The sequence below is a fragment of the Poromitra crassiceps genome (genome assembly GCF_964638095.1).
Source record: "Poromitra crassiceps genome assembly, chromosome: 16".
Lineage (NCBI taxonomy): Eukaryota > Metazoa > Chordata > Actinopteri > Beryciformes > Melamphaidae > Poromitra > Poromitra crassiceps.
In genome coordinates this window covers 12,632,447-12,704,535 of record NC_139645.1, presented here as the reverse complement: position 1 = coordinate 12,704,535, position 72,089 = coordinate 12,632,447, and the positions used below count along the sequence as shown (strand labels likewise).

At 43.7% G+C, this 72,089-nt stretch overlaps 2 protein-coding genes and 1 long non-coding RNA gene across 3 annotated transcripts; all 3 read left to right on the top strand.

Moving 5' to 3' along the window:
- The first annotated feature begins 15,812 nt into the window (after window positions 1-15,812).
- Window positions 15,813-28,444, top strand: nqo1 (NAD(P)H dehydrogenase, quinone 1). The gene is made up of 6 exons (XM_083652685.1): window positions 15,813-15,940; window positions 20,524-20,691; window positions 22,080-22,210; window positions 24,298-24,411; window positions 25,624-25,725; window positions 26,687-28,444. The coding sequence occupies exons 1-6, from the start codon at window positions 15,937-15,939 to the stop codon at window positions 27,020-27,022; spliced, it is 855 nt and encodes a 284-aa protein (XP_083508811.1). The 5' UTR covers window positions 15,813-15,936; the 3' UTR covers window positions 27,023-28,444.
- Window positions 28,445-29,996: 1,552 nt separating this feature from the next.
- On the top strand, window positions 29,997-38,947 carry LOC310790908 (gamma-aminobutyric acid receptor-associated protein-like 2). Its single transcript, XM_083652620.1, has 4 exons — window positions 29,997-30,200; window positions 31,800-31,855; window positions 31,964-32,136; window positions 38,305-38,947. Exons 1-4 carry the CDS (start codon window positions 30,167-30,169, stop codon window positions 38,393-38,395), a joined length of 354 nt encoding a protein of 117 aa, XP_083508746.1. The 5' UTR covers window positions 29,997-30,166; the 3' UTR covers window positions 38,396-38,947.
- Window positions 38,948-49,447: 10,500 nt separating this feature from the next.
- Window positions 49,448-50,507, top strand: LOC310790866. The gene is made up of 3 exons (XR_014553403.1): window positions 49,448-49,573; window positions 49,677-49,818; window positions 49,957-50,507. It is a non-coding gene; the product is annotated as an uncharacterized lncRNA (long non-coding RNA).
- Window positions 50,508-72,089: the final 21,582 nt, after the last annotated feature.

Here is a 72,089-nt window from a genome sequence, read left to right as displayed (position 1 = left end):
TTTCTATTTCAGTTTTTCATATTATAATTTTGGAATTTTTCATAAACTCTTGCCCTTCCTCAGGCTATAGGCAACACCTTGCCTCTCACCTCCCCTGCCTGAAGGACACATTTTGAATGAAGAAAACGCATATAAAAAATACCACATACCTTCGTCCTCCGTTATCAAAGCATGTTGGGACTCCGCTGCCCGTTTGTCTATAGTGACTCTAGTCCTTTGCCATGTGCAGAGAATAAGCCTGGCAATGTATGTTGCTCTACTGGTGTTTCCCTATTAGCAACTTCCGCAAGGGTAATAATCAAATCAACTATTTCTAGTATAGGAACATTATTGGTGCGTCATATCAGGGAGTCCAGGATGAAGCCAGGCCGGTGGCATTTTTATGGTACATTATCAGAGAGAATGCACGCACATCCAAAAACCAGGTTGGGCAGGTGCCGAGCTCAAAGGTGAACAACAAGTAAAAAAATGAATAAAAAGCTTGCACACTGCAAGGGCTCCTAGTTTGGAGCAAAGCTCTTCATCAGACTGGTGAAGGACTGTGAGACGCCATCTTAAATACATACAGGTCAGGTCACATGATACAATTCAATGCAATCAAGCAGGATGGGTTACAGCTGTGGTTACATGGTCAGGTGAATACTTTGAAGTACTGGTTGGAAACAATATACATGAAAACAACTAGAGACCATAAATGATGACAAATATTAAAGTTGTTCTTTGAATCGATCAATTTTGGTATAAACTACCATGTATCAAATGGGTGACGTGTGACCATGTGTGATCAAGAGTAAGAATACATATGAAAATGAGTGACATTATCAAAATGTGATAGACAAAAGTAAGAATTAAAGTTCAAATTAAAGACCCTAACTAGGGTGTCCCAGACCCCACAGTCAGGCTGAAAGGCCGTCATCACAGGTGGGACTAAGTTAAGTTAAGTTAAGTTAGTTAAGTTATTAAGTTATCCTTTATTTATCCCCTTGGGGAAATTCATCCTCTGCATTTGACCCATCCTCTACTAGGAACCTTCCTAGAACTAGGAGCAGTGGGCAGCCACTGTGCAGCGCCCGGGGACCAACTCCAGTTCTTTTGCCAGTACCTTGGTCAGGGGCACTGACAGGAGTATTAACCCTAACATACATGTCTTTCTTGATGGTGGGAGGAAACCGGAGCACCCGGAGAAAACCCACACGGACACGGGGAGAACATGCAAACTCCACACAGAAAGGACCTGGGACGGACCGGGGTTCGAACCCGGGACCTTCTTGCTGTGAGGCAACAGTGTTAACCACTGAGCCACCGTGCCGTCCAAGCTATAGAGGCGCCTCCAAGTGTCTCATGGGTGCATTACAATAAAACAAAGCCTGAGACCAACAGTTTAGAGATACCAATAGGAGTTTACATAATTATGTAGATCAAGACCAACAGTTTAGATATATAGGAGGAGTATGCAACAATGTGTAGACCAAGACACAGTTTAGAGATACCAAAGACAAGTTTATATAAATGAATCAATGCCAAAGTAAAGGAAAACTTGTGTATAGTTCACAGGACGTCATAAAAAAGGGCGGATATCCATCTCCTCATTGAGGCCCCTAGGTGTTACAGTGTCCAGAGTGTACATCCAGAACAGTTCGCGTTGCAGAAGACGAGTGTTGATGTCACCACCACGCCGTGGGAGCTGGACATGTTCTTTGGTATCTCTAAACTGTGTCTTGGTCTACACATTGTTGCATACTCCTCCTTGATATATCTAAACTGTTGGTCTTGATCTACATAATTATGTAAACTCCTATTGGTATCTCTAAACTGTTGGTCTCAGGCTTTGTTTTATTGTAATGCACCCATGAGACACTTGGAGGCGCCTCTATAGCTTAGTCCCACCTGTGATGACAGCCTTTCAGCCTGACTGTGGGGTCTGGGGCACCCTAGTGAGGGTCTTTAATTTTAACTTTAATTCTTACTTTTGTCTATCACATTTTGATAATGTCACTCATTTTCATATGTATTCTTACTCCTGATCATACATGGTCACACGTCACCCATTTTGATACATGGTAGTTTATACCAAAATGTATCTATTCAAAGAACAACTTTAATATTTGTCATCATTTATGGTCTCTAGTTGTTTTCATGTATATTGTTTCCAACTAGTACTTCAAAGTATTCACCTGACCATGTAACCACAGCTGTAACCCATCCTGCTTGATTGCATTGAATTGTATCATGTGACCTGACCTGTATGTATTTAAGATGGCGTCTCACAGTCCTTCACCAGTCTGATGAAGAGCTTTGCTCCAAACCTCACACTTTTTTTGGGGTGTTTAAATAAAAAACACTGAAACTAGGAGCCCTTGCAGTGTGCAAGCTTTTTATTCATTTTTTTATTTTTATGGTACATTGAATTTAATTTATTGTTTAATGGTTCCACGGGAACCTTAAACCCCATGACAAAAGCCTAAAGTTACGGTTTCCCTCAAGACGGATGTATAAAATATAATAATAATAATAATAATATTAATATTAATATAAAATGTTAGATAATAACTACAAAATATTAAGACACTACCTCAAAAACATATTGTATATATTGCAGTGCCACCAAGTACTGGTACTGCATGGTGTCCACTAAGATACCATCACCTCGGAATGAGATGTTTGGAGCGGGGGAGTCTGGTGCAGCGCACAGGTCGTAGACCTGGTGAGACGAGGGAGGAACCCGGCCGGGTGGCAACCCACAGAGCCCGGTCCCTCTACGTACCAGAGCCTCTCCTCCCCGGTCCCGGCAGAGTAGTTCCGGAGCAGCGGATTGAGTGGCCCTGACCACGTGACCACCTTCGACCCTCCCTATAGGGCTGACCGTGGGTAGCTACTGGGACGTAAGTTGGGGCTTGGCCAGCCCCGGCTGGGTCACCTGGGCGAGGGTGTATGATGTTGCGAGACCCGAAACATCCTATGACCCCAGGGTACATCACTGAGGATACGTCCCAGTTATGCATCCATGCAATGTTTTTTTTTTCTTTATTGTATGTTTCCTTGCTGCCTTGAAATTGCAAGTTGGCTAGTGAACAGTTAGGTCAAAGTTCATTAATGGGGTGGCTAATGGGGCGGGTTTAGCTCAGGAGGTAGAGCGGGTCGGCCAATGACGCATGGGTTGGCGGTTCGATCCCCGCTCCCTCCCAGCCGCTGTCGTTGTGTCCTTGGGCAAGACACTTAACCCTCCTTGCTCCCGATGGTGTGTAGTGGCAGCCTGCCGCCATTGGTGTATGAATGGGTGAATGTAGACTATCTACTGACTGTAAAGCGCTATATAAATGCAGGCCATTTACTATTTACCATTTAGGCCATTTAATACAATTATCTGAGTAAACTTCAGACAGTAGGGTAAGCTCAATCAGATCTATATCCACTAAGAACTGATTCCAGTGTTTATTATTTCACTAACGATTAATGTTGTAATGTGTAACGTAATGTGTAACGTGTCACAATATTATCATAGTATTTTGTGAATTTACACCGCTTGGTTTTCACTCTTGTGAGTAAGGGATGAACAGCGTTGGGGAAAGTTGTATTTGTACTAGTTAGGTTACTTTACTTACTCTTCATTAAAAGTGCAGTACTTTCAAGTTACCCATTTAAAACATGCCTTTAAAATGGGTCTTCTGGTGATGTCATCACTTATTTGATATAGGTACAAATCATCACTGAGTTCACAATCTACTGTTACATAAAGAACACTGATATACGGTCAGCTTCAGACGATCATGCCTGAACTCAGAATGAACAGCAGATGGCGCTCACAACACATTGGCATACATACATACATACATACTGTACATACAGTACATAAGATTACATTACATCATTTGGCAGACAAAGCGACTTGCAATATCACATTTTTGTCAACAGTAGAGAAATCAATTATGCAAAACAATCTATGACAGCTACGACCATACATACATACATACATACATACATACATACATACATACATACATACATACATACATACATACTACATACATACATACATACATACATACATACATATACATTTAAAATACTTTAAGACCTGCTTATTTTATTCTATCTATCTATCTATCTATCTATCTATCTATCTATCTATCTATCTATCTATCTATCTATCTATCTATCTATCTATCTATGTCTGTCTGTCTGTCTGTCTGTCTGTCTGTCTGTCTGTCTGTCTGTCTAACCCTTGCAAACATGATTCCAATAAATCCTTTCCTTCCTGGATATCTTTTTACATTGAAATCGATATAGACTCACCGAGCACATTATTCGTTTTTAGCAATTTTTTAGTTTTTTAGCAATTTAGCAATGTTGACACATAAACATTGGAACTTCGGACACAATCACTGAAACCTGAAAGTCATGTATCAAATCGAGGCCCGGATTGGCCCATCGGGAGCTGCCTGAGATATTCCCGGTGCCTGGCATGCTAAATGGTCTGCAAGAAAGAAAGAATTGCCCGCAGTCAGTCAGGCTACTGACCTTAGAAGCAAGTCAGGCCAGTATAAGTGTTTCTAGTTGAAGATTCTTACTTTATTCCATTTAGCAGACGCTTTTGTCCAATGCGACTTACATCATATATCAAAAACACATTTGGTACAAGAAAATACAAAGAATGAACAGTCAACGCATAAATCATAATCAACCATAAGAGTTAAAAACGAAGACTAATACATAGCAACATACAAAACCGAGTCAAGAGTTAAAATACCAGGCGAGAAATTAACTGCACTTGTCTTTAAGAAGTTATGTCATTTCCAGGGAAGTCCAGGTGCAGTCCAAAAAGGTGAGTTTTGAGTCTCCTGCGAAAGATTGGCAGCGACTCGGCCAATCTAACCGAGGGAGGAAGCTCATTCCACCACCGGGGAGCTAGGGAGGAGAATAGTCTAGAACGGGACACGCGACCCCCAGGGCCACGTAATGATGGAGGGGCGAGTCGGGGTGCACAGGTGGAGGAGCGGAGGGGACGGAGAGATGTTTGGGAGCTGACCAGAGATTGCAAATAGAGTGGGGCTGAACGATGAACTGCCCGGTAGGCCAGTACCAAGGTCTTGAATTTGATCCGGGCCGAGATGGGGAGCCAGTGGAGCTCACGGAAAAGGGGAGTGACATGGGAAAATTTCGGTAGGTTGAAAACCAGACGGGCAGCTGCATTTTGGATGAGTTGAAGGGGTTGAATGGCCGAGGCAGGTAGCCCCGCCAGCAGAACATTACAGTAGTCCAGGCGTGAGAGGACCAGTGCCTGTACAATGATTTGAGCCGCCTCCCTAGTGAGAAGCGGACAGATTTTCCTAATGTTGTACATGGCGAATCTACAGGAGCGAGCGGTCGCTGCAATAAAGGCTGAGCAGGACAGCTGGTTGTCCAAGGTCACCCCAAGGTTCCTGACTGTTTCTGACGGACGTACGGTAATGCTGTCAATAGTGATGGAGAGGTCAGTGAGGGGGCAGTTTTTCCCAGGGAGGAAAAGTAGCTCAGTTTTTGCCAGATTTAATTTAAGGTGATGGTCTGTCATCCATGTTATAATATCCTTGAGGCACGCGGCCAGACGTGTCTCAATTTGAGTGGCAGAGGGGGGAAAGGAGAGGAAAAGCTGAGTGTCATCGGCATAACTATGGTAGGAGAACCCGTGAGAAGAGATTATGTGACCAAGGGACCTAACAGAGGTCCCCATCAAATGGCGGACGGTGGTCCGGGTCCGGACCCAGACGCTTTTGACGTGGTTAAAAAGGTCCAGCCTGCGTCAGGAAATGGTCTGGAGCTTTCACCAAAAATGCTGTCAACAAAACCACTGGTGTCAAGAAAAGAGTTGTGTGAAGAAAGCACTGGATGCAGGCAAAGTCACATGCAAATAGAGTTTATTATTGGGTTGCCCAGCCGCTCCACATCTAATCAGTCTCAGACTGGTGGCAAGCAGGACCAAAGCTAGCTGACCGGGACTCGGGCTGGTAGCTCGGCTGCGGCCTGGACTGGAAGTCAAAGTCAAAGTTCAAAGTCAGATGGACAAACCTGTCTTTTATTGTCACACATCAAACCAACACACACATGCTGCTGCCACACACACACACACACACACACACACACACACACACTGACGGTGGCCGGTGAAATATGGTCTCTGCTTTTAACCCATCCAGGCTTGTCCTTCCTCCGGGGGGCAGCCAGGAGCAGTGGGCAGCTTTCTTGTGTACAGCGCCCGGGGACCAACTTCAAACGTTGCCGTCACTGGTCAGGTGATGATCTTCTGCATGTTTTTAGTGGGGGTCCATACCGATGTTGTATGGAGGAACCCCAGGGGAGCACGGGGAGAACATGCAAACTCCACACAGAAAGGCCCTTTTGACGAGATAACCCACCTGGGCTGTAGACACTGAAGACATGGGGGGGGGGGTCACACCCTCAGCTCCCACAGTGTCCCAGGCGGGGATCGAACCCAGGACCTTCTAGGTGTGAGGCGACAGCGCTACCACTGCGCCACCGTGCCCGTAGCTGTGAATTGGGCTGGTGGCTCAGCTGCTGCTGCTGGCGCTGGCTGGAAGCTGGACTGCTGCTGAAGCCTGCGCTGCTGCTGCTGCTGTGGGCTTGTTGGTCCTGATTGGGTTTGGACTGGTACAGCTGGCAGCCAAGGCTGCTTGACGGCCAAAGTGAAGAGGAAAATTGTCTGTAATCCATTGGCAGAGGGAGGGAGGGGTGTCTGCTGGCTCCATCTTGGCCGGATCATTCTGCAACGAGGGGGGTGAGGTGAGGACGCAAACGCAGTACACAGACTACGGAGGTTGGAGGTGGAAAGAGGTTCAGAGGTTTGGGGGGACAGGGTAAGAGGGAGGCTGACAGGTTGTCTGGGGATGGGTCTTGGAGAGAGGGGTCTGAGGGGTAGGTAGGCTTGCAAGGCGAGGCCGATTCCCAGAGTGAGAGCTGGCTGGCGGAGCTTGGCGAGCCGGAGGGTTGTGGAGACAGGAAGGCATGACGGCTGGGACACACCAGCCCACATGGAAAGAATCTATATGTACCCTATATGTTTTAATATAGGGCCACATATAGTTTTCCCATATATGGTGCATACATAAAATTGTACATATATGTACCTATATGTGCTATATACCTATATATGTGCTATATACATATATATGTACCTATATGTACATATAATATAGGAAATCGGCCAATTTTATGTATGCACCATATATGGGAAACCTATATGTACATATATGTACCTATATGTAGGATCTTAAATTAAAAATTTAGCAGCGCACACAGGATTCGAACCCCATTCTCCAAGATTCAAGCCACTGCGCTCTACGTGCTGAGCTATACATTTTCTTATACTAACCAGAGAGCCGGGCACATTATATACTCTCTCGCACACAAGGTAGACTACACAATTGTCAGCGATCGGGAGGACAAGTTATTTTATGTGATGCGTACGAGTCATATTATGTAACAGACTAAAATTATGTTGTGTGTGTGTGTGCATCTATAGTCTGTAGGCTGTACTGTATACAGTCTGTTACAATAACATAGTGTGCCCAGAGCACCTCGTTCACTTGGTGCAGACCGGTGCAGACTTGCTTTGGTCTAGTCTAGTCAGTCACGGTTAGTATAGCTAGCAAGTAAGTACTTGCGCATGCGCGTTGCTGCAGGAACTGAATTCATTATTTTATAGTATTGCGCTAAACTATTAACCATAGTTGTGTCCTGGAAGCTTTTTGCTGGCACCACATAGCCTATAGTCCCATATTTATGATATTTCATGTGACATAAAATGCGTTGAAATGTAGTTTTCGTGTAGACCAGATTTCAACTCTCAGTTACACAATAAAAGACAATAAAATGCCAATTCACACACTATCAATATTGTCTCTATTCCAAACTACAACAAATGTTTTAACAATATGATGAACCAAATTGTGTTTTTTTACACGTTGACGTTGTAACCGCATTTTAGCCGGTTGAAAAGAGGGTGAAATTAGGTCTTAGACGTTCAAACCCAATATCACCCAGATTTAAACTAAAAATCAACGTTGAAAAAACATTTTGTGCTCGCTGGGTATATATGGATTATGACACAGTGTATACAAACAGATTTGTAAATGACCTATATAGGAGGCATATACCTTGTATTGTGTACATATATGGCCTATATGTGGATATAAAGAAGTGAGACCTATATGACCTGTATTATGAACATATAGGGCCTTTATGTGTATATAAAGAAGCTATATAGGAGACATATATGCCCTGTATGTGCACATATAGTACCTATATGTGGATATAAAGAAGCTATAGGAGACCTATATGCCCGGTATATGCACTTATATGCACCTGAATCTGGCCTATATGCAACCTATATGCGGCATAAATGTGGCCTATATGCGCATATATGCACCTAAATCTGGCCTATATGCAACCTATATGCGGCATATATATGGCCTATATGCTCATATATGCTGCATATAGGTTGCATATAGGTTGCATATAGTTGCATATATGTTCATATAGATTCTTTCCATGTGGGAGAAGCGTCCCCGAAGCAACGTGTCACGGAAGCGTGGAGCAGGCGCCTTGCCATTCACACCAGAAGCACTCTGTTTTGCTCCGCGACGGCTCCGTGCCGGTCACAACTCGGCGTCGCGAGGCGCCGCGCCGCGCTGCGGCTGGTGTGTTCGGTCTCCCCTGTTAACAAGGACGCCGAAATCAAACTGCATTGCTTCAGCGTCGTCGGATATGCTTTTGGTGTGTTTGGGGTGTAAGGCCCCGTTCACACCATACGCCGAAGCCACGCTCAAGCCGGTATATGCCGACAACCCGCAATGCCGATAGCCCGCTAGTCCGATGCCTTTAGTCCGATGCATTTAGTGCGCACTAACCCTGACCCCTAACACCTAACCCTGCAGATGCATTGTCACCTAATTGCCAGTTAAATATAACAACCTTACATATGCCCGTATCAGCACAAATCCCTATGCTAATAAGGAGGACATACACAAGATCTCACGCCTCTCCTTCAGCCCATCCAATCTAGTTGTAGTGTTGTGTAATAGACTACTTGCACACAGGGCCGGCCCTAGCCATCTGGGGGCCCTAAGCAGGATATAGATCAGGGGCCCCCTCCCAGGGGCGGGGGTTTGGGGGCATCCGCGCTGGAAGTACTTTTAACACATTGAGTGCCAGCGACGCCATATGGCGTCAAGAGAAATTTACCGTACGCTGCCAGCGACGCCAAATGGCGTCAATAACTCCAAATTCATATTTTGACGGGGGAATGTCGATCTAAGCCTCTTACATCGCCTCTTACAATATGGGAGCTATTGAATGTGTCTAACCTATTTTACAGAACCCTTAGGTGGCGACAGTGCTTACCAGATTAGAGAACGGCCAGGAGAGAAGAGAGAAGAAGTCATGAGGAAACGGAAATCGCAATGATATGCATGAAGCGTCCATAACGTTAGCTGTGCCTGTGAACAAAACAGCAGTCATCTGCTGCCTCAATTGAGCCCCATCCGTGTCTGCTGCGATAGTCCATCCATATGATTTAGTTGCCGACATGGCGACACCAGCGTCTTTCTGAAAAGTACATTATTCTCAGCTGGGAGCCGGGGACACGCTGTAAAAAAGCGGGGGGATGAAGCGGACTTTTCAGTGCAGATCAAACAGAGCAAACCGCTGCGGGAATACTCCTCCCACCAAGGAGGAGAAGGAGGGGGGGGGGGGGGGGGGGGGGCACGCAGGGCACTACTACAGCATACAATCATTGACAGTACACTGACACACCCAGGCAGCAGGCTCGATGCATAGAGCAAACAAGCTAGAATAGGCTATCTGATGCCCACCAGCAGTAAATCAAGACCAGCAAGAAGGTGTAGGGTCTGCGCACGCAGGTTCTTTTCAAGAAAATAAAACAATGCAGGAAATTTTGTGTTTGAATATTGTTATGTTACACAAAAAAATGAAAGCTTAGAATGTGTAGTTTCATCCAGAAAAAAAAAAAGTTGATATCTTCTTTCTTTGTGGAAATATGGACTTCATTATCCAGCATGACCCCACGAAAGTGAGCATTTTGATGTTAGACCAAGCTGTATACAGATATTTGTAGAAAATAAACAAAACATTCTTTTGACATACTTTTTCCCGCAGGTAAACTAGACATTCTAACCTTTCATTTCAGCTATAGCATTTTGTTCAACTCAAAGCAGAATTCATTCTGTCGCCTTTCTAACATAAAGATGTGATTATCTCAGAAACTAATTTCAGCATGCTCTTTTCGGTCGAAAACACTCTTTTTCAGAGGGGTGTATTTCCAAAATGGAACGGTTTATAAACACACTTTTTTTTTAAAATGAAACAGAAGGGTTCAAAGTTTCATTGAGGCTATTGGTTGTCCATATAAGAGGAACACAAAAAATGATATGGCTATATTAAAATGCATTGCGGCCTATGTGGCACAGTACAGCACCTTTTGCCAAGGGCCGTGGCACTCAAAGTGTTAAGTAGGGGGTGCTGTAAGGAGGGGACTCTCGATGCTGCCCGCAGCGCAGAAGAAAATTTGACGTTTTTGGACTTTTAGCCATATTTAGAAGAATATTTAAAACAAACAAACATGACAATGACGCTCGTTTGTAGCCCTATCAGTGTCAAGCAAGCGTGTAGAACCCAGCAGCCATAGGGGTTGCCAGGTCAGTTAAACCAGGGGTTCCCAACCTTTTTTGTGCCAAGGACCGGTAGATACATGCAGGACCGGTTGTCAATTTTAATGGTTTTAGTTACATATATATTTACTCACCAGGTGGCGACAAAAGGTAAATAACAGCCTTTTGTGTTGTATGTAGCCTACAGTATTTATGTTTTTGTTTAAACTACAAACATAAATAAACGTCAACCTATGTTTTAACTACCACACACAGCCTATAATATTATAGCCTATGTTTATTTAAAAAAAAAAAAAAAAAAAATTGGGGGGGGGGGGGGGCCCCCCAACTCCCGGGGCTCTAGGCAGCCGCTTGGTTCGCATATAGGGCGGGCCGGCCCTGCTTGCACAACTCCACAACTTCCTGAAATGAGGCACACCTGACATTAATCAGTTCATCCAATAGTGTAGGACAGGAAACCAAGATGCCCTACTCATTTCAGGAAGTAGTGGAGTTGTGCAAGTAGTCTATGGAGTGCATGAAAAAGCGCCGCACGTTTGGTGTTTTTTTTCTCCCATAATCCTGCAGATTCAAACCTGATCCTCCAGATAATTGAAGAACTTATGTAATGCAAGTATAAGTGTTTGAATAGTAACTGTAATGTGATTACTGGAATAAGGGACTGCAATGCCTTACTCTACTCATTACAGACAAATGTAATGTGATTACAGCAGTGTTGGGGGTAACTCATTACAAAAGTAATGTAATGTAGCCTAGTGGGGTGACGTAGCGGATACACCACTAGTGTAGTCACTGACGTAGCGGGTGGGCTGATCCAGCCGGAGGAGAGTCAGTGATTAGGTGAATAAGAAGCACCTTTTGGCGTTCCTTAACGGCGTTGGAACCTGTGACTGTGGTCTCTAGGTGCCACAGTAATATATTACTTTTAGCAGTAACTCAGTAATATAACTTATTACTTATAGGATTTCAGTAATATTATAGCAGTTACTTTGTCAAGTAACTCAAGTTACAAATTGAGTTACATTTTATTAAATCAAAGCACATATTTAAAAAAGATACAATAATTTCCTAATCAAACTGTGTGTTTTTATGCAAATAACCACTATAGATGACAATAACAAAGGAAAAGAATAACATTTAGAATTTTTGTACGGCTTACACTGACTTCAAGATGGTTGAAATTATTTTTCGGGATGGTTCTGGGGCGGCGATGCTGCTGCTGCTGTTGTTTTGGTAAAAGTAATTCAAAAGTAGTGTAATAAGTAACGAGTTACTCTACACAGAAAGTAATATTGTAAAGTAACTTATTACTTTAAAATGAAAGTAACTAATAATATGTAGTATATTACATTTTGAAAGTAACTCACCCAACACTGGATTAGAGTAATGTGTTACTTTGTAATGTGTTACCCCCAGCACTGTTTATGACATCATGATACAAAGAGACAAAAAAAAAATCCAAAATGGATTTAAATTTAAATTCCAATTTCATTTACCAACATAAAAGACAAACCCCAACTGTTCATCAGTGCCAGTTTCCAAATGCAATATCTGAAACCTGATGTGGGCACAGAAGGATCCTTTCCTCTTGGGCAAATTATAGTTTTCAGTGCTGATTGCTGAACTGATTTTTACTCAGGTTTTAATGTGAGGTATACTTTTGCTTTGACTTATATCTCCATATGCAAGTAAAGTATGCATATACTATCTCGCTATTGTCAATAGTTGTGCATTTAGCGGTCTTATGCTACAGTACAGGATTAAATGGTGACCCTGGCCAGTGTCAGTCTGTGTCTGGGGAGGGGGTGACCTGTCTGCCCTGGGCCCCTGGCAGGTTAATCCGACCATGTCTCGTCGCTGAGGCTCAGTCAGGTGATGAGCGGGTGACAGAAGTGTCCGGGTGACATTCCTGACGTCTCGTCGCATTCCAGGCCGCCGCTGCCAACACGCCGGGCGCTGACGCCTGAGGGCCATGGATGTGGCTGAGGGCATGTCCGATCCGCTGCAGGATAACTCTGCCTTCGGCTCGCCGTGCCTGAGTCTCACCCAGGCCTGATTTGATCATGTGGGTTTTTATCATGATGGAAAGCAAATATAAAGCATCAATTTAATTTATTTGGAAGCCATATTAAACAAGTGATATCAAGGGCAAAAATCTCTGGATCAAAATCACACAGACATAAATACGTTTAAGGGGGGGCTGGATGCAGAAATATCATAGATTGTACATATTACTAAATATGCAAATAGTATAGACAAAAAATAGATTGTGAGAGGTCAAGGGACCCCTTTGAAAATGCACTCAAGTCCAAGAATCGGTGCACTCAACTCAGTATTAAATATTTCGGGTGCCGGCCCAACAAAACATGAAAAGTCTAATGGAACTGGCAGCACGCACAGGTAAAGTTTCAAAAATGATTTTAATCCGCACAGCAGCAGTACCCCTTTGAAAATGGCCATGCATGTTTTTCCCTCGCCAAAATGTAGCTGCCTAACTTCGGAGCGTTACTTAGCCCCCTTGTGGACAAGCTAGCATGACATTGGTACCAATGAATGCCTTAGGATTTCTAGTTTGATATCAATATCTTCACTCTAGCTTTAAAAATTAGTCCGCTACAGCATCTGAAAGACAGTAATGTCAGCTGCAGATGCAAACACAGGATGAGATCAGTTGGCGGGGTTTTGGAGGCCCCTAGAGGTCGGAGGTCCCCGGACACCGGTCCAATCAGCCGGTGTCATTCAGGGGATGTGTGGCTTTCCTACGTATATATTGACAATATACACGGTTTGGTGATCTAGGAACTTTGTCATCATCGCACTCACTGAGAAAATATCAGTCAGTCATAATCGCTCCATGTGGCAGCTATAAGCGGGTTTGGAAGAAATGGGTGTCAAGCCATATTAAACTCCGGGCAGGGACTCCACCATTTAGGTCATGGTTTAGTAAAGTGACGGCTTCATGTTGGCTCTAACGAGGCGAAATAAAGTCAGATTAAGTCATTTAATTTAATCCACATGACCCCGCGGGATAATCTCTTGAAAGTGAACAAAACATTATTTTCCAGTCCAAATGAAATTAATCTAATTCCACAGTCTGCCTGACATAGGCGGTTTTAGACCCTTTTTGGGGGGCTTGAGGCCCCCCAAAAATCATCTAAGCTCCCCCAAAAACTAGACATACAGATAAATCCATAGGTACCAGCGATGTTATGCTAGCTCGCTGGGAAGCGGGTGTAACAGCTCCAAATTCTGCAAAGTTTTTGACAAATGTAAATGGGCATGACTACTCAATTGGGTCCCTTGACCTCTCATCATCATCAAGATATCTGAATGAAGTTGGGATAATTAGAACCACATGAGTCTTAGCTTTACAGCCATGTCTGACATATGTCAGCTACATAGAGTATATGAGCTCCACGGTCCTAAAGACTGTTCTGCATGCAGTGGAAATGTGTTCTACTACTACTTCTGCACACTGTGGTGCCAAAACAGTCATGGAACTGTATAATTTGGGTATGGCTACAAAGCTGAGACTCCTGTGATTCCAAAGAGCCCAATCACATGAATGTGTGATGCAATATGGTCTCATAGTAACCATTTCAAAATGTGATCATTTTTTTTTACTTGACCTTATACTGTATAAGGGCCTGTGTCCACCTAGCGTCTTTTCCTCAGGTCCAGCGTCTTTTTTCAGTTGTTTCCAATGGGGGGAGAGCGTATGCGGGCGCACACGGACGTCTAGAGAAATGCGCAGCGCCCAGCGTCTATTTTCAGAGCGCTCCGGCGTTTTTGTGCGCCGGCTCCCAGCGCTTCCAGCTGAAAATAATTTAACTTTTCAGAAAGACGCTGGTGTCGGGTGCTCCTTTTCTGGCAACTAATCATATGGAGAAGCTATCGCAACAGAGACAGAAAGGCTCAATTGTGAGAGCAGATTGGCTAGACACTTAAAGGAACACTCTGCCCATTTTCAACCAGCTTTGTATCATTAGAACATCAGTAGTATATCAGAAAACTGTAAACGGTTTTGAAGTCTGTCATTTAATTTGACAGTTATTGAGTGTTAAAGTGTGGACCAGTGACATCACTGGTCCACACTAACTCAAATGAATAACTCATTAACTCAAATCAACTCTCAATAACTGTCAAACTAGATGAATGATGCATAGTTTGACAGTTATTGAGAGTTGATTTGAGTTAATGAGTTATTCATTTGAGTTAGTGTGGACCAGTGATGTCACTGGTCCACTTTTTAACACTCAATAACTGTCAAATTAAATGACAGATTTCAAAACCGTTTACAGTTTTCTGATATACTACTGATGTTCTAATGATACAAAGCTGGTTGAAAATGGGCGGAGTGTTCCTTTAATATTTCTGTCAGCTATCAAGCTACTACCGCACTGAACTAACGTTAGTTTCAGACTGCTTCCTTGTATATTGTGCGCTGGGATCAACGCTCCCCAGCGCACTCCCAGCGTTTAACAGTCGGAAAAATACGCTAGGTGGACACAGGCCCTTAAATGACTTATTGTGAGCTCTATAATCACATCCTGAACATCATTCCAAACAAAGTTAGGAAATTCCCCTTTTGTTATTTTACTTTTGGTATGCCTACAAAGCAAATGTTACTTTGTACTTGAGTTCTTCCCTGGAAGTGATTTTGGTATAGATGGGCCACCATTGTATTTAAGCAAGTAGCTCTACCTACCATTCTACCTGTATGCAGAATATATATAGCGAGACTATTATTTTTTCATCATCATTGTAAAGCAACAGAACAGTAAAGAGGACATTAATGTGATGTGTGTAGTTCTTCAGAGATCTAGCCTCTTCATTTTGCTCTCAAGTGCACCAGATTGATTCATTTTTACTTTAAAATGTACACAATTTTCTCCCGGGGGGGCATGCCCCCGGACCCCCCCTAGGGGGTCTGCGGTCTGGGATATTCGGATTGCCCCCCCCCCCCTCAAAGGTCTAATCCTAAAACCGCCCTGACTGACACATTTTTTCCTCCCCCCCCCCCTTTCAAAACACGACTAAACCGGTCCTACAGTCTGACACCACACCCAAGACTCCTTTTTTTCTCTCTCTTTTCCCTCTCAGTCCTCCAGACTGGAGTGCTGAACTTTGCTCCATCGGAGTTCAGATCTAACCAGGTTTCTTCTCACGCAAAACCAGGCGCAAGGCGTCCTATAAGAGCTGCCAGGCACTTGGTGTCTGGCACAGACTGACCGACCACACACACTCGCACACTATGGGTAAGTCTCCTATATTTATCCTGGTCTATCTAGTATGAATTAGCTGCATGCTAAACTGTTTTAGACTTTGATTTTGCATTGCACAGTTGGAAACCACAGGCATAATGATCTGTTCTACAATCTAGGAAATACAGCCAACTGAAGATTTTATTATGGGAAAAGCTCTATACATTGATTTTATTCTTTATGTTTTCATTTTGTAGCCTGTGTTACACCCTCAGGGCTGTAACAAACTGCATAGCAGTTACATTTAAAACGTTATAACAAAGTTATAACTGTGCTATTTCATTGAAAGGATCTGATCTTACATTGTTCATAAGCCTGCCCTATACTGTATAAATATACGTTAGCACAGAAAGTGAGAGAAGAGGGTGTTTGTGAACATCTCAGCATACAAATGTTGAAAAAATTTCACCAAAATCTGACTTTTATCTATATCTAGCAGACAGGATTTTATTGAGAAAACATAATACAGCTGTATTAGAGTGAAAAACGAAACATCCGACTATGAAAATGTGAAAATGATCTAGCCTACATGCAGGAGCATCAGAAGAACGAGGCAAAAAGAGTTTGTTGAGTTTAGCTGCTGCTCTCTTCCCGTGACTATCACATAATCTACGTACAGTAGAGCTGCTGGGTGCATTGCTTCATTCATACAAATAAACCTATTGTGTTCGTCGCTGTCTCCTTTGCCTCGGGGGAACATTCAGATCATGTTTTCTTCTCCAGCGTGCAGGAAACGCACGTCGCTTTAAAAGGATGCAATGAGGGATTGAGCAGACGGAAGACGGCGGCTGATAGAAAGCAATGGCTACACCTTTTATTTCAAGAATCTGGGTTTTATCCAGCTATCTAGTATGGTGGTGGTTGTGTTTCAGGCTGCTGTAACGTCACCACAGACAGGTCTCAGGTCAGTGTAGAGCAGCGATACTCAACTTGCGGCCCGGGGGCCAGATGCGGCCCTCGACAGGGTGCAGAGTGGCCCCCCCTGACCATTTTCTAATTCACAATGAAAACTAACGTGAAATAAAGTTTGACTGAGCTCCAGCTAAATTGTCAAATACCACCGCCCGCTCGCCCACCCAGGTACTTATACTGTATGTAACTAACTTAACCTAACTAACTATCCTGTTTGCACAAAATTATCAGACTAAACTCCGGCTGACACCCCAAAAACCTACAATCAGCTACAGAAAAAATAATATTGTTTGTTGATTAACTGGCCCCTGGCCTCCTATCATTTTACAAAAGTGGCCCCCGGGCAAAGCAAGTTGAGTATCCCTGGTGTAGAGCGACGGCTTTGAAACAATAATCTGCTGTTGACGCCCAGTTGCCTTGTCAGACGTGCAGCCTGGCGCTTTGAAAGATACCATTTGATATTCAGCGGGGTATCCAATGTAGCATCGGGTTTACAGCGTGTCAGGAAGGGACTTTACAGTCTGCTGCTCAGTCACATCATGAAAGGGTGATAGGTGTTTGTGTCGGTCCAGGTTCCTCGCTGGTTCTGCACACAGTCAGGATAGTTGCAGATGTCATTGTCAGGTAAAAACCAGCCGCCTACCACCGCGGAGAACCGGCTTCGATTCCCGGCAGCGGTACTTCCGCCAGATGTTCCTACAGACACAATTGGCCTGGGACTGCCCACTGCCCTACACAGCCCACTGCCCTACACAGCATGGACCAATTTCCATTTAGCCACGTTGAGCTTGATAACATTTTGTTTGACCAATAAACTAAGCAGGAGGCAAAGGTCAATCTAAACAATCTAATCACCCTCCATTCCTTTGAGCTTGATTTCACCCTCGAGTGATACATTGTGTTTTTCTGACATGAAACAAACCCTTAGGTCTGATTGTGGCTATATCTTATATCTTTACACACACACACACACACACACACACACACACACACACACACACACACACACACACACACACACACTTTACACCCTTAGCCCACATTCGTTTTAAGTCGCAGGCGTCGCGGCTGGTGTGATCCCATCGCACGATCGCCTCTATTCCCCCCCCCCCCCTATGCTTTATGTAAGAGTGTTCAATTTTATTGAATTGTGCTTAGCTAGATTTAGCTAGACACATGCTTAGCTAGATTTAGCTAGACACATGCTTAGCTCAAGCCCCCAGGAACGCTGGGCTGTGAAGCCATTTGAACATGGTGGCGAAGCTCTGTATTGCAAGTCACGTGACGCCATGCAGCCCAGAAAGGAAAATTCCCATCCACTTGCATGGGGACCCCGGCAGCTGTTAAACCCAGGGGAATTTTTTCCGGGTGACACTCAAAGTATAAAACGACTCTTTTAATTATCAAATGTTTTTTTATGGGGCATTTTTTCTTCAGAAGCCACTAAGAGCCGTATACGGCTGTATTTTCTTCTTTTAATACATCCATGGGTGGGAGGGGTGGGAGACGTCATGGAATACGTCATGGCACACATGCGCACTTCGCCTTGGGCCGCATGGTCAGGAAGTAAAACCAGGAAGAAAGCCCCCCCAGTATGGCTTCATGCGCCAATAAGCAGCCTCCGTCCGAATGCATGGGGCGGCGTGGCTCGTCCCCTATCCAGTTCTTTTAATACATCCATGGCTTAGCTAGATTTAGCGAGACACATGCAGTGTAAAGTCCACAGCTTGACTTCACTTGACATGAACTCAGGGATCCTGCGTATGGAGATTTCAGATCATCTTCCAATTTTCCTCATCATGACATCTGTAAATGCGACTACTGTATTATGGACATTGAATAATTAAGCCATTCACCAGCAACAAATTTGAAGAGTTGATTGAACTTCTCTCATGGGAGAATGTTCTGGACTATGCTGACCCACAGCAGGCCTATCATTTAGAAATGAAATATCCAAATCCTACAACGTTGCCTTAATCTCCTGAGAAGAGAAGTTTTCCAAGTCTCACTCACTCCCAGTGTATGTCGGGGCAGGGGGTGCGGTCGCCACGGGCCCACCCATCACAAAGGGCCCACTGTGGGCCCACCTTTGGGGAAATATGCCTGACTGAACATGCATTTTGTTGCTTACTAGTGGAATAGTTTGAAATCAGTGCCGGTTCGCCCCTATACGCTTCCTATAGAGAGGCAAAGTGAACGTCACTTCCTGCTTCAGCACTGTACCAGAGATTTTCATCTGCTATTTATATTCCCATAGACATTTAAATGCTTATAAGATAGTCTTACTTTGTCGAACCAAATGGTTCACCTAACGCTACAATCGGGAGAGACCATAGAACATTTCACTCGGACCAAAACTTAGAAAAACATCGAAAAAATATTTTCTTTAAACCCGCATTTTTTTAACGTTTTGGTCCCAGTGAAATGTTATGTGGTCTCTCCTGTTTCTAAATATATCTGTACCGTTTGGTTTGAACCTGTAAAACTATTTTTATACGCATTTTACGCATTTTAAATAAATGGCGGATGAAGATCTCTGGTACAGCGCTGAAGCAGGAAGCAGGCGGTCACTTTGCCTCTCTATTGCAGCTTGCTTAAGGCCCCCAACACTGTAAAGGCCCCGCAAAATAATAACAATAATTGAGCAAAGGAACTTGCATTGATCGGAAGTGACAACCAATCGATCCATTGCCAACACCAGTGCACAGCAATCCCGCCATTTTGGCCTGGAGGGAGACACCTCTGATTGGCTGCCACGGTTCTGTGCTGTTGTCCGATTGGCCAAAAGCGGCACTGTCAAAAGTAAATGTGTCAACTCTTAACAGCCTCAGCAGTGGCAAAGGCAAAGCAGCGCGTGTGGAAGGAGCTCGGAGAAGCCATGGATCGAGGAGGACTTTCGGTTGGCGCAAAAGCAGATCTGACAACCCGCCTCATGGAGGGGGGAAACAGGGATCCATCCAAGCTGTGTACAGTAAGGATATGGGACACTGTTGACCTCAAGTGAGCAGTGGAAGGAGCACTTTGAAGAACTCCTCAACCCTCTATGATACAGGCAGAGCTGGACGATGATGGAGGCTCAACATCCATTTCCCTGGAGGAAGACAAATAACTCCACAGTGGAAAAGCCCCCAGGGATCGATGATGAGATCCTTCCAGAAATGCTTTAGTTGTTTAGGCTTTGGGTGTTGAGGGGCTGTCATGGATCCATCTCTTTTCAGCATTGTGTGGAAAAGATAACTGCGCCAGAAGGCAAAGCTCTCAATCGACCAGTCAATCTTCATCCCAACCCTCACCTATGGTCATGTAAAAGGAAGGTTTGGCCAATGGAATCTTGATTCTAGGTTATCTAGGAGGCGAGATATTGAGAACTAGGTGTTTGAAGGTTACCATTTCAAAAATCCAAGATGGCGGCCATAGCCTACTGGCATCTGAGAAAATGGAATCATATATTTTCTGGCGTGTTATGCTGTAAGGTTTTCAAAAATATATTGTTTTCATAATCTCCCAAAAAACGGAATGAAATTACACAAGGATCCTCACTATTTCTCATGACATATCTCTCCCCCCAATTGTGTGTGTGTGTGTGTGTGTGTGTGTGTGTGTGTGTGTGTGTGTGTGTGTGCACGTGCGTGTGTGCGTGTGTATTGTGTGCACGTGCGTGACAGCTCAGAGGACGGTGCTGATCGTGTACGCCCATCAGAGCGCGGGCTCGTTCAACGAGGCAGTGCGTGACGAGACGGTGCGGGCGCTGCAGGAGCAGGGCTGCAGGGTCCTCGTGTCCGACCTGTACGCCATGAAGTTCAGAGCCGACGCCACGCGGGACGACATCATCGGTAACCTCTCTCTGCTTCTCTCTCTCTCTCTCTCTCTGTGCCTCTCTCCCTCTCTTTCCGTCTCATGGGGGCCACACGGTGGTGCAGTGGTAGCGCTGTCGCCTCAGAGCAAGAAGGTCCTGGGTTCAATTCCGGTCGCTGTTGGCACTGGGGTATATTGCTCCCATGCCTTCGTGGCCTATGAGCCCACGTGGGTTATCATTTCTGTGTGGAGTTTGCATGTTCTCCCCATGCTCACCTGCTCACGCCTCCATACAACACAGAGACAGTCCGCATGTCTGGGAACGCCCACAAAATGTTAAACGGCTGGGCGCGCGAGTGGGGTAAAACCGCCGATATATCTCATGGGCTGACTCACCAAAAGACGGTGCTGCGGCTCTAAACTACATGTTTGGGGGTTCTAGAGCAGAACACAAGACGTCTGCTCAGATACGTGCGTTTACTGCGGTGGTTAAATCCCCGACCGTGTCTGCCTGGGCTGGGCTATCAGCTCAATTCTAACTTTGCTGAATGGATAGAATGGGGGAATTTACCCCACCCTGACCCCGCCCCCAGGCTAACCTGCAGCGTCTATTGTGGGCGTTCCTAGAGCCTGTATGGGCGTTCCCAGACATGAGGACTGTCTCTATCGGTAACGACCCCCTCTAAAAACATGCAGAAGATCAGACATCGCCTGACCAGTGATGAGACGATGACTGAGATGAATGAGGGGGCGCTGTACTGTAAAGCTGCCCACTGGCTGCCCCCCGGAGGAAGGACATGACTTTGATGGGTTAATTAAGGGCGTTACATGATTTTAAGGCACAACGTGGAGGTGAAGAACCACCTGACGCCGCAGGCGCACACCTAGGAGTTGATGTTCCCGCTTATGCCATGCTCATTTGCCGACCATCTAAAATAAAAGCATTTGCAATTTTTGTGTGTGCAAGTTTAGCAGTGAAAACGTTTGCGCAAGTCATAACTCTGTTTGCCGACTAATACCTGGAACAATTATTGCCATCTCGTCAGCTTCTCATGGAATGGAAACGTTGTTTCAGTAATTAGGATGAACCTTGGATATGAGCCGGTATGGCGCAGGGAAGCTAGTCCGCTCAGCTCATAGAAGCTGAGGTAGCGAGTTGAGTAACGTTAGCTGTGCTGGTTGGGTAGCGGATGAATTTAGAACATGTGATTAAACTTCACTGCCGCCATGATGTTGCAGTGGAACAAGCGATTAGCCTTCAGTTCCTATCCATTTAAGTTGCTTGGCGCATAATCGTCAAAGTCATCCTGCTTTGCTCCTGGGATTGGTCAAAGAGTTTGATGTTTGACACACACACACACACACACACACACACACACGTACAGCATGATGGAGTCTGACAGCGTGGTGCTGTGTTGTGTTCCAGGTGACCTGAAGAAGCCGGAGCTCTTCCAGTATGGAGATGAGATGATGTTTGCCTGGATGGAGGAGCGCCTCTGTGACGAGATCAAAGACGAGCAGCACAAAGTCAAGGAGGCCGAGCTCATCATCTTCCAGGTCAGAGGTCAAACATGTCTCTCCGTCCTCCCTGCCTGTCTGTCCCGTCAATGTGCGGAGGGTCGACAACAAGCTTGTCGGCCGTGAAAAGCCAATCAGCCAATCAGTGATTCTCTTTCATGAACAATATAGTTATGCATGCCAAGTGCAAAACGGACCAGAAGATGATTACAGCCATTCAAAGATTCACAGTTCTCTGCAACTTATATGAAGGCCTGCAGGAATGAACGTTTCAAAGTTGGTTTCAAAAATGACAGTATGGTTTGATAACAATCCATAGATCCACCTCATGCATTCCATTTAAACCGGGAGCGAAGGATTTCACGGTTGAGTGATGTCACACCCGAGGTGTCGATGTCCCATTTTTAACAGTCGAGAAACGGGGAGAAACCAGCTAGGGTTAGCTCTAGCCAGCTAGGCTAGCCATTGTTAGAAATAACAATTGTTAATTCGCATTTCACAGTATTTTGCGCATACTAAAGGTCTCATTACGCTTTCCGCATCAGCGAGGAACGCCAGTGTCCGCGCGGAAAAGTGACGTCAAATCAGCAGACACGCCCCTCCGCAAGGCTCCGTGCGGACGGTTTTCGACCGGCCGTGCGCACGCCGAATTTTGTAACTACGCGGACGCGGACGGGCGGACAAAGTGGAGTTTTCAAGACTCGCGCTCAATTCCGCCTGCAGAAACCCACACAGAGTATACAAGCTCCACATGTTTCCTCGTCGGATTCCGTGTCTCTCATTTCCGTGCGGCCGGCCAAAGCATCAAGCATAATCCAGGCTTAACACTGCAGCAACATTGCCACACAGATAGAAGTTAGACAGTGATGTGTGTGTGTGTGTGTGTGTGTGTGTGTGTGTGTGTGTGTGTGTGTGTGTGTGTGTGTGTGTGTGTGTACAACTGATTTAACGAGACACACAAAAGACAGAAGTGCTAATGTAACCGAATGAACGGGAGTCCTGAGTGGTAGCGAGTAGGTTGGTTAAACTCACTCCCGCAGTATAAGATGACATTCAGACCCAAAAGCATTTTTTTCAGTCAGAACTCAGAACGCTATGAAAATCATGTCGAGGGCGCTTCCATTGTGCACAAAACACAGTGCACGGAGCGTTTTTTTTGCGCTTCGTTTTATTTTCCCCTGAAGTCGCGCGCACTAGAGTCGAGCAGTGAGCACACAATGACCACACGGACAGTAGCCAGCTGGTTTTGTCTGTTTGATGTTGTTCACTGTCAACATGAAAGCCAGATGATTGCCAATTCTGGCAGCAGCGAGGTTGAGGATCCCTCTGGGAGGAGAAAATGTAGGAGGAGTGGAAAAGACGAGCAGATTGTTCAACTTTTTCAGCTTTAAAACGCCCACAGCGCTCTGCCAAAAAGACGAGACGCCACCAGCCTTTAAACGCCAGGTGCGTTCATTAAAAGAGGAGCACGTCTAGCGCTCTAGCGCACGTCTAGCGCTTACATAGAGAATGAATTGCAGAAAGACAATGGCAGCTCCAAAAACACTTTTGGTCTGAATGTCCCCTAAAGGCACGTTAATCAGCTCCACCAAGGGAGCTAGCTCTCTTGGTGCAGTGGTTAGCGTGTCCGTCCAGCAAGCCGAAGGTCGGCAGTTCCAATCCACCACTAGGCAAGCCCTTAACATGGGTTGCTGCAAGTACCACCAACACAACGCCGTTACACTAATAAACAGTATTTACTACGATTTTAACTAGTGTTGCTGCGCGAAGAAGCCCTGCCATCTTGGATTTTTGAGGTCGGTCGGGGGGCTGCTGAGGCTCCTCCGAGCTCATGACCTTTGAACCGTCACATTCCCAGTTTAAATGGAACGGCCCAACAGTTCATTGTGGGGTTGTGTTCGGAAATAACACAATGGGGGGAAATGGCCATTCATTAAGACATTAGATCACTGACTACTAACACAATACATTACAATTTGTTACCTGGAATACTGGATGATTAGTAGCTTCCAATGTATTAAGTTTATCCAGTAATTTCTATCTCTAGAAGATGAATTAACTGTGTGAGTTAGTCGCGCCAGGCTTTTGCTCTGTATCATTTTGTTGTCATGTGTCTCTCTCTGCAGTTTCCCATGTACTGGTTCAGCGTGCCGGCCATCATGAAGGGCTGGATGGACCGAGTGCTATCACAAGGCTTCGCTTTCTCCCTGGAAAAGATGTACAATAACGGGCCCTTCAAGGTCTGTGTCAGCTGGACAACTGCATCGCCTGAACCAGCTCAATAATAATGATGATTTTAAAGGCTCACTTTGAAATTCAGTTTGAAATTCAGTTTGAAATTTTCAAACAGTTTTGTATCATTACAATGTCGGTAGTATATTATGCAAATGAGCAATGTTTACCTTATCATCCATGTTGCCTGCAGGGGGAGCTCCCTGCTCGCTTGCCTGCAGAATCTCCTCCAAATGCAAGCAAACACACAGCATGCAGGCAACACGGAGAGGAGGTCAACATTGTTCGTTTGTATAATATTCCGGACATTGTAATCATACAAAGCTGGTTGAAAATCTGGTAAATCGTTACCTTTAATACAGCATCAACAATGTTGGGCAAGTTACTTTCAAAATGTAATATACTACATATTACTAGTTACTTTCATTTGGAAGTAATAAGTTACTTAATTACAATATTACTGTCTGTATAGAGTAACGTGTTACTTATTATTACTTTTGCATTTCTTTCACCAAAATAACTGCAGTAGCAGAATGACATCGCCGCCCCAGAACCATCAAGAAAAATTATTTAAACTGTCTTGAAGTCGATGTAAACCGCCAAAAATTCTAAATGTTATCCGTTTCTTGTTACTGACATTTATAGTGGTTATTTGCATAAAAACACACAATTTGATTAGGAACTAATTGTATCGTTATTTAAATATGTGCTTTGATTAAAAAAAAAAAAGAATAACTCAATTTGTAACATGTGTTACTTGACAAAGTAACTGGTATAATATTGAAAATCCTATTGGTAATAAGTTATATTACTAAGTTACTGCTAGTAATATATTACATGTAATATTTTACTTTTGTAATGAGTTACCATCAACACTGCATATGAATGAATGGTAACAGTAAAAGTAGATGGGTCTATTTCTCTTACTTTCAACGTGTTGAAAATGAAAAGCTGCTCTGACTGACGTTGACACGTTTGAAATGAATGAAAGAGGAAATACCTGACTGTCGTCATCATTGCGGAAAAGTGAAATAAAATGCAACAAAACTGACTTTTCACATCCACGTTTTCATCGTTTTAAACTGTCGGCTCTCCGTGTAACCTTCTCCAATCGCAACAATATGCAATTCATCTCCACATTGATTAGCAGCTATATGAGAGGAATTTTGTTGTTGGTTTTCCTAACATAATATTCCTGTGTCGTTTGTGTTTCCGTGAAGGAGAAGAAAGCAATGCTGTCGTTCAGCACCGGAGCCACGGAGTCGATGTTCCGGCCTGACGGCATCAACGGAGACATCAACGTCACTCTGTGGCCTCTACAGGTGAGACACACATAGGCCGACTCTGGGCCAACATTGGCCTGTGAAAAAGAGGGAGATGCCCCCCCCCCCCCCCCCCCCCCCCCCCGCACCCCTACACCACAAATTAATAGAATAAATACAAGGATGTACAGTAAATTACTTTTAATTGGTCTTAAATTGATAACTCACAGTATAAATAATGATAGAATAAAAATAAACATACAACATGTACAAAAGATGGGATCCAGAGTCAGCATCTAAAATGTACATGACGAAAAATATCAAGTGCAAACATTGTGAGTGTGTCAGTGAATATGGAATATGTTAGAAGTTCGACCTCTGTCATATTATATAATGGTACAGCTGTTAAAAATCTGCCAAAATACACATCTCACTGCGCCAAAATACATGTTGTGCTTCGGCTACTCACCACATGATGAAATATTAATCCAAAATGTACATGCACATAATTTGTCTTTTTGGAAGGAAAAGAGGTAGCCGGCACTACTTTCCAAACATGGCCGCCGACCTCTTTTCCTTCCAAAAAGACAGATTATGTGCATTTTGGATTAACATTTCATCGTGTGGTGAGTACCCGAAGCACAACATGTATTTTGGCGCCGTGAGATGTGTGTTTTGGCAGATTTTTAACAGCTGTACCATTAGCCTCCATTCTATGGCGATAATTACTAACTTCACGACTGTAGCTCACTGTGAACTGAGCGGACAGTGCCGGTAAGGCATGGTGTATCTTGGTTATGTTGGGGGGATGTGGCAAATGAGCTAAACTTCCAAAAAAGTGGTGTATCCCTTTAAGTTTGCTGTTTACAGAATATAGGGTCAGGGTGCATCAGAGGTAGCAAAAGTAAGTGAGCTTTGTTGACATGGTCAACAGAAGTTGCAAAGAAATTATCTCCTTCCCTTTTTCGTGTGCCATCTGTTAATGGTCATATCCTTCATCTCTCTTCTTTGCTTCTTTCAGAACGGCACTCTCCACTTCTGTGGATTCCAGGTGCTCGCGCCTCAGATATTCTGGTGTCCGTCTCACTCTCCTCCCGAGGCGCGCGCCGCCATGCTAAACGGGTGGGGCGCCCGACTGAAAGGACTGCTGGCCGAGAAGCCTTTGACCTTTGCCCCCAGTGAGCTTTTTGACCTCAGTTATCGAGGCGGCTTCGTGCTTCACCCCGAGGTGCGGCAGGAGCGTGAGGCGCTGCCCTACGGCCTCACCACGGGACACCACCTGGGCAAACCCCTGCCGCCCAACAACCAGCTGACAGCTGAGGGAAACACTTGTGCCAAGTCAGCCTCCGACCACTAGGGCCTTCTCTTCACTGTGATATATCATGCATATAAATGTAGGCGTTAGAAAATCACTGTTAAAGGAATTGTTCACTCAAAAATGAAAATTCTGACATCGTCTACTCACTCCCATGCCAAATGAAACACGGGTGAAATGTATTTGTCAGCACAACTCTGTAGCAGCCTTCTCCAAAACAACTGAAGTCAATGCGGGGACCAAAAACAGACAATATCTTTTGAAAATCTGTTGAAAATCAATCCACTGTTGTTAAGATTTGCACTAAATGATGATGATAAATGATAGGTATTTTTTTAACTCTGAAGAACTGATCCCCACTGACTTCTGGCATACTCTTCGCGCACGCGCTGGAGGCGGGGCTCCGAGGAGGGCGCGCGCACTCTGCGCGGGCCAAAACAGAACATACTCAGTGCGCAGCTCCAGGCGCCAGGCAGTCTGAATGAAATTGAATGTAACGTTCCCAATTCTATGTATTAAATTATAAAAAACGACCCTCAACATTTGGGAAGGCTAAGCCACACAACTAGTTCGTTATAATCGAACGTCATGCTTCAAAGGTGACTTTACGACGGTGAGGACTCAATCACAGCAGATATCCACTGATAGCCTACCACGGAGATCTCACAGGCACAGGCAGCAAAACCCGATGCACTGATAGAAAAATCTCCATGGACGCGCCGCGCTGCGCTCAGGCCTCGCCCCCCGACACGCCCCGTGCGATGACATCATAATCGCCGCGCGCCCTATGCGCTTGGCTGGGCGCGAAGAGTATGCCAGAAGCTTTCAGGTGTTTCGTAGACAGCTGCGTGTGCTGGCACCTCTCTGTGTGTTATATGTTTCGTAAACAGCTGCTTGTGCTGGCACCTCTCTGTGTGTTATATGTTTCGTAGACAGCTGCTTGTGCTGGCACCTCTCTGTGTGTTATATGTTTCGTAGACCGCTGCTTGTGCTGGCACCTCTCTGTGTGTTATATGTTTCGTAGACCGCTGCTTGTGCTGGCACCTCTCTGTGTGTTATATGTTTTGTAGACAGCTGCTTGTGCTGGCACCTCTCTGTGTGTTATATGTTTCGTAGACAGCTGCTTGTGCTGGCACCTCTCTGTATGTTATATGTTTCGTAGACAGCTGCTTGTGCTGGCACCTCTCTGTATGTTATATGTTTCGTAGACAGCTGCTTGTGCTGGCACCTCTCTGTGTGTTATATGTTTCGTTATTAATCTGTGTTTCAAATGGCATGAGGGTGAATAGATGATGACAGAATTTTCATTTTTCATTACTATGTAATTACTATGTACTATTACTACCAAAATATGTAATACTATTATCTGCAAAGTTTAAGAGACAAATGGTGTGTTTTGTTTCCTGCCTATAGATCGCTCCTAAACTTTTCATCTCATGAAAAATAAATTAACTTTTTTCTATACACTGTGCAAGCTTCAACAATTGTGCTTACCAGCAGGGCGGGGGGGGGGCGGGTACTGCAGGAGTTTTTTTATGCAATATTATATGTTTTATTAGATTTACACAAGCTAAAATAAAACAGTTGTGATAATTGTAACTTGTACTTTTATTCAGAGGGAAAATCTATCCTTTGCATGTGTTGTTCAGTCTTCACAGTAAATAGAGAGCCAAAGTCGATGTCACTTCCTGCTTCAGCCTGGCACCAAGAGCTTTTCATCCGCCATTAGGCTATTTCGCATAGCCTAGACATTTGGTAAAATGCTTATACAAATAGTTTTACTTAGTAAAACCAAACAATTCAGCTATATTTAGAATCAGGAGAGACTATAGAACATTTCACTCATTTCACTTAAACAAAAACAAAAATATCGAAAAAATATAAACATAACTGAATTTGGTTCGACCAAGTAAAACTATTTCTATAAGCATTTTACGAAACTAATTTAGAAATCTCGCGTGCTACATACGCTCAATTCAGGCTCGCCCTCTGCATGGGCTCGCGGCCTCGCCCCCCCCTGCAGCTCACACCGAGCATTTGGCATCCTTTAGGTCCTTACACATCAAGAGCGATGCGAATATACGGCACGAAATTGCGATGCGAGTTTTGACCCACCTGTCAATCACAGCCACAGATGTGTACACGTCGGAAGCGAATTTCTGAAAAATCGACCGTGGTTCGAAAAAATAAACACCGCAATAACGCTGGGCGAAACTTCGCCGTTGGTATGCACGGTTGCATTGACTGATATAGGTTCGGAAAATATTATTGACGTGCGAATTAATCGCATGAAAAAAACGCTCCCGATGTGTAAGGACCTTTAATGTTGCATTACCGCCTCCAACTAAACTTTCAGATGCGGCCTCTCCAGGCTTGGCTGGGCTCAGCATTTTAAGATGATTTATGACATCACTGATGATGTCACAATACCTATGCATGACATCACTGATGACATCATTAGTGATGTCACAATGCAAAATTGCTCAAGTGACATCACTGATGACATCATCAGTGGGACAAAAATGTAAACACTGATGACATCTTGATGGCGGCATCAGTGATGTCACAATGCACAATTGCTCAAGTGACATCAGTGATTTATGACATCACTGATGACATTATCAGTGGGACAAAAATTGAAACAGAGAGAGAGAGAGAGCACAGAGATTGCCCACATGGTCCCTTTTATAATAAAAGGCTACGGGAAAATAAATGGCAGATGAAATCTCTTGGTGCGTTTGCCCGGAGGTGGGCGTGAGTTTGGCTCTGACAAGGCGTCATCGTCAGCTGTATGTGCGAATCCACTATGGAAGTTTGAATCCAACCAGTAAAACGACATAGTCGTAGTTAGCCTGAATTGAATATCTACTAACACTAATAATATAATTTCCTTTAATCTTTTACTATAAACCTCCCTACGTGTACTCACTTTTGGCTCGCTCCCCCCTCCTCTCTCGGAGATTAATGGAACAGTCCAGCAGTGACGTCACCGTTCTGGCAGCGCTCATCAGCTGAGAGCAGTGTGGCTGAGAGAAGGAGGCTTGTTTTGCTACATTGTTGACGTTTTAGCTAAACGTTTAAACATCGATTCTAGTTCGAGTTAAACGATAAAAAAAAAACAGACAGTTTCTCCCCCAAAGTCTGGACTCGTGTCACAGTGTTTACACCCTGCATCATCGAGCAAACATGAAATGGATGTTCAAAGAGGATCATTCCTTGGGTAACGTTCTTATTTTATTTTGTAATGTCATCTCGATAAAATAATCCGTTGGTAGAAATATCTAGTAACTGACGCAACCTCGCGTAAACTGTCTAATTTTTGAGTTGGGTGAACAGTTTTGAAAATCTCACTGTAACCTATGTCCGACTTGGACTGGAGGGGGGCCTATCCTTCAGCCCTTTGTTTACGACTGTAGGTATTAGCTAACGTTACAGCCACAGGACAGATAGACATAACAAATATATATCATATATTTGTCAGCTGCTATTGTAAAGTCAGTTTCCCTTCCCCTGCCTAAAAATGAGTCCGCTGGAACGGTGTAGTTTTTACAAAACGTCGTGTTTCTTCTTGTTTCCAATCGACGACCTGATTTCAGGTTGCTGGTGGATTTTGACACAATGGCTGCTAAGCATCTATTGTGCAGACGAATACATTTTTACTGCACATATACAGGTATATATATATATATATACAGTAGTATTATGTAAACAAAGGTGTCTGTTTTACTCTCAGACCCGCCTTCAGCTGTAGGCCATCATCAGCGTGAATAACAGGTTTGTTTTGGCAGCTCAGTCAGTGGCAGGCCTCTAGGCTAGTTTTGTCTTCATCATTTTAGTATTTTTACAGAGGATTTTGTGCTCACTATAGGTACATGCGTGCCCAATTGACATTTCATCATTGAGAAATAATGTCCTGTTCAAAGGTGCCATGTGTAGTATTTGTAAACATCAATATAAATGTAAAATGAATGGTGATACCTTGGTGTATCTTACTGTAAACAAGACTTTGAGGCTGGCATTATCAATATTTTACTAGCCTCCATCTCTACCCGTTATGTTGTGAGTTTCTCAAAACCTAATTAAAGAGGATAGTTTTTCCACTTTTGTATTTCTGAAATGGACTAAGTGATCCCCCCCCTTATCAGCCACTGTTTCCACCCTCGCCAAAAACTCTGAAAGCTTCAGCTCCCATTGCTGTGGATGAACAGCGGAGGGCGCTGTTTTGTTTTTGTGTGCCCTAAAGCAAATCCGACCCAGTAAAATGCAGTCTGAGGCTGCATGTCTTCTTCCCGTTTGATTACGGTAATTACACTGACACCTCAAAGTTGACGTGGTAATGATTTATTGACGTTGAAGTGGCACACATAGCAGTTTTAAGCGGATGGATTGACGGGTCTACTGGTTTGGCCGGCCACAATGCGTCTTAATCCACAGCTGCTGCCTGTGGATGTCGGTCAGAGTGTCATGTAACCTCTCAGCCAAATGTTGATCTAGTCAGTCACCAGTTGCCTCACTCGTCAATACTGAAGAGAAGGCATAAGGGGGAGGAGTCCCCACGATACGATATTATCACAATACAGTCATGATACAATCATAATTGAAACTGAAATGTTGCATGCACTTGACAATTTAGATAAGAAAAAAAAGATTGCGATACTTGGCATTTGTGCAATACGATATATTGCCACACAAAATACTGCCATAATATGCTGTTGTATCAACCCCCCCCCCCCCCCCCCCCCACGCCTAAGAACACGGTGTTTGTGCTGTTATCACCTTCATCTGACTAACATGATATTGCTTTTTTGTCCTTCATCAGAACATCGGTGCGTAGAGTCAGCCAAAATTCGCAACAAATACCCTGATCGGGTTCCGGTGAGTGAAAATAATAATAATAATAATCTTACACTCGATCCTATTTCATCATCTTGTTACATGAATGGTTAAACACGTCTGCCTTTGTTTGTCTGTGGCGTGCGTCAGGTGATTGTGGAGAAAGTGTCTGGGTCACAGATAGTGGACATCGACAAGAGGAAGTACCTGGTTCCCTCCGACATCACAGTGGCTCAGTTCATGTGGATCATCAGGAAACGCATCCAGCTGCCCTCGGAGAAGGCCATCTTCCTGTTCGTGGACAAGACTGTGCCTCAGTCCAGGTCGGCACACGGGAGCTTCAGTGGTTGTGGGTGGAGGTGGTTGTGGGTGGGAGGTGCGGGCATTGCCTGTCCAGGTTTTTTGCTAAAACATGGAATCTGATTAGAGGTTAGATTCTCTGCCTGAGCCCGGAGCCAGAATTTGCCTTCTATTCCTCGGGCCCGGTTCGGGCCGAACTCATTGTCAGATATTTATATTATTGGGGTAATATTTGGTGTGATAATCAGAATGTTATGACATTGTAACCTTAAAACCTTTTGTATTCATAAGACTGAACAGACAACATGGATGGATGTAGTTTAGATAAACAGCCAACTTCCGATCTCAGTTCTAAATCTGATCTCGCTTTAAGTTCAATCATAAATCCTTATACAAAATGAGATCTGATACTGCGCCAAACATTAAAGCTGCAGTCGGCACTTTTAAACAACATCAGTGGAATGTTCACCATAGCAACAGAGTAGAACCCGAATGACCCTTGTTTGTGTGCTGTGATTGGCTAGTTATGTTCTAGCTATCCCTGAGGCCTGTAGCCTGTACTACGAAGCTAGTTTAATGCCTTATCCGAGTAAGTTTGAGTTTAAACCTGGTTTAGCCGTACTACAAAGCAAGTTAACTTTCAATCACCATGGCAACTGACGCTGCAAAGCTAACCTGGTCACGACCAGGTTAGCTTCAGAGGATAAGATCAAAATCCATGACAGACCCATATAATCGGCTCTCTGGAGTCACTCACCGTTCATATAAGATCGCCATATGAAAAATAGATTGCAGTCAACTGAGAATATAACAAGAAAAACATTTGTGGCTCTGTAGGCTACATAATTAAATTAAGCCTACTTACCACTTTATGTCTTTACAGCTCAACGATGCGTGGAGAAATATGATCACTATTAATCACCGCGGCGCATATCATGAATGGACCCTCAAATGGAGTGAGGGTGTCGTCTCAATTCAGTTCAGCAGTTTTCTCTTTTATAGTAGGCTATTAGGCTTTATACTAGGCTATTTTATATATGAATTATTCGATCAGTGCAACCACACACATGAGTGATAGAGATCATTATTCATTGAGCATGCGTTTCTAAATCTATGGTCTAAATAGGCTTACAGATTGTGGAAATGTATAGACTGAGATTACACATTTAGATTTGTTGCTGCTGCCTGTATCAATGCAGCTGTATCAATCGCTGATCAAAGTAAATCAAATGACTGATGTGAATACAAGCTGCTGCTTTAGACAGCCCTTCAGCAGACTATCCAACGCGGATTTTCATTCTGACATTAAATCGCGGATACATTAAATATCCGCTAAAACTCTGATCATGCACTGCGCTTCATTGAACGAGGAAATGGGTGTGGAAATGGGTGTGGGCGTGGATAAACTCAGCTGTTCATAATGTGATTGGCTGGCGCACCTCTTTCGCGTGGACGCGCGCCTGTGCACGAGCGAAAAACGTGCGCGTGCACAGGCAGATCCCAGGTCCACTTACCTAGTAAAAAACCAGCGTCGTAGTATCAGTTAACTAGATAGCTTTGATCCTGTTCAGTCAAACCAGATCAAAGGGACTTATCGCGGATCTGTTAAACTAGTTTCGTAGTACAGGGCTCAGTACTACGAATGTTGTATTAGAAGATCCAGGATCTGTCCCTTGATCTGGTTTGTCTAAACCAGATCAGCTCGATTGTAGTTAACTTGTACTACGAACGTCGATTGGCACTAGTTAACTCGAACCAGGTTTTTCTAATCAAGCTGACAGCGCGTGCACATGAAAATGCCCGTGCACTGGAGCTCGTGCCCGCAAAAGAGGCGTGGTTTTTAACAACTGCCAATCAGAGTGCAATATGGACTGCTCCAACTCCGACAGCGCCAGACACGCCTATTTCCTCATTGAATGAAACCGCAAATACAAATCTGCGTTGGATATTATTACTGTTCCCGAATTACTGTCTAAAGTGACCACTTTTATCCACACCAGTAATTTATTTGAAGAGCGGTTTCGTAGGCTATCTACAGCTCTCTATCTACAGTCTTTTGTGGAAGCAATGTGTAATCTATCTCAGTCCAAAATCCGTATGTAGCTATAGACCATTTAGGCTCAATGAATAATAATGATCCGTGTCTGTACTTTGTTCAGTATATTGTATTTCAATTTGTAACCGTCAAATAAAATAAAATAAAATAAAATAAAATAAAATCAATGTGTTTAGTCGCACTGATTGAATAATTCCTATAGGCTAATCAATAAAAAAAAGAATGATAATAAAATAAAATAAATGCTTCTGAACTGAATCGACACGGTATGTGCGGGCATAGATTTCATTTATTAAAAATAGTCTATTTTGTGGTCACATGGCTATTGTAATGTCAGCAGAGTCGCATATCTCCATATTTCATATAATGATGCTGGAAATATGAAGTTCAATCACATCATACAGGCCAAAAGCAACAGAGTTGCAGCTGCAAAATGCAGGAGTAGCCTAGATATGAATCATCTTAATATGGGATCGCCTGTGTGCAGGTGATCCCATATTAAATTGCTTAGATGTAGTAGGCTGTATGACCATTTCAATTCCAACCCAACGTCAGTCTCAGCTCCATTGCGCACACGGCACCGTGCGCTTTGGAGACGTTTATGTAACCTTTTTATGCCGGTTTAGTGATATGTCTCCACTCACTATTCAGCTGCAATCGATCAGCGGGGTCAAACAACGTATCTAGGCTACTTGAGAGCACAAAAATGAATATATAAAAACATATTCCAAAGTGGTAAGTAGGGCTTAATTAAAATGTAGCCTGCAACAAGTGCAAGGCTTTAGTCCTTGGTTAATTCAACATTACAATTCGTGCTCCTTCCTCGTCCAGAAAGGGGTTGGCCATTTTTCCAAACTGCTGATTTGATTGGTTCGTGGGCGGTGTATTTAAGGTCTAATCTTATCCTTGCAACTTAACCTGCTGCGGACCAGGTTAAGTGTGAAGCATAAGTTGCTATGGAAATATATGTCGGTAAGAAGTTAACTTGCTTTGTAGTACGGCCAAACCAGGTTTAAACCTGAAGTTACCTCGCTAAACCACTAATCTTGCTTTGTAGTACAGGGCACAGATTGGTTGTTGTTGTTTTTGTCAGACCAACAACCAAAATGATAATGAAATAATATTGTTAAAAAGGAAAAGCTGCTGAAAGTGCACAATGAAAAAAAGCTAATGTTTCAGTCCCTCTGGACTAGCATCACTTTGAGCACCTCTTCTTTTGTACACATTTTAATATGATTCAATAAGATCATATTTTTCTACCAGTTTTGCCGTGCTTTTGTCCATTACCGTGATTTTTCTCCATGGATGGTGTTGTCGGGTCACTCTGTTCACCACTTTATGGCTCACGTTACCCACAGGGAGTTAGACTGCACACTCTCCCACACAGACGATCCCACAAAGCTCAGTGTGACTGCACTGTTAGACTCGTGTTGTTCAAGAGGTGCAGGAACCTCCTCTCTTACATCCCATTGGCATAGCTAGTAGGGGTGGCAGGATGCATCAATCTGCATCGATTCAATGATCAACGATCCAACTGCATGGATCCACAGTGAAAACATCGATATTAATAATCGCTATGACCCCCCCATAAAATAAATAAACATTATGCTTTTATTTAAAAAGAATAGATTGTTTTTCATTTAAATGTCTAAGAGCTCAACAATAAAATTGTCAAATGATATCTTAGTTGCTTTTTTTTAACCGAGTGTTTAACTCAGTGGTTCTCAAATGGGGGTCCGGGGACCCCCAGGGGTCCATGGCACTTTGCCAGGGGGTCCGCGAAAAGTTTTCAGGTAAAAAGAAATGTGTGTGCAAAAGCTTCATAGTTCAACGAAAATATGTTATGCTTTAAATCTAAAATGGTTCGTTGATTACATTCTAATCTGACAAACCTATCAATTTAAATGTCAGGCACGTTACCGTGGAAACAAGCTGAGCCCCAAATCACAAATCAGAATGAGGGGGTCCCCGGTATATTTTCTGTCTTATAAGGGGTCCTTGGCTGAAAACCATTTGAGAACCTCTGGTTTAACTGATTGTGGGCATATTGTCTAATATCGATCGCAGCCCCCTGAATCGAATCGCATCGTGGCAGACTTTGTGATATCGGCAAAAATCGAATCGTTGTCAAATGAATCGAGATCGGATCGCATCGTGATCAAACTTGTGATTCCCACCCCTAATAGCTAATAGCTAGGTTCAACACTAGCCATTACCCTATTCTGTCATTTCAGTGCTCAATACCATTATACAAAAACAATTATATTAAAAAATCATGTAATTTAAAGTGTGATACATGCCTGAATACATTCACATGGAGAGACGTGATCAGTATTATGTGCTGGAGCTCATCAGCCTGTATATTGGAGTAGGCGGAAAAGATTGATAAGTTTGTGACAGCAGCTGTCAGCTGTGCAGTGACGGGTAAATGGCTTTTTCAGCTTGTGAGGTGCCCTCTCCAAATTGTAACAGTATTTGAATTTGCCATATTGCTACACACATATACATCATGTGTGTGTAGTTAAATTTTTCTTGCAACCAGCAACATTCTCTCATGGGTCTGGATCACAAATTCCACCAAATAGCATGCGTTCTTCTTTCAACCGCAGGCGTCATAACTAAATTTGATTAGAGTTTTTTCTGTGTACAAAAACAAACATCAAATTGCTATCAGCATGTGGGGTGATGATAATAACATGATATAGTTAGGGTTGTGTGTGGAGGGTGACTCACTGATGGGACAGCCTGACAGCACCCAGGAGGAGTTGATCCACACTCTCTCCCACTCGCCTCACTAACTGACGTTAGTCATCGTGACTCAGAACTTCTACTCGGTAGTGTTTGACACTTTAGAGCCGAGCAGTTGCATCACAACTCTTTTGCTAGCTATTTTTTGCTATTGCTAAATCACAAACCACCACTGGTGTCATTATGAAGGTCCAGTGGAGAATTAGCTGTGTGCAAATAATCACCAGATTAATAACAATCAGACTAGAAAAAGAGAGATACCCGGAGAACTTGTGATGTGAATAGTCTGATCATGTGGATTTGTTGACAAATGTAGGTTATTGTGACACAGTATTTAGCCTTGGTCTCTCTACTCCAACACACTCTGTTGTAGCTTGAGAAGAGGCGGTTCAGTTAACTAGCCAGCATGCTGTATATACTGTACTTTCCTTATACTTTTGTACCTTACTTTACTTATAGGAGGAATCAGCGTGACATCACAACACCCGGAACCGCAGCAGTTAATAGTATGAGTTGTGCCAAACAATCGTTCACATGGCTTATATTTTGACATTCTGAGTGAGAGCAGAAGTAGCTCAAGGGTCTGACGTATAATTATATATGTATGTCGTGTTAGAGTTGTGTGAACTGTCGCCGTTTTTAAAATGAAGTGAATTTAGTCAAAAGCACAGCCTGCTCGCGCGAGACACTCAAGGCTGGCTCCATAGGCTCCCATTATAAGCTGCCGTTTGTTTACCAGCACTGATCCCTCGTATAGAGCTCCTTTTAAAACCAAGGTTACAAAGTGCTTCACACTCAAAACTAGAATGAAAAAGATGAAAATGCAAATCAAAAACAGAATACCAGACACCAGAACAGCAAAATGAACAGGTTCAAGAGCCATTTGAAGGGACTAACTATAAGTCTTGATGTTAACATACGACTACTTGCCACTGTTTACAGTAGCTTCTACTAGATATGAATGCGGCCATCAGATGTTCAGATTACTTTATTGTCCATCAAATGAGCATCAAATGGAAATGTTATGCTGTAATAAAACATCTAAAAGCAAGTGTCTTATCAGATGGGGGACCCTGGGACAAAATCCTATCTAATGGGGGTCAGTTTAGGGGTCCTTGATGTGAAGAAGTTTGAGAACCACAGTGTTGCATCACCTAAAAGCCCCTCTTAGACAATATTTACGTCAAGCAGCAATAGGCCCTTTTCACAGCAACTGTCGTTTTGAGGTGGTGAAGCAGCAGGACGGTTGTTACACCTGCTTTACTTCCTGCTTTACCGCATCAAAAAAGGGTCCATACTGAAGCACTTCCACGACATGAGAGCGACTAACCTACCTGCAGTCTGTGCTCGTGTGCGTAGTAACGCTCTGTCTCCCGTCATGTTTCAGTATCACAATGGGACAGCTGTACGACAAAGAGAAGGACGAAGACGGCTTTTTATACGTGGCGTACAGCGGGGAGAACACCTTCGGTTTTTAAGAAGAAGCCACGACGGCGATCGGCCTTAACCTACGGAACCACACGGCTACACCTACACGCCCCCCCCCCCCCACATCCAATCACAGCCCCCTGGAGAGAACCCACATCCAATCACAGCCCCCTGGAGAGAACCCACATCCAATCACAGCCCCCCGGAGAGAAAGTGTGGGAAGCCCCCCCAGAGAGATGCAATGACCTGAAAGCATTGGCAAGGTTGACTGACTGCTCGCTTTGACTGGGTAATGATCTGTTAAGTGCACCAGTGTGTTTGTTCTGGCCCATGTTGCTCCTATTCTACATACATCCATAGATTCATTTATGTATAGTGTGTTCATTTGAATTATGATTTGTATGATGTCGTTATGCATAGAGAGGATACGGTTTTACTCTTAGGACAAACCTGGATTGTCTTTTTTCACCAGTTGAATGATATTTTTGCGGGTTTGAGTTTTTTGCTTTCAGTTTTTGCTTTCTTCTTTGAAGATTATATTTAAAAGAATTTTAACTATTTGAAGGTAAGGTAGCTGGATGACCTAACCAATAAAAAAAAAAGATGACAATTGAGCCTGGTGCTTTTCTTTTTCCAAATATCAACAGTTGTTATGGTACATTTGTTTTTGAGAAGCTCCAACATGCGATGCGATGATGTTAACTTTCCAACAAAACTTAATTGGAGACAATGAACATGCCATGCTCTTGTGTGTCTGTGTTTATAGTCTACATCTCCCCCTACCCAGGGAGGTACGCAGTGGTAATGAATGGGTCGCAATGCAAATGCTGAAGTCAGCCTCTAGGTGGCGATGTTGAATTTAAAACAAGGGCTCTGCACTGCCACTCATTTTTGAACACAGTACTGTACAACTAGAACTGTGGTACAAAAAGAGGATCACTGAAAATCGCAAAATCAAAAGAAACATTTTATTACTGCATCTAAAACAAACGTCTTTCAGGTTATGTCTGAAGAAATTGGGTTAATTTGCTTGTTTTGGTTGATTAAATGGGTCTTTCTTGGCCTAACTGGTGGTACTGCACAATCATTGGAAGTAAAATCACAGTGGCATTTACCACCGATGCCAAAACAGGCAGTTCTGCAAAGTTTTAATTACATTTCTGGATTTATGCAAATCATTCCAGTAAATCAAGAGTTGTGGGAAGACTTTATTCAGGCTAATAACAGAAAAGAAATCTCACACCATATGGTACAGAACTCAAGCATCATCTTTAGATTGTATTCACTTTTCTTTTACACATTTGATCTTGATAATGTTTTAATGATTCTTTCTTTTTGCCTGAGAAATGGCAAAAGGCAAAAGAAATCAATGTAAGGCCTACTCACAATAACATGTCCAACAACATTTTTTTCCAAAGTCTGAGACTGTGGGCCTCCCTCCAGGCAAAGCTTGGAAAAAGGCGCCCTCCTTGCCCAACTGGATGCTGTTTGACATCAGACTACACCAAATGCATTAAAAAATATAGCCGCAACCAAGCAGTAGTAGTAGTAGTAATAGTAATAATAGTAGTAGTAATAGTAGTGGTGGTGGTCGTGGTAGCAGCAGCAGTAGTAGTAGTAGTAGCCTATTAGTAATAGTAGTAGCAGCAGTAGAACTGATGACATCACTCGCTTATGACATAATTGCTTGAGTGACATCGCTGATGACATCATTGAGTGCTTGAGTGACGTCACTGGTGACGTCCTCTATTAACAGAGGGACCCCTTCACGAAGGTGAAGGCGTGTTGCTCAGGAGGGATGAGGAGCGGAGGAACATGAGACGAGACGCAACAGCCACGATTGAGGAGGTGTGAGAAACACCAGAAACTTGAAAGAAGAAGAACCAGGTCTAAAGTGAGACCATCCAACTGTGAGAGGCAGCAATGTGCAGCAAGGCACCCAGTCTGCTGGAAAGCCATTAGAAGATCACCAATCACCAGCAGTAGTCGCAGAAGTAGTAGTAGTAGTAGCAGTGTTGGGGGTAACTCATTACAAAAGTAACATATTACATGTAATATATTACTTTTAGCAGTAACTCAGTAATATAACTTATTACTTATAGGATTTCAGTAATATTATACCAGTTACTTTGTCAAGTAACTCAAGTTACAAATTTAGTTACATTTGATTAAATCAACGCACATATTTCAAAAAGATACAATCATTTCCTAATCAAACTGTGTGTTTTTATGCAAATAACCACTATAGAACTTTCAAATTAAAGTAACTAGTAATATGTATTATATTACATTTTGAAAGTAACTTGCCCAACACTGAGTAGTAGTAGCAATAACAGTTGCATATGGGCCACATTTGGCCCAAATTATGGGCCAAAACGTAAAATTGGCAGTTACAGCATTCACAGCGTCCCAGGTGGGAATCGAACCCAGGACCTTCGAGCTGTGAGGCGACAGCGCCTACCACTGTACCACCGTACCCCCCTGCATGACCTAATCTGACCCCCATTCAAAAAAGTTGCAACACCCCTGCTCTACTCCTCTACTTAGTAGAGTCGACTACACCGGGTCCTGGGGGGAAGATTGGGTCTGTGAGACATGATCTCATCAAATGTGGGCGCGTGTCACTGGTCGGACGTCCGTTAGCTCCACGTGCTTTCGCTTTTAGCCACCGAGAAGGAAGGAAGAATGAAGAGGAAGCCGTTAAGAAACCTGCCAGTTTCTTAGAAAAAAAAAGTCTGACTTAAGAGTCTGGCAGCTGCAGAGGTTCAGCTCTATATAAAGAGAGAGCAGCAGAGTGTCCAACAACACAGATCAAGATCACTCAAGCAGAACGAAAGACCCTCAGCCAGACAGGACCAACTCTCTCTCTCTCTCCATGAAGATGCTGATGTCTCTCGTCCTTCTGGGGCTCCTCTGCTCCCTCCACCTCACATCTGCAGGTCAGTGCCTCTGTGTGATTTCATGGAGCTGCCAGCAAAACTACATTGACGAGATGAAATATGACAAATGATGTTGTTGACGAGTGTGTTACTTACTGTGTTCACAGCTCCACATGGATCAGATATTATATCTAGGGACAACTGCTGTTTGAAGTTGTCTCAAATAAGAATTCCATTGCGCAAAGTGAAAGCAATAACCCGGCCTGGAAGTCAATGTGAACTCAATGCAGTAATGTAAGTATACAAGTCTACTGTAACCATACTCCAGCATTGATACTGGCTTTGCCAAGTGTGCAATTTTGACCTTTTTCTACCTTACACTGTGTGACTTTTAATGGTGTTTGGTGTGTGCTGTGTGTGTGTGTGTTTCTTATAGATTTACAACTGTGGCTGGAAAGCATACTTGTGTGGATCCCAACCAGCAATGGGTGCAGAATCATATCTCAAACTTTGCGGCCACGGCAGCAAAGGTCTAAAGAACCAGAGGCTATGAGTCAACTCCTATGATGAAGGCTGCAATCTAACTGCCAATATGCATCTGTCAAGACATTTTTAAATTGGCAAACATGTTGAGATGCTGTTGCTTTGCATATCATATCCCCCCCCCCCTTATTTAGGCTATTTATTTAGGTAATTTATTTTCCAATGTAGGTGTGATGGGCTGTTGTAAGTGATGAGTACTGAGTATTACAAAGAAAAGCTATAGGATACAATTGCTGCCTTTACTGACTAATTATTGCTGACATTGTTACTCTTAAAATGTCTGCGTTGGATTAGCGATGTTATAGCATGCCATTGTCCTCTTCAATGTTAATCAGCCCAGCCAGAGTTTCCTAAGTGTTCTGTGACAGGAGTGAACTGTGACTGGAGTGTTCTGTGACAGGAGTGAACTGTGACAGGAGTGAACTGTGACAGGAGTGTACTTCAAACCACTGTAGACTGAGTCTTACTTTATTGAATTAATTTGTAGTGATATTTATAGGTGTGCATGTATTGGTGAGAGTAACGTCCTGGATGGCGTCCTAAAGAGTGCTTAAGAATGTTTGCAGTGATGACTTTTCATTATATTTATTATATTTATTATAATTATTATAATATTTAGAAATATATGCCCATGTCTATTACTTATTGACCATTATGTAAATAAAAGCTATTTTTTTTGTATTTGGTGTTCTGCTCTCATGATTTTGGTGACCCATGAGACACTTTCATTAGTTTGGAGTTCTGCTGTGTTCCTGGTGAAACTAAATGGACTACACTACTAACCATTAAAGTAATAATAAATAATGAAATATTAATATGAAATGATGTCTTGGACTATTTTCAATAATGTAGACTACATTGGCAATCCTGGTTATCATCTCATATTGTATCATCCATTCATTAAATTGCATGGTCCCTTTATTTCTCTCTCCCTCCTGCAGCCTCACCCCTAACTGTTACATCATTCAGTCATTGATATACACGCCCCCCTCATTCCTTGTCCAATCACTGTCTCCCACGGTTTCCCTCTCTTTGGCCTATACCAAATCAGCTCATTTCTCTCGTCTTTCTGTTGGCCAATCAACTGAATGAGTTGTATAAAAATGCCCATGTATCTCACTGTGTTGTTGTAACTCACCTATGTGCTGTCACCTCTCAGTTGCTGAACCTCATCGAAGCAGTGTTTCGCCCCACCTCCTCCCCTGATCACCACCATTGTCATGGCTCCTGATTAATTCCCTATAGGGGGAATTCTCTATCCTATAAATCACTGACGTCCTCCGCTCATCTCAGGAGGATCCGTCATCATATCATGGAGCCATTCACCAAATCTAATTACTATCATTAAAAGTTTATCTGTACCTTCTACCTGTCTCTAGTCTCTCATTATTTAATTACTGCTACTGATGGAGAGAGGAGAGTTGTCCCAGTAATGTTGTATCAGCAACTCATAGGCCTACTGTTATAAAGGGTACTAAAGATTTCTAACTGAATAACAATGGAGACAACACTAGAGGAAGAGAGGGTGACATATTGGTTTGTTGACCCTGGAGGATTGAACACAGTTGCTGAAAAACACTCTAGTCTGGATTGATTTCACAGCTGAGAAACATTCAAACAAACTGATAGTAACCAACCATATCAGTGATTTATATGTTCTAATAGAAACTCTGAATTTCTCAAATAAACCAAAGAAATACACTCTAAATACTTAACACCGACCCATTAATTAACTTTTGAGAAAGAGATAACATAAGTGTGTGTTTCTTACAGGATGAAATTGGAACCACAGATAATGTGTTTTTCCTAGTTACTAATTACTTCAGAGTATTCTGGGAGTGCCTGTATGATGAGACCAAAAATATTTACCCATGCAAGGCACTCTTCTGTGTGATGTTAGATGACAGGAAGGCAGAGTGTGTAATTAATAATTCATTACAGTTATGCAAATGTATAAAAACCAAACACCTGTCGTTTCACAATTAGCCTACTGTCTAGAGACCATCTGAGTGGCGTGCACATTCAAACAAAACCAATCAGAATCAATCAATCTATCTATCTATCAATCAATCAATCAATCAATCAAGTAACTCAAGTTACAAATTTAGTTACATTTGATTAAATCAACGCACATATTTCAAAAAGATACAATCATTTCCTAATCAAACTGTGTGTTTTTATGCAAATAACCACTATAGATGACAATAAGAAAGGAAAATAATAACATTTAGAATTTTGGACTGTTTACACTGATTTGAAGGTGGTTGAAATTATTTTTCGGGATGGTTCCGGGGCGGCAATGTCATTCTGCTGCTGCTGTTATTTTGGTGAAAGTAATGCAAAAGTAGTGTAATAAGTAATGAGTTACTCTACACAGAAAGTAATATTGTAAAGTAACTTATTACTTTCAAATTAAAGTAACTAGTAATATGTAGTATATTACATTTTGAAAGTGACTTGTAGTAGCAATAACAGTTGCATATGGGCCACATTTGGCCCATATTATGGGCCAAAACGTAAAATTGGCAGTTATAGTGTCAGAATCTGGTAGATTGGAGTAGTTTCTTGTTTCTGAGTAGTGGGTGACATTTCCAAACTATGTGCAAAGTTTGGCTACTCTGGGCTTTATGAGGTGAGGGGAGAACAATAATAATAAACAGAGAAATTACAATAAGCTTCCTTCCACACATTATGTGCTTGGACCCGTAAAAAGTCTGTCTGAATGCATTTATTAGTTTCTGACTCACTTCCCTGAAACGGTTTGGAGCCCCTCTGGGGAGGCCCGCCTCCAACTTTGAAAAGCCTGTATTGGTAATACTGCTTCGTGGGTTGAGTAATGTTACATGTTAGTGTATTCTCTTTTTCAATTCAGACTAGAAATCAGCCAGAGACAAAACTGCTCTCTTACAAACACTGACTGTCTGAAAAATGTGTTAGGAATCGCATCTCATGGATAAAATTGTGTCGTAGCAGTATGCAACTCGGCTTTTGTAATCCTATTAAACTCAATTCAGATATAAATTGTGACATTAGTGAGAATTAATAATATGCAGCACATGGCAGGAAGTGATGTAAGCCTAACAGGAAACCTATGACGCTGAAAGAGCTGCCACATTAAATTTCTATGGAAATTCTGTGCTTTTCCCCCAAAGAACAGCTCAGCTTTGATTGTGGTTCAAATCTTTTAACAATGAGTTAATTTATAATAATCGTAAGCATTCAGCACTGTTATAATACCATACTGTTGCAGATAAAACATTAAAAAAGCAATAAAATGCTACTGCAGCATATTTGGTTTCACTTTCAATTTTCACTTCCTCATCTCCTGCAGCCTTTCTCAGAAACATGCTTCCAGCCAGGCAGGATGCATGCAGCCCTTCCAATGAGAGATCCCTTTACTTTACCTTTATCTTATAATAGAGATATGAACAATCTCTGACTCGCTCAATCTCTTCCTCTCTACCCCTGTCTTCCTCGACCTACCCTTTTCACTCAAAAATATACTAAAGTGGAAAGATCAGAGGGGGAAAGTACTCAAGTACAAGTACTCAAGTTGTTGAGGATTTGTACTTTGAAAGTATTTTTATAATGCTATACTTTTACTCTTACTCGAGTAATTTAAATGATATTCCACTTGAGTACTTTGAAATGTACACTGAGTAAATGAGTGCATTCAGATTTTTGTTTTTCACACCACTATGAAAACAGCACTGTAGCACACAGTAACATTGGGACTGCTCTCACAGGTCCAGAATCACTTCCGGATTCAGGGCGGCAAACTGGTGGCTCGTTAGTGCAGTGGTGAGTGGTCAAGGCTCGTTAGTGCAGTGGTGAGTGGTCAATTACATTTAAATGAGACGATAAATTTAGACGATCCACAACATTTTAATGGTCCCCATGGTCACATTAGTTCAGAAATCTCAGCTTCACTTGACACTGCTGATAGCCATAGCAAAATGGATGTATCCGATTGTGAAGTCACAGCATAGAGATAGATAGATAGATAGATAGATAGATAGATAGATAGATAGATAGATAGATAGAAATTGTGACAGTGCTAATAAAAGAGAAATGCATCAAATGGTAGGAATGTAGGCCTATAAAAAAGAACAACAAACTGTCATTACTGCCACATTTAATATGGAGATTCAGTGCTATTTCTATAATAATTGTTAGCATTCAGCACTGTAATCCATAGATAATAAATGGAGAAGCAAATTAATGCTATTGCCGCATATTTTGTTGCATAATTTTCACTTCCTGCAGCGTTTCTCAGAAGCAAGCATTATTCTCCTCAGAGGAAAAATCCATTTCGATTTACAATGAACTCATGGGGAAGCTTGAATACACGTGCCCTTTAGCAACACATTTTTCCACGTGCAAACTTATACATATCTCACAACATCACTTTTAATTTATTGGGGGGGGGGGGGGGGGGATTATGTGCTACTCACAAATAAGCATATATCAGAATCAAAGTTTAATACACAATCATGCCATGCTTTGGAACATTTCACAGCTTATATCCCCAGTATGCTCAGATTCTTGCACACAGTTTCTGTCAGTAGCTGTGATTTAGTATACTGTTAAAATTCTTCATAATGTTTAGTGCATGGAATATGATCTTTAGCACGGTATAGTTATCGGCAAGTTCTTCAAACAGTATCGCTTAGCATCACTTATAACCTACTTAGCCTACTGCTTTGACCGATCAAAGTCGTCATAATAATAATAATTCGTTTATTTTATATAGCGCTTTTCAATGACCCAAAGACGCTGACAGTATGAGTACGACAGAAAACAAGATAACAACGAGCAACAGGCAACAGATATAAATAACAATAATTAACACATCAATCAGGCATATATGGAAACAGGGGAGGGAGGGAGGGAGTGGGAGGGACAGGGGCCAGACAGAAGAGAGGGAGGTGGGGGAAAGGGGGGGGGGTGGCAGGTTGGAAGAGGTGGTTAAGGGTAGGGGAGGTTGTAAGTTTGGGAGAACAGGTAGGTTTTGAGTCGGGATTTAAAAGTGGGGAGTGAAGGCGAGTCTCTGACAGTCTGGGGGGAGGGAGTTCCAAAGTCGGGGTCCTGCTCTGGAGAATGCTCGATCTCCAAAGCTCTTAAGTTTGGATGGTGGAATGATGAGGGGAAGAGTGGATGAGGATCGGAGGGTTTGGTTAGGGCAGGCAACTGGCGGCCCACGGCCGCATGCGGCCCCCGACCTCACTCAGTGTGGCCCCTGGGTCAATTTATTTTATTAAAATAAATACATTTATTTTATTTTTTTATTATTATTTTTTACAAGGCGGACGTTTTTGGTTAGTTTAGGTTAGACCACCAAAATCTGTGTTTTTATTTTACTGTACAACCCAGAACATGGCGCTAATGGCATTACCATTGTCCATCCACATACTGTTTAACGTTAGCATTTGAGCTAACGCTATTGTACCAAACTATCCAGGATGCACATTGCACATGCAACATTACTAATCTGATTAATATGACATATTTGGGTGATGTACCCCATCAAATTGCTGTAGCGGGCTGTTTTAAAGCTAGAGCAAAGTTTCTGGTATCATCTGAATAGAAGAATTGCTAAATTTGAATATGAAAAATATAAATGTTGGTATAATGAACTTTGATTACCAGTCATTTTCATCAAATTAGTATAGCTATAATTGGGAGTGAAGGTGTTACAGTAGGCTACTGGTGGAAGTGCTATAGAAACTATAGAATATAGTGAATTGTGATAGTTGTGCTATCTGGCCAACAGAAGAACTTGTTATCCAGGATAATCAATGGAATCATGTACAAAGTTTAAGATTTATAATAGCATCAGTTCATACAGAAGCAAGTCAGCATCATTTCCTCATGGAGACTAAAGGGAGATAACGATTTAAGATCATTTAGGAAAACTGATCTATAAAAAGTTTCTCTGTTTTCATTCATAGCATAATCTGCTCGATAACACAAAATTTAGAGAGTCCAGAACTTTTTTTTAATTATTTATCTTGACAGTAAAGCCTAACTCTTCTGCAGGCTGAATTTTATTATATTCTGTGACCTACAGAACCCATGCTCTGCTTTTCCATGTAACAGTCCTGTATGGTGAAAACAGTCAAGAGTTTGTTCTTGGAAGAGCAGTTCTAGCCTGTTTAAAACGGATGGTTTACAAGCTGGTTCTACTCTCCAGAGGGCGGCGGATGAGGAAGTGAGAGCAAACATTCTCACGAACATCCATTCAGTTTGAATTGCACAACCGTTTTTATTACTCCTATGATTGCATTTGAACCCTGGTAGCCTACTCTAAATCTACAGCTTGTGTTTTTGTACTTGTGTTGTTTTACAAACAACAACACAAGTACACATTTTTTTCCTGTACATACAATATACACAACACAATAATGCAATAAAACAATCTCTGAAATCCTAAATGTGGCAATCTCCCCTGCTCCTGGCTCATCTCCTGTCATCCACCACCTCCTCTTCCCTTAAACTTTAAGGGACTTTAGGGACAATGACTATTTTGGTCATGGGTTGTATACACTTTCTGTAATAAAACATCTAAAAGCATCAATCGTATTATCATATGGGGGTCCGTGGGACAAAATCCTATCAAATGGGGCTCTGTGGTCTAATTTTTGTCCGTTTAGGGGTCCTTCATGTGAAAAATGTGAGAACCACTGCCTTAAAGGCAGCACCTGTGGGCGGCTGCTCTGTTCTTCCCTAAAATAGTTTCTAAATTAATATCCATACTCGTTGCTAGCTACAACCAGATGGCAACAAACACTGTAACATGTTCCCTCCCCCTCGCTTGTCACAACATGCAGGCAGACAGTCTGTCAATCAGCAGCGGTGGAACTATAAAGAAGGATAAGACATTACTACCATAACAGCGTTCACATTTTGCAATGTGGAAGCATTTTTCAATCAAAGGTGAAGCAACACATGGTTTATAGAGGCCGGAAACACGCCCACCCAATTCACTTCAATAGAAATGCCCCCAAAGTCTAGCCCCAATAGAGAGCCGCAGCCGAATGAGTCCAGAAGTATACTTCCAGGTTCTTCAGTGGAAAAGTCTATGGGATTTAACATGGGGTTTTGCTTAAATGCATAACATAAGGTCTGTGGTTAACAAAAGTTTATGGGAACGCGAATTTGGGTTCCGCATGATAATCTTCCACAAAAAAGGGAATAACTTTTGTAACGTAAATGCATTAAAAAAAAATCCCCATTCTAAAACTCCATAGACTTTTCCACTGAAGAACCAAATGGCGGCGATTTTTGGATAAAGCCTACAAAAATACATCATCCCTGCGGTACTCTATGCCAAATTCGAACACTGTAATGAGAGTGATGTCTCCTCCTTCTTTCTGTAACTTGCACACAGAGAGGAAGTATTTTGCATGCATTTCTGATCACCAATAGCCTACCATTATTATATATTTTTTAGGGATTTAAAGCATGAATGAGAGATGAATAGAGGAGGCCAGCTGTTCTTATTTTTGTAAAAAAAAAAATATATATATAGATATTTATTTAGTATTTTTCTGGCCATATTTGAGATCCGGGGCTTTTCCTAAAAGATCCGGGGCTATAGCCCCGAAAGCCCAGGCCTAACGACGCCCATGGGTTCAGCTCTATATAAGGAGAGACCAGCAGAGTGTCTAACACAGATCAAGATCACTCAAGCAGATTGAAGACCCTCAGCCAGACAGGACCAACTCTCTCTCTCTCCCTCCATGAAGATGCTGATGTCTCTCGTCCTTCTGGGGCTCCTCTGCTCCCTCCACCTCACATCTGCAGGTCAGTGCCTCTGTGGGATTTCATGGAGCTGCCAGCACAACTACATTGACGAGATGAAATATGACAAATTATGTTGTTGACGAGTGTGTTACTGTGTTCACAGTTCCAGCAGGACGTGCAGCAACTATGGACTTCAAACTTCAAACTTCAAACTGCTGTTTGAAGTTGTCTCAAACAAGAATTCCATTGCGCAAAGTGAGCGAGATAACCTGGCCTGGAAGTCAATGTGAACTCAATGCAGTAATGTAAGTATACAAGTCTACCGTAACTATACTCCAGCATTGATACTGGCTTTGCCAAGTGTGCAATTTTGACTTTTTTCTACCTTACACTGTGTGACTTTTAATGGTGTTTGGTGTGTGCTGTGTGTGTGTTTCTTATAGATTTACAAGTGTGGCTGGAAAGAAGATTTGTGTGGATCCAAACCAGCAATGGGTGCAGTATTATATCTCACACTTTGCGCCCACGACAGCAAATGTCTAAAGAACCAGAGGCTATGAGTCAACTTCTACAGAAGCTGACGAAGGCTGCAATCTAACTGCCGATGTGCATCTGTCAAGAAAATTTTAAATTGGCAAACATCATTGGATGCTGTTGCTTTGCATCATATATTTTCTTTCTTTTATTCTTTATGTATTTTATTTTCAATGTAGCTGTGATTGGCTGTTGTAACCCCTCAAGTGATGAGTATTACAAAGAAAAGCTATAGGATAGAATTGCTGCCTTTACTAATTATTACTGACATTGTTACTCTTAATATGTTTGCATTGGATTAGCGATGTTATAGCATGCCATTGTCCTCTTCAACATTAATCAGCCCAGCCAGAGTTTCCTAAGTGTTCTGTGACAGGAGTGAACTGTGACAGGAGTGTACTTCAACCCACTGTAGACTGAAGCTGCGTTCCGATCGGCTAGTAGTTCCCTGTGAAGTGGACTGCACAGGGTATTCAGCCTTATTACTTAACATGGCTAAATACCCTGTGCAGTCCACTTCGAAGGGGAACAACTAGCTGATCGGAACGCAGCCTGAGTCTTACTTTATTGAATTCATTTGTAGTGATCTTTATAGGTGTGCATGTATTGGTGAGAGTAACATCCTTGGTTGCGTCCTAAAGAGTGCTTAAGAATGTTTGCAGTGATGACAAGAAGCTATTTTCATGATAGTTATTGTAGTAGTTAGAAATATATGCCCATGACTATTACTTATTCACCATTAAATAAAAACTCAAATTGTTTGTATTTGGTGTTTTGCTCTCATGATTCTGGTGACCCACGAGACACTTTCAGTTCTCCTGTGTTCCTGATGAAACTAAATGGACTACACTACTAACCATAAAAGTAAAAATAAACAATGACATATTAATATTAATTACTACTACTGATGGAGAGAAGAAAGTTGTCCCAGTATCAGCAACTGATAGGCCTACTGTTATAACGGTTACTAAAGATTTCTAAATGAATAACAATGGAGACCATAGAGGAAGAGAGGGTGACATATTTGCTTTGTTGACCCTGGAGGATTGAACACAGTTGCTGAAAAACCACTCTAGTCTGCATTGATTTCACAGCTGAGAAACATTCATACAAACTGATATGTAACCAACCATATTAGTGATTGATTGATTGATTGATTGATTGATTGATTGATTGATTGATTGATTGATTGATTGATTGGTTGATTGATTGATTGATTGTACCCAATACCATAGTAGGCTATGTTCTAAAAGAAACTCTGAATTTCTCAAATAAACTAAAGAAATACACTTGGGAAACAATGAACGTGTCATGCTCTTGTGTGTCTGTGTTTAAGTCTAAATCTCTCCCTACCCTGTTGAAAAACATACTGTATGGTACTGTAGTGGTACTGAATGGGTCACAATGCAAATGCTGAAGTCAGCCTCTAGGTGGTGATGTTGAATTTAAAACAAGGAATCTGCACTGCCACTCATTTTTGAACACAGTACAACTAAAACTGGTACAAAAACAGAGGATCACTGAAAACCACAAAAGCAAAAGAAACATGTTTATTACTGCACCCAAAACAAATGCTGTCTTCCAGGTCTTGTCTGAAGAAATTGGGTTAATTTGCTTGTTTTGGTTGATTAAATGGGTCTTTGGCCTAACTGGTGGTACTGCACAACCATTGGAAGTAAAATCACAGTGGCATTTACCACCGATGCCAAAACAGGCAGTTCTGCGAAGTTTTAATTACATTTTCTGATTTATGCAAATCATTCTAGTAAATCAGAGTTGTGGGAAGACTATTCAGGCTAAAGACAATGGAAAAAAATCTCACACCATATGGTACAGTAGTACTCAGGCATCATCTTTAGATTGTATTAACTTTTTTTACACATTTTATCTTGATAATGTTTTAATAATTATTTCTTGCTTATAAAGCTGATATCAGGGACATTAGTGATAATAATATGCAGCACATAGCAGGTAGTGATGTAGGCCTAACAGGAAACCCCAGATACTGTGTTCACACTGAAAGAGATGCCACATTAAATTTATATATGGAAATTCTGTGATTTTTCTAATAAAAAAACAGCTCAGCTTTGATTGTGGTTCAAATCGTTTAACAATGAGTTAATTTATAATAATCGTAAGCATTCAGCACTGTTATAATACCATACTGTTGCAGATAAAACATTTAAAAAGCAATAAAATGCTACTGCAGCATATTTGGTTTCACTTTCAATTTTTACTTCCTCATCTCCTGCAGCCTTTCTCAGAAACATGCTTCCAGCCAGGCAGGATGCATGCAGCCCTTCCAATGAGAGATCCCTTTACTTTACCTTTATCTTATAATAGAGATATGAACAATCATTGACTCGCTCCATCTCTTCCTCTCTACCCATCTTCCTATCAAATGTACACTGTACAAACAAGTATTCAAACACTTTGTACACCGGCACAATGTGTCATTTAAAATGTTAAAAAGAAGCAGGCCCTAGGGTCAGGCTGGGCCCCGGGCCCCCTCGTGCTCAGGCCAGAATGCAGGGCTCTACAGTTCAATTAAATTAAATTTCGAACAAGACTGGCCAATTGAATTAGACGAGCCATAGCATTTTAATGGTCCCCATGGTCACATGAGTTCAGACATCTCAGCTTCATTTGACACTGCTGATAGCCATTGTGATGACCCATCCTGTTTGTGTCTGGTCTTAATTCTGTTCTCTGTTCATGTGCAGGAGGAGGGGACCAGCCTGCAGGGGTGTGCCTAGATGAGGAGGCACACCTGACTCCAATTTGGCTCAGGAGTATTTAAGCAGGCTGGTCGGCCATTCGGTCTCTCTCCCCTGCCCAGGAAACATTGTTTGTTCTTTACTCTTTTGAGTTAGTTTTGACTTAAGTTATTGCACTTGCACATACACTACACTTTCACACATCCACACATGCACTACACTACTGATCTAACTGATGACTCACACCGCATAGGTGTAGTGCCGGTAGAACGCGGGGGAACGGCGTTCCCATACTTCTCCAACGGGTGTTTTGTGTGTGTCAGTGTGTGTGTGCATGTCGAGCCAATAAAACGAGTGAAACTTGGCAACGTTGTCATTCGTCCTATATTTAAGGTGGGCTGAATTATTCACACTAGTGATGTGACGTTCGCGAACGACCCGAATCTATTGAACGGCTCTTTGCTATGAACGAAGGGAACCGAGTCCTACTTGAGAGCCGTTCGTTTTAATGTTGTGCCCAAATGTCACTGCCTGCCGCTCCCCCACCACACACACAGTGTAGACCTCCCTCCCTCCCTCTGCTAGTCCACTGAGCAGGGAGGATAGGTGCAATCGTTACGGGCGCATGCTGTAACTGGGTGGCCTGGGTGGGCGGACTCAGCTTAATATCAAAACGGGCTATCTGCCGACTTTCTGGGCAGCGAAGTGTTGCATGAATTGCATTCAAGGAAAACCAACTTTATTTACACAACACATTTCATAGAAGAAGTAAATTCACTGACTAAGCAGATAATATGGCGTCACCTTGTGTCATGTTTACAATGCAGATCATTGACATGAGGTCTGGAATATGAGTAATTTAGTGCTGCTGCAGTTCACCAAAATTAAATAGTGGTGGCTCTAAGATCAAATCTGATTCAAATCGTACCATATCATTATCCTAGTGATTTCGCAGATAAACAGTAGTGCACGCCCCCTAAAAAGAAGAAGAAAAAAAAAAGAACGAGGATCCGCTATTTTGAACGGCTCTCGGAAAGGAACGGAGCCATAAGATCCGGCTCCCTTCAAAGAGCCGTAATTCCCATCACTAATTCACACAGCATCAACTCGCGGCTTGAAGAAAGAAGGAAACATCCCACCTTAACTATAAGGTGGGCTGAATGATTCACACAGCATCAACTCGCGGCTTGAAGAAAGAAGGAAACATTCCACCTTAACTATATTTAAGGTGGGCTGAATGATTCACACAGCATCAACTCGTGGCTTGAAGGAAAAGGAAACATTCCACCTTAACTAGCTACAGCGCGGGGGAAACCTCAGTTTAATAAAAGCTATGCTGAAACAGCTACTGGCTTTTTCAGCATCAAAATATTTTTTTTTCCCCCAGTAGCCTACCTCACTTTAACAAGTAAAGATGAAAAAGGCAGCCAAACATCCTTTCATTTTTCAGACAAGCTGTTAAAAAGGTACGTTTACAAGCATGAAGAAACTGTTAAAAGCGTGTTTCTTTTCAACGCGCGGTTGAATCAAAAGTTAGCGTTAATCACCCCATTGCAATTTGCATCCAGAAAATCACACAAGTTGCACAAGGCATTGATCATCATTTGGCACGGCGGCCGGCATTTTTAGAATTTTGTGGTGAATTAATTAACCACAGAATTCTGTGGAAATGTAGTGGGAGTAAAATTAATTCACCACAGAATTCTGTGGAAATGTAGTGGGAGTAAAATTAATTCACAACAGAATTCTGTGGAAATGTAGTGGGAGTAAAATTAATTCACAACAGAATTCTGTGGAAATGTAGTGGGAGTAAAATTAATTCACAACAGAATTCTGTGGAAATGTAGTGGGAGTAAAATTAATTCACAACAGAATTCTGTGGAAATGTAGTGGCGTAAAATTGCCGGCCGCCGTGCCAAATGATGATCAATGCCTTGAGCAACTTGTGTGATTGCTGGTTGAGAGATTGTTTAGCTGTTTGTGTTGATAACTGACTGCTGAGTCTGCTCTGCTCTGCCCATATACGTCTTTTAGTTTCAGAGCTGCAAATGTCATGGGCTACAGACACAATTAGTTAAGTCGTGTGTCAGTGAGGTGCGTTCCCCCACTTCTCTAGATAGCACTACACCTCTGCTCACACCCCATTTGCACAGTAAAGTATACTTTGTTTAATTAGTTTAAAATAAATACATGTTTTTTGGCATTTACTCCTGTGTGTCGTCTCCCATATTTGTCATGATTGTGTCCGTTCATGACAAGATGGGGGCTCGTCACTCTAGTCTAGTTTATTGGTAGATTTGGTGGTTACTCCTAGGTTTTTTCTATCAATTGTTTCGATAAACTTAGGCGTTGTTTGTTTGTTCTTAAGTGGAAGAAATTGTTTGGGGGACACACATAGGAGTTGGTATTTTGTTTGGGGGGGGGGGGGGGGGGAGCATTATAGGAACCTTTTTTTTCTCTTCTCTCTCGGTGCAGGGGGGCAGCTGTTCTTATTTAAATTATTTATTTATTTATTTATTTATTTATTTATTTATTTATTTATTTATTTATTTATTTATTTATTTATTTATTTATTTATTTATTTATTTATTTATTTATTTGGCCATATTTGAGATCCGGGGCTTTTCCTAAAAGATCCGGGGCTATAGCCCCGAAAGCTCAGGCCTAACGACGCCCATGGGTTCAGCTCTATATAAGGAGAGACCAGCAGAGTGTCTCACACAGATCAAAATCACTCAAGCAGATTGAAGACCCTCAGCCAGACAGGACCACCTCTCTCTCTCTCTCTCTCTCCATGAAGATGCTGATGTCTCTCGTCCTTCTGGGGCTCCTCTGCTCCCTCCACCTCACATCTGCAGGTCAGTGCCTCTGTGGGATTTCATGGAGCTGCCAGCACAACTACATTGACGAGATGAAATATGACAAATGATGTTGTTGACGAGTGTGTTACTGTGTTCACAGCTACACATGGATCAGAATATACATCTATGGTCAACTGCTGTACAAAGTTGTCTCAAACAAGAATTCCATTGCGCAAAGTGAGCGAGATAACCTGGCCTGGAAGTCAATGTGAACTCAATGCAGTAATGTAAGTATTCAAGTCTACTGTAACTATACTCCAGCATTGATACTGGCTTTGCCAAGTGTGCTATTTTGACCTTTTTCTACCCTACACTGTGTGACCTTTAATGGTGTTTGGTGTGTGCTGTGTGTTTCTTATAGATTTACAACTACAACTGGAAAGAATATCTGTGTTGATCCCAACCAGCAATGGGTGCAGAATCATATCTCACACTTTGCGGCCACGACAGCAAAGGTCTAAAGAACCAGAGGCTATGAGTCAACTTCTACAGAAGCTGACGAAGGCTACAATCTAACTGCCGATGTGCATCTGTCAAGAAAATTTTAAATTGGCAAACATCATTGGATGCTGTTGCTTTGCATCATATATTTTCTTTCTTTTATTCTTTATGTATTTTATTTTCAATGTAGCTGTGATTGGCTGTTGTAACCCCTCAAGTGATGAGTATTACAAAGAAAAGCTATAGGATAGAATTGCTGCCTTTACTAATTATTACTGACATTGTTACTCTTAATATGTTTGCATTGGATTAGCGATGTTATAGCATGCCATTGTCCTCTTCAACGTTAATCAGCCCAGCTAGAGTTTCCTAAGTGTTCTGTGACAGGAGTGAACTGTGACAGGAGTGTTCTGTGACAGGAGTGATGTAGTGATATTTATAGGTGTGCATGTATTGGTGAGAGTAACATCCTTGGTTGCATCCTAAAGAGTGCTTAAGAATGATTGCAGTAATGACAAGTAACTATTTTCACGATAGTTATTGTAGTAGTTAGAAATATATGCCCATGACTATTACTTATTCACCATTAAATAAAAACTCAAATTGTTTGTATTTGGTGTTTTGCTCTCATGATTCTGGTGACCCACGAGACACTTTCATTAGTTTGGAGTTCTGCTGTGTTCCTGGTGAAACTAAATGGACTACACTACTAACCATAAAAGTAAAAATAAATAATGACATATTAATATTAATTACTACTACTGATGGAGAGAAGAAAGTTGTCCCAGTATCAGCAACTCATAGGCCTACTGTTATAACGGTTACTAAAGATTTCTAAATGAATAACAATGTAGACCATAGAGGAAGAGAGGGTTGAACACAGTTGCTGAGAAACCACTCTAGTCTGCATTGATTTCACAGCTGAGAAACATTCATACAAACTGATATGTAACCAACCATATTAGTGATTGATTGAATGATTGATTGATTGATTGATTGATTGATTGATTGATTGATTGATTGGTTGATTGATTGATTGATTGATTGTACCCAATACCATAGTAGGCTATGTTCTAAAAGAAACTCTGAATTTCTCAAATAAACTAAAGAAATACACTTGGGAAACAATGAACGTGTCATGCTCTTGTGTGTCTGTGTTTAAGTCTAAATCTCTCCCTACCCTGTTGAAAAACATACTGTATGGTAGTGGTACTGAATGGGTCACAATGCAAATGCTGAAGTCAGCCTCTAGGTGGTGATGTTGAATTTAAAACAAGGAATCTGCACTGCCACTCATTTTTGAACACAGTACAACTAAAACTGGTACAAAAACAGAGGATCACTGAAAACCACAAAAGCAAAAGAAACATGTTTATTACTGCATCCAAAACAAATGCTGTCTTCCAGGTCTTGTCTGAAGAAATTGGGTTCATTTGCTTGTTTTGGTTGATTAAATGGGTCTTTGGCCTAACTGGTGGTACTGCACAACCATTGGAAGTAAAATCACAGTGGCATTTACCACCGATGCCAAAACAGGCAGTTCTGCGAAGTTTTAATTACATTTTCTGATTTATGCAAATCATTCTAGTAAATCAGAGTTGTGGGAAGATTATTCAGGCTAAAGACAATGGAAAAAATCTCACACCATATGGTACAGTAGTACTCAGGCATCATCTTTAGATTGTATTAACTTTTTTTACACATTTTATCTTGATAATGTTTTAATAATTATTTCTTGCTTATAAAGCTGATATCAGGGACATTAGTGATAATAATATGCAGCACATAGCAGGTAGTGATGTAGGCCTAACAGGAAACCCCAGATACTGTGTTCACACTGAAAGAGATGCCACATTAAATTTATATATGGAAATTCTGTGATTTTTCTAATAAAAAAACAGCTCAGCTTTGATTGTGGTTCAAATCGTTTAACAATGAGTTAATTTATAATAATCGTAAGCATTCAGCACTGTTATAATACCATACTGTTGCAGATAAAACATTTAAAAAGCAATAAAATGCTACTGCAGCATATTTGGTTTCACTTTCAATTTTTACTTCCTCATCTCCTGCAGCCTTTCTCAGAAACATGCTTCCAGCCAGGCAGGATGCATGCAGCCCTTCCAATGAGAGATCCCTTTACCCTTTACTGTCATGCCCATCATATCATTGCTGCTAAACGCTAGTCTCACCACTGGCTGTGTCCCGGCTGCCTTCAAACATGCCGTGGTCCAGCCCCGAATAAAAAAGCCCAACCTTGATCCCTCTGTCCTCCCAAACTTCAGACCCATCTCCCAACTACCGTTTCTTTCAAAAGTCCTGGAACGCATCGTCTACTTGCAACTACAGTCATTTCTCGAGCAACACAACATCCACGAGAAATTTCAATCAGGTTTTAAACCTCGGCACAGCACAGAAACAGCCCTCCTCCGTGTTTTTAATGACCTCATCTTAGCCGCCGATGCTGGTAGCCCCTCTGTCCTGCTGCTCCTTGACCTCACGGCCGCTTTTGATACGGTGGATCACACGATCCTATTAGCTCGACTTGAGCACCATGTGGGCATCAGGGGCGTCGCCCTGGACTGGTTCCGGTCCTATTTAAGTAACCGGACTTTTTCCGTTCAGCTAGGAGACCTGTCCTCCGCTGTGGCCCCCCTTACCTGTGGGGTGCCACAAGGATCAATCTTGGGCCCCGCCCTCTTCCTGTTATACCTGCTGCCCCTAGGTCAGATCCTGGCAAAATTTAGCGTCTCCTTCCACTGCTTCGCTGATGATGTGCAGGTGTACCTTCCCCTAAAACCCACCCAAGGGGGAACTGCACTACAGCCTCTGCTGGACTGCCTGGCTGAAATCAAACTTTGGATGTCCAACAACTTTCTCACTCTTAACGGAAAAAAAACCGAGGTCATCATTTTTAACAGTGCCACCCCGGCCCCCCTTGTCGATGCTCTCTGCCCCCTGGGTTCTAACCTCTCCACCTCGGTTAGGAACCTTGGGGTTATATTTGATAGCGCTTTTAAATTCGACAAGCAGATCAACTCAGTAGTTAAAAACAGCTTTTATCACCTTCGGCTGCTGGCTAAGACGAAGGCCTACCTCTCCCAGGCAAACCTGGAGAGGGTTATTCACGCCTTCGTCACCACACGTATTGACTACTGCAACGCACTTTATGTGGGGATTGATCAGTCCTTGCTCCGCCGCCTACAGCTCGTTCAGAACGCGGCTGCACGCCTCCTTACGAGGACAAAAAAGCGCGAGCACATCACCCCAGTCCTGTCCTCGCTCCATTGGCTGCCTGTGCGCTTTCGCATTGATTTTAAATTATCCCTGACCGTCTTTAAAGCCCTCAATGGCCTGGCCCCTCCCTACATTTCCGAGCTGCTGCACCGCCACACCCCCTCCAGAGCTCTTAGATCGGCCGACCTATCGCTGCTGGTGGTGCCCAGAACCAAACTAAAAACTAGGGGGGACAGAGCCTTTGCGGCAGCTGCCCCAAAACTCTGGAACAGTCTCCCCCTACACGTTCGTGCTGCCCAGACCCTGGAGGTTTTTAAATCGCTCTTAAAAACCCACCTGTTCTCCCTGGCTTTCCCCCCTACTTAGCCATCGTTAGGTCCCTGGCATTTATCGTTTTATTGCTTTTATTGTCTTATTGTTTTATCTTTTTGATTTTAATTGTCATCATATATGCACTTTGTATTATGTTGCTCTCAATTAGTATTTTTGCACTTTACTTATTTACATCTGTGCACTTTACTCCCCGCCTGTGAAGCACTTTGGTTCGGCTGCCGCTGTATGTAAATGTGCTATATAAATAAAGTTGACTTGACTTGACTTGACTTGACTTGACTTTACCTTTATCTTATAATAGAGATATGAACAATCTTTGACTCGCTCCATCTCTTCCTCTCTACCCATCTTCCTATCAAATGTACACTGTACAAACAAGTATTCAAACACTTTGTACACCGGCACAATGTGTCATTTAAAATGTTAAAAAGAAGCAGGCCCTAGGGTCAGGCTGGGCCCCGGGCCCCCTCATGCTCAGGCCAGAATGCAGGGCTCTACAGTTCAATTAAATTAAATTTCGAACAAGACTGGCCAATTGAATTAGACGAGCCATAGCATTTTAATGGTCCCCATGGTCACATGAGTTCAGACATCTCAGCTTCATTTGACACTGCTGATAGCCATTGTGATGACCCATCCTGTTTGTGTCTGGTCTTAATTCTGTTCTCTGTTCATGTGCAGGAGGAGGGGACCAGCCTGCAGGGGTGTGCCTAGATGAGGAGGCACACCTGACTCCAATTCAATCAGGAGAGGCCAGTTGGTAGGATTAGACAAACTTTATTTAGCAATCGGCGTGCATGGCAAATGCTTTGGCGCTTGACTCCATTGGCCAGTGGCGCTGTCCATTGGCCAGTGGCGCTGCTCGCTCTTGAGGCAGAGGAGGGCGCCTGCATGGGCTAGGAGACCCCCCCCTCCATTGGCCAGTGGCGCTGCTCTTGAGGCAGAGGAGGGCGCCTGCATGGGCTAGGAGATCCCCCCCCCGTGGGGGATCGGGAGTCAAGACTCGTTGGTGGTGGACTGGGGAGGTGGGTGGGGCAAAACAACGCTTCGGAGGCCGGCTTCAAGGGAGATGGACTGCCGTGGGCTGCTGCTGCTATGATCGGCCAGAGAGAGAGAGGTGACGTAGAACCCTTGCTATATATATGAGGATTAACTGACGTCATGTTTGACGTCATAGCAGGCGTCATACTAGGATTTTTTGACCACGTTGAGATCGGATTACGCGTGAGTGGCCTTCTGCTTGAACCAGGGGCGGTTTTAGCATCAGAGCTTTGGGTGGGCTCAGCCCACCCAAAGGTCATGGACCACTGAACCCCTAGGGGGGTCCGGGGGCATGCCCCCCCGGGAGAAAATTTTGTACAGTTTCAAGTAAAAATGGATCAAACTGGCACACTTTGAGATCAAAATGAAGAGACTAGATCTATGAAGAACTACACACATCAATATCTTCTTTACCGTTCTGTGGTTTTACAGCAATGAAAAAATAATTGTTTCCCTATACAGTATATACTATATATAGATAGATAGATAGATAGATACTTTATTGATCCTTTGCAGGAAATTCATGTGTCACGTAATGCAGCTACATTCAACATGTCAGGACAAAAACAGGAAAAACATGAGGACATCGAAAACATGCAGCAGGGCACACAAAAAGTACTATCAAGCACTAAGAAAAAGGTGCAGCAAATAATAATGTCAATAACACTAAAGTGCAAATTCTTGCATAAAGTGACTTACAGTATCTAGATAAAGAACAGGCACCACTGGCCAACAAGATAAAAAAAATATAATATAAACAACAACATCCACACACAACCACTCACAAGCACACACACGCGCGCACACACACACACACACACACACACCCACACACACACACACACACACACACACAGCAAAAAACCTACAGTAAAAATAATAATAATAATATATATATATATATATATATATATATATATATATATATATATATATACACCCCAGTACATTGCACAGTTATCTAAAGTGCAGGGAAGTGCATATAGCAGCATATAAAGACATTATTTAATGTGTTGATTAAACAACCTAATAGCAGCTAACAGGAAGGACTTTCTGTAACGTTCAGTCCTGCACTTGGGTGGGATCAGCCTACGACTGAAGGTGCTCAGCTGAACCACCTCCAGGGCATGGAGTGGGTGAGCTGGATTGTTCATGATGGAGTGGAGTTTGGAGAGCATTCTCCGCTCTGCCACCTGCTGGATTTGCTCCAGCTCAGTCCCAGAGGTGGAGCTCGCCTTCCGGATGAGTTTATTGACTCTGTTCTTGTCAGCGGAGCGAGCACCCTCCCCCCAGCACACCACCCCAAAGAACAGAGCACTGGCCACCACCGACTGGTAGAAAGAACACAGTAGGGGCCTGCAGATGTTAAAAGATCTCAACCTTCTTAAAAAATACAGACGGCTTTGACCTTTCTTATACAGCGCCTCCATGTGGGCAGACCAGCCCAGCTTGTTGTCCAGCTGGACTCCAAGATACTTGTAGTTGGAGACAAGCTCCACCTCTGACCCCTGGATGTTCACAGGTACTGGTTTGGGCCTCTTCCGCCCAAAGTCCACCACCATCTCTTTGGTCTTTGAGGTGTTGAGCTGTAGATGGTTTTCTTTACACCAGACCACAAAGTCATCAATTGTGGCCCTGTACTCCCCCTCCCGCCCCCCCTCAATACATCCAACAACTGCCGAGTCGTCTGAGAATTTCTGGAGAAAACAACTGTCTGAGTTGTAACGAAAATCAGATGTATAAAGAGTAAAAAAGAAAGGGGAAAAAACAGTTCCTTGTGGAGCCCCCGTGCTGCTCATTATTTTCTCAGAGACACAGTTTTGGAGGCGCACATACTGCGGTCTACAGGTAAGGTAGTCCTTGATCCAAGAAGTAAGTGCTGGCTCCACCTGCATCCTCCTCATCTTCTCACACAGCAGCCCTGGCTGGATTGTATTGAAAGCGCTGGAAAAGTCAAAGAAAGTAATCCTCACCGTTGCATCAGAAGTGTCAAGATGTGCAAGGGCCCGCTGGTGCATGTATATAAGTGCATCCTCCACTCCGATGCGAGGGAGGGGGTGGGGTGGGGTAGGACTGGAGGGGGGGAGGGTGGGGCACAGACAGTGGACACGATGGGGTGGGACTGGAGATCCATGAAGGCGGTGGGGTGGGGGTGGAGGGGGTGGGGTGGGGCACAGACAGTGAACACGATGGGATAGGAATGTCAAATCTGTTGAAGAACATATTCAGGTCTTTTTGCATACAGGTTACTATGGTAGAATTATGCTTGCATAAATAATACCAAAATCACTTCAGGGGAGTTTCAAGTAAAGTAACATTTTGCTTTGTAGGCAAAACAGAAGTAAAATTAAATCAAAAGGGAACTTCCTAACTTATTCCTAGCTGGAATAATATTCCGACAAGATAATAATATACTGTAAGCACTAAAGCAGGAGTTTGCAGTCAACGGGCCCTATTCTCCCACAAGCCTTCGGCGCTAAAACGGGCCTTAACGTGCCTTGCGCCTGTTTTGGGACGATATCAATATGGCTTTACGCTGCCAAATGTGCTTTAGGCCGAATGGGCGTGGCGCAGTCCCAGAATGGGCCAAAGTGGGCGTGTCGGCGCTAAATACCGGCGTACTGCTATCTTCCGACCTGGCGTACATTTAGTGCTTTGCGCTTTTGAAAACCAGGCCTATTCAGAGTGCGCCAGTTGCGCAGAGCGCTCCCCTCTGGCTCTCTCCCTCCCCTCTGGCTCTCTCCTCTGTCACCCTTCTCTGTGTCACTCTCTCCCTCTCTCCTCAGTCTGCCAGGCAAAATACCGACTGTCTCTGACTCCCTCGCTCAGAGTCCCATAGAAAAAATAAGCTGTAAGTTCACTGCAATGTGAATGTCCCAACATGCATTGTGCTTCTCCATTTCGCTACTAAATAGCAACCAAATTAGCCGAAAACCTATATTAAGGGAGGATCTAAATAATGTGTAATGGTAAGACAACCTCCAATTGTAGAACATTTCAATATTGGACCAAATAAAACATCGAAATGAAAACACCACCCTATGTGAAACATATATGTCCTACTGGGGCTATAAATATCCCTTGTCGATTTAACGTGATTTAGATAAGTGACAGCGGAACGCGCTTCGGAAGCTTCTACTGTCATCTGCTATACTGTGATGTCCGCTCCAATAACTTGGCCCTACTCCACATTTAGTTTTACAATAAAAACACATTTATGCAATGACTTTACATAATGTAGGCTATATTTATGTGCATCATCCTTCCTGCAGCAGGCGAGAGAAAATGATATCTTTCTGGACAAACTTTCACCAATCTAATAGGCTATATTTTTCTAGCTGATGCATTTAGAACATTCTTTTCACTTTGATCTTGCTATAGTGTAGCGTATTTACATGCTTGCAGTATTTAAACTGCAGTTAGATTGGTTTGAGAAGCATAATAATATGGAATAATAGCCTATAATGGAGACAGACAAGACTGGATGAAGGGAGGGGGGGGGGGCAGAGCGCTTGGCTTTCGTCTGGTTTTGCGGGACCAGTGGAATTGTAGCTAAAAAGGCAAGCGTGCGATTCGTTTATTGCAGTTATCCAATGAGCATGACGGTGCATAATTTTACGCTTAAAAGGCATGGTTGTAATGCTTTAGGCTGCGTGTAGCACCAGCACGACGATATCAAGTGCGCTGGTCCACGCCCACTGATTTGCGCTGCGCCAGGCGCTCGGCCTAGAAACAGCGCCGATGCAACGATAGGGGGCTTCAACTAGTTGAAATTAATATGTGGCAGTATTTGTGGGTGTCAAAATCTATGTAGGGTGTACCAATGTACACCCTATGTACTTTAATTTTGAACAACAGCACTACAACGGTGGCATTACAAATGGTATTATGAAATTATTGTGGGGAAAAAAAAGAATGCCACTTTTTTTCATGAACTTTAAGCAGAAAATAAAAAAATAGTTTTAAAGCAAAAATAAATAATAAATAAAGATCATTTTAACATTGGCTCAACCAGCCCATCTTACTGACCACCAGGGGTCCTGGTCCTTAATCCCTTTTTATTACTACCATGCCACTGGTACTGTACACAAACAAGGCTGTTTAAATATCTGCCTTGCACTCCCTTAGAGGGAAATAACAAGCCTGTAAGAACTTTTATTGAGATACTGAACTAATATCACAGCAAGACATAAGTGATGCCATGCACGCATGTTAAGCTATCGTCATCATCACGTCAGACAGGCTGTGTAAAGCAGCCACTTGCAATTCTGAAGGGCTTAATTTCATCCAGATAACAAGGGACCCGTTTGAAAATGTTTGTCACTTATGCCATATGTTTCTCAAAAAACATCGCATCCATTTACACCCGCTTTACTGCGAGCTAGCATGACATGGCTGGCTGGTGCCATGGTAGCCTACCTACCTTCCTCCAGTCCACCTGTTTGTCTGGCAGGCACAGCAACAAGTTCTTTTGTTTAGCCTACGAAACAACGTTACGTGCTAATTTGCATATCAATATGCGCTAATTAAGTAACTACTAACGACTCTGACTGCTCAATGCTCACCTCAGTTTCATTGATCATGAGTGGGGAGAACGATTGTGTGGACTGTGGAGGACCACTTCGCTGCTGTAGCCTACTGTGTGTGTGACCTGTGTGAAGTGATGTGGGATTAGGCAGATAGATGGAGGAGGGAGCGCCTACGCAGCCGCGGTTCTAGAAACTTTTCGGGTGGGCTGAACCCCCCTAAATTTTTGTCTCAGCCCACCCTAAGAACATAGAGGGGGGGGGAAACACGCACACAGGGCATTGAGTGTAGTCAGAAACTGCTACTAATGACCACCATGGATTTGGAGAGGAGAAGAAAAGAAAAAAAAAAAAAAAAAAAAAAAATTTGCCTCTATTTTTTTGGGTGGGCTGAGACTATTTTTGGGTGGGCTAAAGCCCACCCAAAAACGGCCTAGAACCGCCCCTATGGTCTGGAGACCTCACTTCAATCAGGAGAGGCCAGTTGGTAGGATTAGACAAACTTTATTTAGCAATCGGCGTGCATGGCAAATGCTTTGGCGCTTGACTCCATTGGCCAGTGGCGCTGCTCTTGAGGCAGAGGAGGGCGCCTGCATGGGCTAGGAGATCCCCCAAAAGGAAGATCTGATTACCGGAGGTTAATTGAGATCTGCAGGCGCCAGTAGTTGATTGCACTATTCCGGCCTTCAACCTTTTTAGCGACTTACAGCTATTTGCGGCTGGCGCTCCCAACTCGGTCGGGCACCTCGCGATAGCGCTTCCCAGCTTGGCCTACCTGGCCGCCTTGGCGCTTCGCGATCGTACTTTCCGGCCTTCGACCTTTTTAGCGACTTACAGCTATTTGCGGCTGGCGCTCCCAACTTGGTCGGGCCTTCGATCTTGCTTTTCCTGCCTTCGACCTTTTTAGCGACTTACAGCTATTTGCGGCTGGCGCTCCCAACTCGGTCGGGCACCTCGCGATAGCGCTTCCCAGCTTAGCCTACCTGGCCGCCTTGGCGCTTCACGATTGTACTTTTCATGCCTTCGACCTTTTTTAGCGACTTACAGCTATTTGCGGCTGGCGCTCCCAACTCGGTCGGGCACCTCGCGATATCGCTTCCCAGCTTAGCCTACCTGGCCGCCTTGGCGCTTCGCGATTGTACTTTTCCGGCCTTCGACCTTTTAGCGGCTAACGGCTATTTGCGGCCGGCGCTCCCAACTCGGTCGGGCCTTCGATCTTGGTACATTAGAATTTAGCTTGGCGCTTCCCGGCTTGGCCTACTTGGCTGCCTTGGCGCGACTACCCTGACTTTCTGCTCTCTCTTTCTCTTCCCCCCCCCAAAAATGAGCCGGGGAGTTTACTGCGCCTTGCTGGCGCCGTGCTTTCGGGGGGCCACCACCAACGAGACATTTTCTTCATCGGCACGGAAGTCCGGGACATTGTTTGTTGCCATGCTCACCGATTTAAGGGAGGAGGGTTCTTTGGGCCGCCGGTATGGCCGCCTGCTCCGGGCGGATGTAGCTGGAGAATGCCGATGACGACCAGCGGCCCATTTGCTGGAGGGAGGCGGAGGACACTCCTTGCTCGGCGGCCGAGGTGGCCGCTCCGATCCTGAAGGAGTGGCTGGAGTAGTTCTTTGTCGGGAGGTTGCATTGCTGGAGCGTTTGCTTGAGGTGCAGGGTGAACCAGGATCTTGTCATGTGGTGACAAGGTGCGATGAGGAACAGGGGGGCCGAGGGGCCGGTCCGAGGCCTGAGCCTGACGTAGTGAGCCATGGACGAGAAGGGGCAGAGGGGGGAATTGTTCCGGGCGATGACGATGTGCCGATGAGGGCCAGCGGCCCGTTTGCTGGAGGGAGGCGGAGGGCACTCCTTGCTCGGCGGCCGAGGTGGTCGCTCCGATCCTGAAGGAGTGGCTGGAGTAGTCCTTCGTCGGGGGTTGCATTGCTGGAGCGTCTGCTTGAGGTGCAGGGTGAACCGGGATCTTGTCGTGTGGTGACAGGGTGCGATGAGGAGCAGGGGAGCCGAGGGGCCGGTCCGAGGCCTGAGCTTGACGTAGTGAGCCATGAACGAGAAAGGGCAGAAGGGGGCTAGTGCCTTCCTGTATGCTATTGTGTGCTGGGGCAGCGGGGCTCTCTGGCTGCGGTGTCAGAGAAGAGAACGTTGTCCAGGCTACGCTCCATCGTGAACAATGACTCGCGCCCACTCCACGGCGTGCTAGTCGAACGCAGGAGTACGTTCAGTGAGAGACTGATTCCACCTAGATGCAGTACGGAGAGGCACAGGAAATCATTCCTGCCTGTGGCCATTAGTCTATTTAATGCCTCTCTTAAAGAGCACCTCGGAGACGCTCAGTCTCCCTGAGACTGAGCCAGCCGATAGGTTAACTGTGCCTGGCTGAGCCACGTGTGGCGTATAGGGCAAGCCGACTTAATATAGTCCAGGGTGCAATAATGATAATTGACACGGAATGTATACTTACCTGACGTGTTTTGTATTTTGCTACTTAGACATTCCACTTATTTTTGCTTCTAGCGCATTTACTAGTTATTCTATGCTATGTTGTGTTTTTTTTTCTTTTTTTTTTCTGCTTATTGCTTAATATTGCATTTGCGTTGCATTTACTACTGTTTATTTTGTTTTAAGCTATGTGTGTACTGTGAGCGAGCTACTGTAACCTGTCCCGATTTCCCCTCGGGGATCATTAAGTCATTCTGATTCTGCTTCTGAAGAAATGCCAGAGGCATTTTACTTTGAAATTCGTTAAGAACAGGAGGTGGTGTATTAAGACCGGGTAGCTTAACACGGAAAGACGTCAGCATTCCCTGGGCCGTCTGGCTTCGGTCCGAAGTTATGCAGTAACACTCATTCTAGCTGATGCTCAGACAAGCTCTGTGGGCCAGGGGTGTTAGAATGGCCCCTTGCGTGGTTATTATTATTATTGTTGTAATTATTATTATTATAATTATTATTATTATTGTGACTCCCGCTGGCCATTTGCCAGAAGCGATTTCCGCTTAGGCGTCGGAGATAGGCAGGCTGAGATGCCCGCTGGGTAGAATAGTCAGATCACGGGCCAAATAACTTGTCAGTCAGGGCGACTTACAGCTCTTTGCGGCAGGCACTCTCGACTTTTGGCGACTTACAGCTCTTTGCGGCAGGCACTCTCGACCTTTTGGCGACTTACAGCTCTTTGCGGCAGGCACTCTCGACTTTTGGCGACTTACAGCTGAGTCTGGTATTATGAAGGTGTCGTCGAGCTCCGAGTGCAGCTTGCCTTCGACCTTTTGGCGGCTTACAGCTCTTTGCGGCAGGCACTCTCGACTTTTGGCGACTTACAGCTCTTTGCGGCAGGCACTCTCGACTTTTGGCGACTTACAGCTCTTTGCGGCAGGCACTCTCGACTTTTGGCGACTTACAGCTCTTTGCGGCAGGCACTCTCGACCTTTTGGCGACTTACAGCTCTTTGCGGCAGGCACTCTCGACTTTTGGCGACTTACAGCTCTTTGCGGCAGGCACTCTCGACTTTTGGCGACTTACAGCTCTTTGCGGCAGGCACTCTCGACTTTTGGCGACTTACAGCTCTTTGCGGCAGGCACTCTCGACCTTTTGGCGACTTACAGCTCTTTGCGGCAGGCACTCTCGACTTTTGGCGACTTACAGCTGAGTCTGGTATTATGAAGGTGTCGTCGGGCTCCAGGAAGGCGGGGTAGGTTCTGCCCGCGTTTTTTTTTTTTTTTTTTAAGATTGTTGTTCAAATGAACCCCCTCAGATCGGCTAAAGTTAAGAAGTTATCATTGTCATCATCACGGAAGCTTCCTAATTTAATTTATCAGTCACCATCAGTCACGTGGGGTCACTGGGGACCCAGAGGTAGAAAATAAACAAACTCAGCTGCGTGTAACAGCAAAGATAATTGAGAATGAGAAGGCAAGAGTATATAGTGCCTTTTTGAAAACAGCGCTGCGGCCATTTTGGCCTGGAATACGGCTCCTTGCTGGGGCAGAAGCTTAGTCTCCAAAATGGCGGATTGGCTGTGTGCTGTCGCATCTTTACAATAAAAGGTCTCTGGTTGCCGTAAACCTCCGTTTCACAAACACCACAAGAAGAAGAGAGACAGCTACTTTTCACGCTCTGTTTTGGATTAAGAGGATGTCCTGAAGTGTGACGGTGGATTAAAGACTTGATGACAAAACGTCATGTGATCTGGTGGATTATAGTCTTCGTGACAGAAAGAACAGGACACCCGATGGATCGACGTTACATGGATGCGGGTTTTACTGCCGAGTGCGACCCTCTGCTCAACTGCATGTAACGTCAAACCTCTATCGTCCATGTATTCCTGGGAGTGCTTATTCCCCTCGTGAATGGACCACCTTACGTCGCTGGATTTGGAAGGGAAAGCAGACTGCACTACACTTCAGCTGTCGCCGCCAGAATGAACCGTTCGCCCCATGGACCTCTCGGTCTGCCCGGAGTGCCCGAGATGCTACGGCAACTCCAGCTTCAGCGCTTCTCCAAGCCGGTTCCCGACCAGGAAGTACGTGGCGTCTCGCGGCGGCCCCGCGGCCTGCATTTCCCCGGCGGCTCCCGGCTCTCGGGGCAGCCGCCTCCACTGGTCTTCGCCCGCGGCCTCTCGCACGTCCGCGCCGAGCGGCCTCTCCCTCCGGCACGCTCGCACGCGTTTTTGGGCGTCCACGGCGCGGCGCTTCGTCCTCTGTACACGGGCCGTCGCAGTGGCGCGCCCCGTGCCACGGGAACGCGCGCTGGGCCTTCTCGTCGGGGCCATGCTGGCAGCCCGTGGTCCGGTCGCTTCGCCAACGTCCTCGTCAGACACCTCGGAAGGCAAGTACGCTCCGTGGCCGGTCCGGGACAGGGGACCGGTGTCTAAGCTGCCGTCACGGTCCGTGGGCTGCTCCGGCTCGGAACTCGACATGCCAGGAATGGGAATATCCACGGGTAGAGAAGGCCCGTGGGTGCTGATTCGGTCTGCGGATCTGGTGCAAAACAACGCTTCGGAGGCCGGCTTCAAGGGAGATGGACTGCCGTGGGCTGCTGCTGCTATGATCGGCCAGAGAGAGAGAGGTGACGTAGAACCCTTGCTATATATATGAGGATTAACTGACGTCATGTTTGACGTCATAGCAGGCGTCATACTAGGATTTTTTGACCACGTTGAGATCGGATTACGCGTGAGTGGCCTTCTGCTTGAACTATGGTCTGGAGACCTCACTTTGGCTCAGGAGTATTTAAGCAGGCTGGTCACGGCCATTCGGTCTCTCTCCCCTGCCCAGGAAACATTGTTTGTTCTTTACTCTTTTGAGTTAGTTTTGACTTAAGTTATTGCACTTGCACATACACTACACTTTCACACATCCACACATGCACTACACTACTGATCTAACTGATGACTCACAGGTGTAGTGCCGGTAGAACGCGGGGGAACGGCGTTCCCATACTTCTCCAACGGGTGTTTTGTGTGTGTCAGTGTGTGTGTGCATGTCGAGCCAATAAAACGAGTGAAACTTGGCAAAGTTGTCATTCGTCCTATATTTAAGGTGGGCTGAATTATTCACACTAGTGATGTGACGTTCGCGAACGACCCGAATCTATTGAACGGCTCTTTGCTATGAACGAAGGGAACCGAGTCCTACTTGAGAGCCGTTCGTTTTAATGTTGTGCCCAAATGTCACTGCCTGCCGCTCCCCCACCACACACACAGTGTAGACCTCCCTCCCTCCCTCTGCTAGTCCACTGAGCAGGGAGGATAGGTGCAATCGTTACGGGCGCATGCTGTAACTGGGTGGCCTGGGTGGGCGGACTCAGCTTAATATCAAAACGGGCTATCTGCCGACTTTCTGGGCAGCGAAGTGTTGCATGAATTGCATTCAAGGAAAACCAACTTTATTTACACAACACATTTCATAGAAGAAGTAAATTCACTGACTAAGCAGATAATATGGCGTCACCTTGTGTCATGTTTACAATGCAGATCATTGACATGAGGTCTGGAATATGAGTAATTTAGTGCTGCTGCAGTTCACCAAAATTAAATAGTGGTGGCTCTAAGATCAAATCTGATTCAAATCGTACCATATCATTATCCTAGTGATTTCGCAGATAAACAGTAGGCTAGTGCACGCCCCCTAAAAAGAAGAAGAAAAAAAAAGAACGAGGATCCGCTATTTTGAACGGCTCTCGGAAAGGAACGGAGCCATAAGATCCGGCTCCCTTCAAAGAGCCGTAATTCCCATCACTAATTCACACAGCATCAACTCGTGGCTTGAAGAAAGAAGGAAACATCCCACCTTAACTATAAGGTGGGCTGAATGATTCACACAGCATCAACTCGCGGCTTGAAGAAAGAAGGAAACATTCCACCTTAACTATATTTAAGGTGGGCTGAATGATTCACACAGCATCAACTCGTGGCTTGAAGGAAAAGGAAACATTCCACCTTAACTAGCTACAGCGCGGGGGAAACCTCAGTTTAATAAAAGCTATGCTGAAACAGCTACTGGCTTTTTCAGCATCAAAATATTTTTTCCCCCCCAGTAGCCTACCTCACTTTAACAAGTAAAGATGAAAAAGGCAGCCAAACATCCTTTCATTTTTCAGACAAGCTGTTAAAAAGGTGCGTTTACAAGCATGAAGAAACTGTTAAAAGCGTGTTTCTTTTCAACGCGCGGTTGAATCAAAAGTTAGCGTTAATCACCCCATTGCAATTTGCATCCAGAAAATCACACAAGTTGCACAAGGCATTGATCATCATTTGGCACGGCGGCCGGTATTTTTAGAATTTTGTGGTGAATTAATTCACCACAGAATTCTGTGGAAATGTAGTGGGAGTAAAATTAATTCACCACAGAATTCTGTGGAAATGTAGTGGCGTAAAATTGCCGGCCGC

Coding starts and splice junctions, on each gene's coding strand:
- nqo1 (XM_083652685.1), top strand. Junction 20,692..22,079: donor CACGCGGGACGACATCATCG/GTAACCTCTCTC, acceptor GTTGTGTTCCAG/GTGACCTGAAGAAGCCGGAG. Junction 25,726..26,686: donor TCACTCTGTGGCCTCTACAG/GTGAGACACACA, acceptor TGCTTCTTTCAG/AACGGCACTCTCCACTTCTG.
- LOC310790908 (XM_083652620.1), top strand. CDS start 30,167: ATGAAATGGATGTTCAAAGAGGATCATTCCTTGG. Junction 30,201..31,799: donor CAAAGAGGATCATTCCTTGG/GTAACGTTCTTA, acceptor GTCCTTCATCAG/AACATCGGTGCGTAGAGTCA. Junction 32,137..38,304: donor AAGACTGTGCCTCAGTCCAG/GTCGGCACACGG, acceptor GTCATGTTTCAG/TATCACAATGGGACAGCTGT.